Source organism: Neurospora tetraspora (assembly GCF_033439725.1).
Source record: "Neurospora tetraspora strain CBS 560.94 chromosome Unknown B0H65scaffold_5, whole genome shotgun sequence".
In the NCBI taxonomy this organism is placed as follows: Eukaryota; Fungi; Ascomycota; class Sordariomycetes; order Sordariales; family Sordariaceae; genus Neurospora; species Neurospora tetraspora.
This window is the reverse complement of record NW_026944387.1, coordinates 3,930,972-3,997,470: the sequence shown is the minus strand read 5'-3', so window position 1 is coordinate 3,997,470 and position 66,499 is coordinate 3,930,972. Positions and strand designations below refer to the sequence as shown.

Below are 66,499 nucleotides of genomic sequence, written 5' to 3'. Positions count from 1 at the left end.
GGAAATTTAGTATTTACTACTTATAATAGAAGGGATCTTATAAAGATTAGTATTACTTAAATTTAGCCTACTTAAGTAAGGAATTTTGATATTACCGATTTCTAATATAAGAGGTAGAAAAAGTAAAGCTACTATATAGGGTATAACTTTCCCCTTTACTAATCTAAGGAATATCTAGTCAATAATAAAAAGGTTCGTCTCTAAGTTACTTGGGTAATTGAACCGGTTGGGGGCCCGTCCGAAGATAATAAAATTTACAATAATAATAATAATTATTAATAATAAGAATAGCCCGGAAATACTTTGCTAGGGAGGGTATCCGGCTCCGGGGTTAGAATACTACAAATCTAGTAAATATTCTCATTATATAAATTATAATTTTTATTAAATAAGGGGGATATTATATAGGTTTTCTTATTTAATTATAAACGTTATAAATCCTATTAATATATATTAAACTTTATTACTATAGAAACGGAGTTATTTAAATAACGCGGCTAACGGCTTATTACCCGGATAGACTAATAGGATGGAAACTGTTACGGATAAATGGAATTAGATATAATAGGTATAGGCCTAGCCCGGCTAGGACGTTATATCAGTGTAGATAATTTTTATACCATCTAGAAGGGTATTCGACTACTAACTAAATATTCCGTACGCGTGGTTCTTTAGTAAGTATTAAGGTAAAAATAAGATTTTCCTAGGGATTTATTATATGATAGGGTAATTCCTAGATTACCTTACCTTTCTTGTATTATAGCTTAGACTAGTAATAACAGCCCAAATTAGTTAGTCTATTATAGAAGCTGCCATGCCCAGTCTGGGCATCCAGACTACAGTGCTCTGGCCACCCCGTGGCCCGTGCTCTAGCTCTCTTCACAGTATATCCTTTCTATATAGACGGCTAGCTGGGACAGCCTCCTCCTTCCTTTTATATCAACCTTCTTTATGCTGTTGATACTACTCATCCTCGTAATTTGTACTGTATCGAAGCTACCCCTCTTTACCCGTATCATTATAGTTCTATTGTTTATTATTTATTTAATCGTTATTCTTTTATATAAATTAGGTATTTGGAAGATGCTTGGGAGTGCCTAGTACTCCGAGAGGGAACTAGAAAACGCTCGTTTCTATTATTTCTAATTACTCTATCGTTCCTTCATATATCTAATAATATTTTTAGTTATATTGGAGGGAAAAGGAGGGTACTGTTACGGGGCTGGTCCTTAGAAGGTAATCGCCTAGTTTGTACTATTAGGCCTATGCCTACTACGGGCTTGCCTGCCGCGGGCTTGCCTACCGCCTACAGTTTTGGCATTTCTAGCACATTCCATGTACTACCTCTAGTCGTGTATTTAGTTATGAGCTCTGTGCCGTGCTGGCACAGATCTCCCTTTTCCTCTTTGTTGATTATTACAAGCTTCTTTTTAGGACTACTATCGTGCTTACCTAGTAGAACCCTTACAGTCGTAGTACCAAGCCTTTAAAATAAATTTATATAAATATAATTAGCCCGCTTACTTCAGACGGCGTAAATAAGGAACGTTATTAGTTTATTATTATTAACTATTTTACCTAATATATTTAAATATATATTCTAAAATAAAAGTCGGACTTATATAATTATTTTACCTGCTAAATCAACTGCTATAAAATGACGGAGCGCAAAATTCTTAATATATATTTTGATTAAATTAGAGAAAATTCTAACGAAGCCTTGAAGGCTTGATACTACAACCGCTATATAATATGGTATTATATAGCTATAGAGCAATATTAATAAAATAATATAATTAAAAGATTTAATAGTATCCTATTAGAACGAATTACTATTCTTCTTTACTAGGCTCGTCCCTAAATATTGGCTTTATTTAATATATACCGTTATATATTTAAAAAAATCGCTTACTAAATTCTATCATCGGTAAAACCCCCTATAAGGCCTCATTTAATAATAAACCTAATTTATCTCACTTAAAGATAATCGATTCACTTGGGTTTTACCGCTTAATAGGAAAGCCCTTCTAAAGTAAACTCAATCCTATTAAATCCCCCTATTACTTATTCGGCTATAACGGTTCCCGGAATTATATTATTCTAATAGATAACGACCGGGTTCTTATTACTAATAATATTATTTTTAATAAACAACTCCCGTACACTACAAACCGCAATATCTTTTATCAAAATAACTAATATACTAACTCTACGGTCGCTAACGGGTATAGAGCCGAATTTCGCAACTCGCCGGTAATTATTATTTCCCATCCTAAGGGAATTTCCTATTCTAAGGGAATTTCCCATCTTAGAGGAATTTTACTTAATCCGCCGGCCCGTTTAAAGGGAAATCCTAATATATTCAAACTATTAAATTCTATTACCGTTTCTAATATTTCTATTACCGTTATTAATATTCCTAATAAGGCTTAAAAACCGCCGCCCTTATTAATTGTACCGTTTTTACCACTATTAAACCTACTATTTTTACTATCCATCTTATTTATTAAAAATACTATTATTATTAAAAGCGCTCCGAATTTCTATAATTAATAGTACATTTATATTATTACTAACTATTACCCCGAACTATATATACCACCTCCTTTAATATTTACGTTTAATACCGCTATTTTATTATTCTACGTCCTAATTAATATCGTTACTAATAATGATATTCTATATAAACTAAAATTCTACTTACAAGTGCTATAAGATCCTTATTAACCAAATTAGAAGGAAGCTATAAATAATAAATATAAATCTTTAATAAATAATGAAAGTTATAATTTAGTACTGATACTACTAGGACGCTGTATCCTTTCCGGAAAATAAGTATATAAAATTAAAATCGGTACCAATAGTAAAATCGTTTATTACAAAATTAAATAAATAATTAGAAACTTTAAATAATAAAAAGGCATCGACTATAATAAAATATTCTTAATTATAATTAAACTTATAAAGTACAAATTAATATTCGCTATTATTACTACTCTCAATTTAGAATTCGAATAAATAAATACATAAATAATATTTCTTTATAATATAATAAATAAAGAAATTTACATAAAATAACTATTAAACTATAATAATTATTAAAAACTTATATACCGATCCAATAAAGCACTATACGGCCTAAAGCAATCGCTACGAATTTAATATACTACATTATCCATCTTTCTAAAATAATTCGGTTTTTTACCCCTTAATATAAATAACGGGGTATTTATTAAAAGACATATCTATATAATAATCTACATTAATAATTTACTTATCGCCGGCCTATTTATATCCGATATATAATACCTAAAAGACGTATTTAATAAACGTTTCAAAATATCTAGTATAGGCCTATATTTATTCTATTTAAATTTAGAAATCATCCGTAACTGCCGTAACCCTACTATTCAATTATCCTAAAAAATATACCTAAAATATTTATTTTGCAATTTAGCCTCTAAAGAACTGCGCAAATTAAAACCCCTATATAATCTTCTAAAATCGAAGAATTACTAGAGGACTTCGAAACCGACGCTAAAACTATATCCTAATACGCTAACGCTATCGGTTTATTAATATACATTACATTCAATACCTATCTAAATATAACCTTCGTTATATTCTTTTATAACCAATATATAACTAAACCTACCATAATGTATATTGGTATAATTAAAATTTTTTTTAAATATTTAGGTAATACTATCGGCCTTAAATTAATATATTTGAATTCTATTGAAACTTGATACGGGCAGAGTAGGGTTGCTTCAATACATTACAGATCACGAGGATGAGTAGTATCAAAAGCATAAAGAAGGTTGTTCTAAGAAGAAAGAGAAGGCTTCCACCAGCCGTCTACACGCAGAGGATATGCTATGCAGAGGGTCAGTGCACAAGCCACAGGGTAGCCTGAACGCCACGACCCGACTGGGCATGGGAGCCTCTATGGCAGCCCAGCTAATTTGGGCTGTCATTACTAGACTGACCTATAATATAGGACGGTGGCGGTAATGAAGGGAAATCCAGGGATTCCCCTATCAAACCTCTAACCGATTTTACTAACGTAAATTAGGTTAATAATACTTAAAAGTAGAAATCTATTTCCAGTTATATATTTAACATTAAGAACGCTATTATCAATTAAAATTCAAAAAAATAAATTACTATAACTCAATTATCTTACAAAATAAAATTAATTGAGTAGATGTAAACTACTAAAGAAATAATTTAATTACGATAATTACTAAGCGAACTAAACAAATACTCTATATTAGGAACTGTTATTTATATTAATAATTAAAGGGCTCTATCTCTCGTAAAGAACCTCAAATTTTACGCTAGGATTAAATATATCGATATTCAACAATTCTTTTACTACGAAAAATAAACTTCGGGAAAGGTCAACTTTAAATATATATTTACCAATAAATAAGTCGCCGATAAGTTCACTAAACTATTATCCGCCAATAAATTCATTTATTTTTGGAACGCCCTAAACGTTTGTTAACTATTCTATTAATATCATTAAACGTAACTTAATACCTATGGTAAATATCTTTAATAAATTTAATATTCGTATTGAATACCTTTAATAAACGTATCGCTATAATCTTTAATAAATTTAATTGTTAGGACTAGTAGAGGAAGGTAAGTTGAGGTGCCTACGGACGAAGCATTTACGTAGGGAGCGATTGCGAATTAGGGGTATAATAAAGGGTGCTTTAATATTTAAACTATTATCCTAAGGGAAGAAGCTCTAATAGGTATTTATTTATATATTAAAACCCGTCTTATAGTAGCGCAGTCCGCAAGATCTCCCAGCCATTCCGACGTTATATAATACTAATACTTAGGGTTCCTATTAGGGTTTATCGGAGTCCTTCAGTTTAAATACCTACCAGTATAGTATTAGCACTTTTAAAGCCTAATATAACCCCTTCCCTTATAGGTTTCTATCTTAGAAACCTTCCTTAATTAGGTCCCCGTCCTAAATACTTACATTCTCCTAATCTTATCCGGGTCCGTTATTAAATCGGCATTCTTCCTCCTTTCCTTCGATTCGTTAGTACAGTAGCTTTAACTTCCTATTCGGCCGATAATTATTTAATATTTCGTTAATCCCTCCCTAATAGTATTGTCACAGGCATTACTGCCCTATTCCTATATATAGATACGTACTACATTTAGTACAGTCAGCTGAATATAGCTATCTGGCTGCATTACGTACTATCATATAATATAATAGTCCTGGGTAGGCCTATACCCATGGACCTACACCATATACTCTACTTAGTTCTTATACGCGCATAGCATTCTCTTCCTATTCCTCGTATAACAATTAAAATCTTAGATTAGTACTTGCTCGCGCCCTATAACACTTTATTATACCTAACCATCGCGTTAAAGCGTAACAAATAATTTCGGTTTAACTAAGCGTAGTAAGAGACTACTGTAGAATTTAGTCTTCGCGATATTATATTTCGGTAATTAATATAATCGCTAGTAATTAATTAGAGCGTATCCGATACCAGTCGATACAAAGCGAGAATTTTAATCAAGTACTAGAATAATATTAGTATTATAAGCGTAATTATCATATTAGAACAATGTTCCCTTTTTCCTTTCGTTATTAGTTAGAACCAATTAAAATATTTAATTTTAGTAGACAACCCTAACCGCAACTTACCTAATAGAATTAAATTAATCTACGGTAAGTATTCCTAATATTATGAAATAGCTTTAAAAAATTTTAATATATTTATAAAGAGGAGGCTACTAATCTATTAATTCCTTATAGCTTCGTAGAATTAATTAAGGCTTCTTCTAAAATTATACAGTTATTCTATTATTTTAATGTTAAATTTAAAGATTTTAATAATAAAGTAAATATTAAAACGGCGGAAAAGGACGTATTAATTATAACCTATAAGAAGGAGGCCGAAGAATTCAAAATTCGCGTCGCTACCTTCGAAGCCTTTAAGGCTTAGTAAGCCAACTAAATTAATTAATAATAATAGGAATATAATAACGTTTTTAAGGAAAATATTATTTTATAAAAAAACGTCGCTTCCTTATAATACGATAACGCTTCTTTACATACTATTATCATTTAGAAAGAATGTAACGTTACTACGGCCGAATAATAATATACTAATATATTCGCCTCCTCTAAAACTTAAAATAATATTTTTGAAAAGATAAATATCTAATTTAAGGAAGCTATCATCCAATTTAAGTAAGTTATAATTAAATCCAATTAAATTAGGATTCTTCGCGAAGAGTTAGGATATATTAAGAAGAAATTTAAGGAGGCCTAAATTAATATGTAGTTTAATATTAAACTTACCCCCGAAAATAAATACATCTACTTCGACGGTGAACTTACCAAGGAGTTAATTGTAGATAAAAACGTTTAGTTAAATATTTATAATACTAACGGAAATAAGGTGCCCGATAATATTAGAAGTATTAATAGTAGTAGTTTCGGTAGAAAATTCGGCGTTAGAGGAGGATTCGGCATTAGAGGAAGATTTAATCCTAATAGTACCGGCTATATTAATAGTAATAGTATAGGAAGAATGACTACTAACGGTACTAGTATTATTAAATCTAATATTAGTAATAATATAGGAGGAGCCGGTAAATTTATTAATAATGGAGGATTCGGTAATAGAGATACATAGGGTATTAACGGCGGAAAATTCGGAAGGAAATTCGATAATAAAAACGTTAAAGGTATTAATAGCAGAAACTTCAATAGATGATTTAGTAATTATAATAATCCCGGAAGTTTCGGCCCTAAAGGGTTCGTTCCTAGCAATTTCGTTATAAGCTTTAAAAGAATTTATTACTTTATCTCCGCCCTAATTACCCCCCCCTACGGATTATATTCGTTGTTGTAATTTAATTAAAAACCCTAATTAATTTATAAGAAAAGAAACGAATACTTTTAAACGCTATAACTAATTCGTTTCGTAATTTATAATTATTCGTACCCGCTAGGGAATCGACGGCTTCAATTTCCCAGATAAGAAGATTTAACTCCTATACGCTATAAATTATTTAAGTAGCGAGGTTAGAATTATTATTACTTCGAACTATTAAAGATTTTTAAATAACTTTTATTATTCCGCCGTTTAAAATTAACCTACCGGTTAAATTTTCCTAAGTTATATAACTTCCCGTTTTTAATAAGGCAATATTATCGTTATTTTTAAAAGGGCTTTGGCGCAATTAAGATAAGGTAGCAAATTCTTAAATTTTAACGATTTCGAAGCCTAATTTATTATATTAGTAAATAAATATAATTATAATACAATTACGAAAGTACGTATATTAAAAGCTAAAGTTAATAAGGAATTCCGTACAATCATATTTTACTAATATAATATTCCTAAATATAATAATTAAATTAATTAAGTTAAACTATACTATAATTTATCTAAATCACTTAAAGACGCTAACTTTCGCAGCGGTAGCGCTAATAATTAAGGTAATAATAACGGTAACGGTAATAATAATAAACTTAAGGACCCAGATATTATAGAAATCAATTGTATTAACATTAACGAAATCGATTAAGAGGTTATCCAAACCCGTTTCGCAACCAAATAATATATTAAATATAATAAACCTAATTATTAAGCAAAAAAGTATTATAACCCTATTACTTATAATAGTAAATCTAAAGTTACTAATAATGATAATTCTAATGGCGCTAAGAATCAGGGCGGTAATAGAAATAATAAGGGTAGTTAGGTTAGTAAATAGTAAATTAGGGTTATAATTAAACTTATAGCCTCGACGGAGACCGCCGAGGCAGCTATTTCTAAAACTTAGTAATAAGAAAATAGCGAACCTTCGGATTAAAACGTATTCGAAAGCCTAGTAGGGATTAAAATCAGGAAAGAGGATTAAATAATTTTATCGGGAATATAAATATTTACTAAACACTTATTTATTAAAAAAGCGAACCTTTAGTTATAAAAAATTTAAATATTTATAAACAAAATACTACTCTCTTATCTACTTATTTTAAATATCCATAACGTAGTAATAAAATTTACTACGTTTCTTTAATTGATTCCGGTTATGTAAGAAAAGCCTTTATTAATAGAATGTGTATAAAAAAGCATACTTTCAATTCTATTAATTCAATAAAGTACAACTTCTATATTTAGCGGATAGCGGCTTTAAAGAATAGGTTAAATATTACGTAGAAATAATTATATAAATCCGTTTTTATAAAGAAATTATAAAAATATTTATAATAAACCTAGTACAAAAGTACCCTATTATTTTAGACTAGCTATAATTATAATTATATAACCCGGAAATTAACTAAGTAATTAATAAAGTTACTTAGAATAAAGAGTATACCAAGAATTGTATCAATAAAACTAAAATCATAAAAGCCGTAGTAATATTAACTCTAAGATCTCTAAAACCTCTAATCCTAATTCTAAAACCGATAGTTATTTCGCCTCCGAACGAAGAAAAAAAGGTAATTAAAATAATAAAACGGCAATTAATCATTAATTCAAAGAAGCTATAACTAGTAGTAATTAATTAAACTTCTACTTATTTCACCGAAGTACTAAAGGGCAACTATAATATAATAATAGAAGTATATTTATAATTAACGGCGGCCGACGAATTCGAAGAGCCGTTTAGTCTAAATAAGAAGCCTAATAAAATTAAGGTAATAATAAAAATTAAAGGTAATCGCCGGTATAGATTATAATAAGGCTAGAACGAATCAAATACGCTTACCTTTATTAATTCGAACCGGCAGGATTAAAGATAGGCCCCCTCGACTTAAAGGACTTTAAACTAATTAAGGTAGAGACTTTTATAATTACTACGAAGATAAGAAGGGTTCGTATCAATTCAACCTCTTAAATAGAGCTCTAAAAAATTAAAAGAAATAAACTACGTATTTTTATACCTACTTTATTGGAAGACGCCTAGTAGGATATTATATAGGGTAAAGGAGAGCTTTATAAAAAGTACTTTAAGGATACGAAGGTTTATAATTTTATTAACCTTTATAAAGCCGAAGCTAGTAAGGAATAAATTTCAACTTTATCCTTTAAATTAAAAAAAGGACGCCCGAAATATTTAAGGGAAGCCGAAATAACTATTAAAGTAATTCTAAAGGGTAAAGCAATTCTAACTACCCTAAAGGAATTTATACCGCTAACCGACGTTGACTAGATTTACAACATTACCGAAGAAAACGTATAGAAATTTATAAAAAAGTCTACTAAGCCGAAATATACCACGGAGGAGGTTAAAATTAAGTTTCCAAACCAATATAAGGATTTATCTTAAGTAACTAACCCGAAGGATATAAATATAATACCGGAATATAAGTTTTATAATTATAAAATCGAATTAATACCGGGTAATAAACTTCTATACTCGAGAGCGAAATTTATATTGCCCTAAAAATTCAAAATTATTAAATAATAATTTAATAATAACCTTATAAAGGGATTTATTTGACCTTTAACGTCCAACGTCGCCTCCTTAATACTATTTATACGAAAACTAGGTAGTAATATAAAAACTTACATTAATAACAAAAGTATTAATAATATCTCTTTAAAAACTAATACCCATTGCTATTAATTAAGGAAACCCTAGACGCGATTTATAAAGCAAAATAATTCACTAAAGTAGATGTTATTGCTACCTTTAATAAACTTCGTATAATAGAAGGCTATAAATAATTAATAACTTTCATTACGAAGTTCAGGCTATACGAATTATTAATATATCCATTTAACTTATCGGAAACCCCGGCCTCCTTTTAAAACTTTATTAATAATATTTTATATAGTATTTGAAACGTATATACTATAATATATTTCGATGACGTCTTAATCTTCTCTAAAATATACAAAAACTACATTAGTTACGTTAAGGAAGTACTCTAATAATTAATTGACGTAGGGCTATAAATCAATATTAATGAGTACGAATTCTATACCCAATATACGAAATATCTAGGCTTAATTATTATACTAAGGGGCATTAAAATAAATTAGGAAAAAGTAAAGACGGTTACTTATTAGGAAGTACTAATATTTAAATAGCAATTATAATAATTCTTAGTCTTCGTAAATTTCTACTAACAATTTATAATTAAATTCTCCTCTATAGCCAAGCCTCTATATAAATTTAATAAGAAGGATATAAATTAGTATCAAGAAAATAGGTATAAAAAGGCATTCGAAGACTTAAAGTCCGTATATACAACCGTTCTAATATTAAAAATTTATAATTAGGAAAAGTTAATAATAATCGAAGTTAATACTTCGGATTAGTCCTCGGGCGGCATACTATTATAAATATATAATAACGAGGAGCTTTATTTAGTAGCCTATTTTTCAGCTAAGTATATAGTAATTAAGTATAATTATAATATTTATAATAAAGAATTACTAACTATAATAAAAGTATTAGCAGAATAGAGGCCGGAGTTCAAAGGTACGGTATAACCCTTCGAAATTATTACAAATTATAAGAATCTAAAGACCTTCGATACTACGAAAAAGTTTACGCTAAAATATATACGCTAATTAAAATCTTTATTATAATTTAACTTTATAATTAAATGTCGACCGGGATTAATAAATGTACGCCCAAGCGCCCTAAATAGGAAGCCGGAACACATTCCGAAGGATATAGCGGACGATAGGATATAAATTAGGAAGAAACTATTAATCGACCCAAATTACTTTAATAAATTTTTCGGGGATATTATAGATATAGAAAGAAGGTAATTCTATATTAACGTTATATTAAATACGGGAGAACCCCTAATAATTTATACTTTAAAAAGCGAAGGCGAAGGCTATAATAATAAGGAAGGATCTAAAGGCAATACCGGTATAAATATTTATATAGACAATTTAATATCCCAATTTTATAGCAATTTGACGGTAATAATAAATATTATAATAATTACTAAAGAAAATAGTCGCTAGCCGAAGCATTTTAAAATGGTTATAAGTATTTTTTTTACCGAATATTACTTCGTTAATAATGAGGTTATATTTAAAAATAAGGTAATTATACTACCTAACGATAAAAACGCCTAATTAGAACTAATTTATAGAATATATACTTCGGTATTAAGAGGCTATCTAAGTAAAAATAAAACCCTAAATATAATAAATCGTATATACTAATCGCTAGGGTTATTTATATCGGTAAATACTTATTATAGGAGATATTTATTTTATTCGAAGATTAAATTATCGAAAATAATACTAATGGGCTTTTTAAAACCGCTACCGCTACCAATATTCCCTAGTAGGATATTTTTATCGATTATATAACGCTATTATTTAAATTTATAAGGGGGGGGGAGAGGACCAGTACATTAATACGTTGCTATCGTAGTCGATAAATTAATTAAAATACGGCACTTTATTTCTTATAAGAGCTTAATAGCTTAATAATAAAAGAACTAGTAAAAGATTTTATCGACTATATTTATACCCTTTACGGCCTACCGGATACTATTATCTTAGACCGGGGAATATAATTTATGTTTATATTCTAAAAGCAATTATCTAACAAATTAGGCATTAAATTAAAAGTTTCTATACTGTATTATAAGGAAATAAACGGCCAAATAACAAAACTTAACGTAGAGATTGAATAGTATTTAAAAACATTCATTAACTAAATTTAAAATAATTAAGTAAATTAGCTAATATTAACCGAATTCCAAGGTAATAACTTCTGATCTATTACTATAGGAATATTACTATTTTTTACCAACTATAATTTTTACCCTCGAATAGGGATAGAACCGACGAAATTAATACTTCCTAATATATCCCTAGAATAGCGGAAGCAAATTTTCAAAGCGAATAAAATCGTAGAACGATTTAAAATAATTTGGGATAAATTAATCGCCTTATTACAATAAGTATAAAACTGGTACAAAGTGGTAGCTAATATAAAAAGGACGGACGCCCCTAAATATAAATTAAGTAATATAGTAATACTCAATATAGAAAATTATATTATAAGGCGGCCGATAGTAAAGTTATTACCTAGGTTTGAGGGTCCTTTCCGGGTAATAAAGGCGGATTCTTATTTATAAGAATTATTACTATTAAAGAATATAAAGGTGACTTATATTATTAATGTATCCCGAATTAAAGTTTATAACGAAGGCCTTCCTAGGTAATCAAAATTAATTATCAAAGTAAAGGCAAACGAGGGTATAGTAATTACTAGAACTGACGACTTTATAGAAGATAGGTATTAGAAATTCGAAACCTTATTAAACTATTAAAAAATCGAAGATTACTAGTATGACTAAATTAAATAAACTTACTATTTACCCGATTGGTAAGCCGTTGCTAATTTGGATAGCTATAACGAATTAATTTAGGAACTTTACGAAAAGAGGCTAGAATTAGGACCTCCCTACGTTAATTTTAAGAAGGGTTAGAAAGTATAATAGAAAGCCAAAAATAGAAGTAGCGACTCTCTAGTACTAGTACCGGGGCTCCTAATACCTATACCGGCGCCGGCACTGGTTCGACGGAATATAAAATAAAATAACAAGTAAAATATAAATAAACAAATTTAGCAAAAAAAAAAGGAATTTAGGATTTATAGCGCGAACCCCACCCTAAGTCTCTAAAGAACGAATTTCCTAAGCCTATTCCGAAGGATAGCCCGAAACTTATTTATACCTTAATTTCCTTTTCCCTTGACAGTCTCCCTAAATTAGTCTCTCTAATTCGAATAAAATTATATAATTATAATACGATAACGTAGACGGATAAAGCGTTTTAATAATTATATTTACGAAGGTAGGGTAAAAGAGGAAGAAAGAAAGATACAAATACAATTCGAATATATAACGTCTATACTTATACTAATAACGGCGCTTTAAATATCCTCGCACGCCGCTATACTATAGGGCCTTTATAACACCCCCTTTAGGGGCTAGCGATAGTAAAGAGGGGAGGTAGCAATTATAAAAACGATTAAAACGTTATTTAGGATTATTTGGGATAATAATAAATATTTTAATAGAAGGGGTACGTCTAATAATATTTTACCTAGTATTTAGCGTCTAAATAGTAATTTGGGCACTAAGTAACTTCCCATCTTAGTATACGGGCTTGCGGCCCCTAATTAGGCGTACCTACGGAAGGGACCTACTTTATTAATAACAATATTTTAAAGCGGGAGCTTTGTTTGAGAGGGGGTAGTATTATAAATATTACTACCCTATTCCTATATATAGATACGTACTGTATTTAGTATAATTAACTAAGTATAGTTGTTTGGTTGTATTACGTGCTATTATATAATATGATGGTCCTGGGTAGGCCCATGCCTATGGACCCACACTATATGCTCTATTTAGTTCTTGTACGCGTATAGAATTCTCTTCCTATTCCTCGCACAACAATTAAAGTCTTAGCTTAGTGCTCGCTCGCGCCCCGTGACAAGTATAATTTATTAAATTTTATTTTATTACTCTTAAAGAAATTATAGTCTTATATATTAATATTATTATATTCCGCTTTTTACTTTAAAGTTTCCTCCTCTCCCTTTATCCTTACCTAGTAATATAATTAATTAGGATTTATCCCGCGGCTTTCGAAATTTTGATTATTTAATATTCATTTATTACTACGCCTTATTTATTTATTCTAAATTTTCTAAATAAATTAGCCGCAATTATATAATACTTACTTCGATTCTTTAATAATTATAATAATATAAAGGTTCATATAAATTTATATTTTAGAATTTACGGATAATCCTCCGTATTGAATATAAGAACCCTTCCCCCTCCCTTTTTCTTCCTTCTACCGTTTTTCTTTATTTTATCGCCGCTATTATTTATTTTATTAATTCTTATATTATAACCCTTTACTTTTCTAACAACGAACGCTTTACATTTATACGCTACTACATTATAAATATCCCTTCGGATAGCAATTAATTATAAGTATCCTTATAATTATCTTTTACTACTCCGCTTTATTAACCTTCTTATAATACTATGCGCTTTCTTCCTTACGCGACCTATACTTTTAATTTTATTAAAGTTATTACTAACGTAGGGATTATTAAAGAATTTAATAATAATTTCCTTTTCGAATCCGCTAGCGAATTTAATTATTTTATAAAATATAAATATATTCTACCCTAATCTCCCGTTTTTATTAATATTCTTTCCTAAGCCCCGCTTTATATTCGACCATTATCTACGAATATATTCGCCGTTCTTATATTTACAATTTACTTATTATCCTGATGCCCTTTAAAATACAGTTATAAGCCCGCTTTCTTTTTTAAGCACTTATTAGCTTTAATAATTATATTCCCGTAGAGGTTACCGATTATAAATAGGCTATTATAATCGTTGCCATTAGATTATAGGAGATTTATTATAAGTATTATATTAATTATCCGAAATTTTCGTTTAACTTTTACCCTTATAGTATTTTAAACTAGAGCATCAGCGAAATAATTATTTATAATTAGCGTACTCTTACTATACGCATTCGCTTTTATCAGGTCACTTTTATACTTCTTATTATAATTAATTATAATAACGCTCCGGGTTCTTCCGATTCCTCTGACGGACTAAATTCTTCCAATATCTCCAACGCCTCTAATTCTTTTATAGCTCTAAACGCTTCTAATTCCTTTAAAGCCTCTAATATTATTGATATCTTTACCTCTGTTGAAAAATATTACTTCCCTACTTCCTAATAATTTATTTACTATATACTTTACCAATTTCAAAATTAGAATTAATAAATTAAGTATTATTATTGCCTCTTATAACGATATTTATATATTCTTTTTCGCTAATATAATTATTATTATAGTAAATTTAATTAGTACCGTTAGGATAGAATTATCGGCAGTAATTACTGTTATTAATATTTTATAGAAATAAATTATTACATTCTTAAAAATCCCGTAAAGAAATAATAAAGAAATTGTTAATATTATTGGTAAGGTTTAATTTTAATATCATAATTAATAAGCGCTATAATAGCGCGTGAAGTTAAAGATTTTAAGGAATAGATTTAACTGTTATATTAATAATTAATTTAATTAAGCGGGTAATCCCGAACCTTACTTATATTCGGTTGGAATAAATAGAAATATTACCCTAAGATAATTAAATGATTAATTCCCACTTCCATTTTCCCTCTTAATCTTCAAAATTTTAACTTTCATTATTATATAATTCTTTAAATATTCTATCTTCATATTTTACTTCGCCTTTTTGTAATCTCTTATTTTTTTAATTTCTTAATTCCGGCCTTACTTCGTTCGTATCTTCTTTTTTTTTAGTTCACTAATTCCGGTTTTATTTTATTTATTCTTCTTTACTTTTTACCCTTTAATTCCGGCCTTATTCTAGTAATACTCTTTCGTTTTTTATCCCTTAGGTCCGGCCTTATTTCATTTATATTTTTTAACTTCCTATAGCATATAATTTAATTCAATTACTACTTTTTAATTACCTTAATCAACGTTCATTAACCTTATAACCGATCTTCTCGCTTATTTCCTTTATTATAATTCCTTCGCTTTATACTCTTCTAATAATTCCGGATAATTTAAATTCTCTGATAATATCTATTTATTATCCTCCTCCAAGTACCCCTTCTATTTCACTTAATACTACCGATTCTTTTCCGAACTTACGTATTTTACAATAATTTTTACCTTATATTATAGTATTTCATTTTTAACGTTTACTACTTTACTCTTCAATATAACTACTTTTGGGTCGTTATAATAAAATTCTAATAATATAATAAGGAAAATCGGGTAAATATAATAATACGCCTGTAGTTCCAATTAGAAAATTATAATCTTATTATTTATAATTTCTATAATTGAGAAAAGCCCTAAGAATTTATCTGAAAGCTTTACACTCGGCCATTATTATTTAATATTTTTTATATTTAAAAAGACCTAATCGCTCATTGTAAATTATTACGGCTTACGAAATTTATTATACTATTTTATGTACCCCTAATTCATTTTATTCAAAACGTTAATTATTACCGTCCTTCCTCGTATAAATATTTAATTTTTTTAGTAGCGGCCGTAAACAGGATTATACTTTTTCCTCGTTCCGGATTAGCGGGGCTTCGTAACCGATAATTATAAAGAAATTCTACTAGGGATTTACCAATTATAGTATAAAAATAATTATTATCAATTTATTTTACTAAAATAAGTTTTGATATTTAATCTATCTATTTTATATTGTAAAAAATACAAAGGTAGAATTTTAAATTCTAATTTTATCGTTCAGTTTAGTCGTTAATTTGAGGGTATTAAACGGTATTGAAATATTGCCGGATTTCTAATAATTCGTAATATATCTTTTAAAAAGTACTAGTAAAAAGGTTTCCCCAATTAAATATAATAGAATCGGGTAAGCTAAAAGGGCGGAAAATATACTATTAGAAAAATTGGTCGAATTATTACGTATTGATCGTCTTTTATATAGGGATATACAAAGTATATTTGATAAACCGGTTAATAATAATTAAAATTGCATTATATATTCAATTTATAATAAGATTATACGTTTTAAATAATCCGGTAATAAAATTATACGAAATATTTTACTATAGGATAGTTAGGATAGGTAAGGATACGAGGTGATTATAAGGTTTATAATGTTATAATTTCCCTTTTTAATAGACCAGGCAAATATAAACATAAGCTTCGACGTTAGTAATAAGGGTAAACTAATAGTAATAGACGCTAAATTATTTAAATGTTTTCTTCCGTTCCGAATACCCTATTATTATATTATCATAATAGTTATATAAAAGTTTTAAACGTATTTTCTCCAATATATATATTCGGTTATTATAATATAGGACGCTATCTTCCCCTATTTTTTACTTATTTATATATTGTCTTCTCCCCGTTTCTTTCCATTTTTCCCCTACAATAAACAGGTCTTCTTTCTACACCTTTAATAATTATGATCCTAAGGGTAAAAATTGACCGGCGTCCTTTTGATAAATTTTCGCTATTACAATATAAATTTCTAATTAGTTAATAATCACCCCCTCTTTTAATAAATACGACGTTTATATTAGTAAATTATACTTTCTTCTTCGGCCGACCATCCGTTTTTAACCTTTCCCTCCGCTTTTTATATTCCTATTCTTATGTTTCGTCTTCCTCCTATTCCGAACCCCAAACCGATTTATTAGTCCCAATATCTTTATTCTACTTTTTCTATTCTACTATTTCTCTTTATATTGTTCGCCCTATTAATTAAACCCGCTTTACTCCTAGCGCTAATTTTATACCTTTAGTAATTTTTCGGCTTATTTACTTACTTTTTTTAATAATTTTTACAAAAGGATAATCCTCGCCGTCCGCTTCGGTAATATTTTATAATTACAATTTCTACAATAAACTATCCGTTAAATTAAACTTTTTTAGGCGGTATTTAATACCGAAATTATATACCGTTAATTTAAATACTTATTATAATTACTAGGCGCTAACCCGCTCCTTTTCTTTAAATATTATAAAATAAGGTAATTAATAATAATATAAAAAGGTTTATCTATATATAATAAATATTACCGCTACGCTTTTAGAGCGCTTATAATCGTTAGTAATTCGCTATTATTTATATTATAATAGGTTTTTTTAAATAATTTTATTTAAAAGAAAAATATAATCGGGTACTACTATATATTAAATAATTATATTGATATAGCGCCTATTACGAAATCGGACGTATTTATTTCCATTCGGATTAATAATATTGGGTCGATATATTAGAATATTAGAATTTTTTAGAACTTCCGCTTTAATTCTTTAAATGCCCGTAATACCAATTCTATTAATTCGAATACTATCCTTGTATTTCCCTTTAATAAATCTATAATTTCAAGATTTATAATTACGAACCGTTAATAAAACTTTGTAAATTTCAAGAAGATTTAAATATTATAGAGATTTATTAAGGTTTCCTAATTTGTAATTACCGCTACCCGTTCGGGATTTATAGAAATATTTTCTAGAGAGACGATATAATTTAAAAATAAAATTCTAATTATATAAAATTTATATTTCTTTAAATTAATATATAAATTATAGTTATATAAACGCCGAAGGGTTTTCTTAATATATTTATAGTAATCTTTTTTATTTTTACTATAGATTATAGTATTATTGAAATAGGTAATATAAATAATATTAATCAATTGTAGGAAAATATTATTAATATACGTTTAAAAAATAATTAGAATATTCGTTAACCCTATAAATATAATTAAGAATTTATAATGCTCGTAAGGCGTCCGAAATATCATTTTATATTCGTCCCCTTCCTTAATCCGAATACGATAGTACGCGTCCTTTAAATTTAATTTAGTAAAAGTCTTCGCTAACGATAATTAATTTAAAATTTCCTAAATTAGCGGTAATATAGTAAGGTTCTTCTTTATAATCTTATTAAACGTATAGTAATTAATATACAACTTTAATTTACCTCCCTTCTTTAATACAAAAATAATACGGGCGCTTACTAAATTAATAGACAGCCGGATTTAACCTTCAACAGCGCTTCTATAATTTATTCTTAGAGGATTTTCAATTCTTCAATATTTAGGGCGTAAATAAATTTAAATGAAAATACTTCTCATTCTTTGAAGTTAATTCGGTACTCTAACCAATTATATTGAAATAAGAGTGCGGATAATATTTCGAAAACCTATTTAATTTCCTTATATTCGGAGGGAATTATTAATTTATTTCCTTTGGTTACTGGCGGCTCTAGGATAGGCGTTTTTTATAGTATTAATTTTAGTAAGGGTTTTAACGGGGGTAAACTCTATTTAACGCGACTTTAAAAATATAAAGGGAATATTCGGGAGACTCCTCCGCCGGGAGTAAGGAATTATCAAAAGAATTTGGGGATTCTAATAGGGTTAAAAATTCTATACGAAAAGAAAGTAGAATTTTAAATAGGGTCGATGAATATTAGGGTAGGGAAAAATTATTAACAATCTAATTCTTTATATCCTTTATAACTATTATTAGAATTAAATTCTAATATAAATTTATTAAAATAATAGCGGCGTAATAAATATCTTTCGTAGGCATTTTACTTTTAAAAGAATTATATATTTCAATATAAAAATGGAATTTTCTTCGCCGCTAATCGATCTTAGAATTAAAATTATATAATTATAAATAATTAAAAATAATATTAACGTTAAGAGAATTAATAATTATAAACGTTATTTATTACTACCGCTTAATATTAAAGGAATTATATAATTTAAGGAAATAAATAATTAAACTATATGTAGAACCAGATTTAAAATAGAAATTAAAGAGATAGTAATTTATAAAATTAATTTTAATACCTTCGGCGAATAAATACCGATTAATAAAGTTCAATTCCGACTTAGAATTTATTAATCCGTAAACCGCCTACTAACTTTAAGGCCTCCTTACTTTTAATTTCGTATTTAAATATAATTTTAATTTATTTACGTCTTCTTAAATTGGTATAACAACTATTCTTACTAATATAATGAATTTAACATTCGTTTTTGAATTAGAATTAATTCCTGGGAACATATATTAAAACAATTTATATTTTTCATTATTATATTTGTAATAGATTTTATTAGGGTAAATAAATATTAAATATCTAATTTAACTATATTCGAAACGAGTATCATCTGGCTTCTCCTCTTAATTTTAGCCGTAAATATAATTATTCTAACAATAATTATTATAAATAATAATCGATTACATCAATATAGAATTAGAAATAGGTAGAACGCTAAAAGAAATAAAATTAGGGGTAGGAATAGGATTAGGGGACGATAATTAGGAATAAAGTACCTAAAGATAATAGGATTACTATTACCGCTATATTAAAAACCGATTTTTAAATCCCGAAATTTTCTCCATATATATTATAATTTCCTATAATATATTAATACTATAAGCCGATAGGATTCTTGAATTAAAATAAAGCTATAACCGGTTTATTTATTACGAAATAATATCAAAACTCTAATTAAGTATACAATAGGTTAAATTCTGCGGTATAAAATTATTAATAAAATTTGCCTATAGTTTTAGTCGGGCCTTATTATATATTTTTAAAATTAAATAAGGCGGTACGTTCGTTAGTGTAAATATTATTACTATATTTCCGTTCGAAGAACGAGCGAAATTCTTTTTAAATAGGAGCGTTGCGAACGTAATTATGATTAGGCTACTATATAATATGTTAACGATAATTAATTTAAGAATTCTTAAAGTTTCCTTCGAAGTAACATTTAATAAAGTAAATATATAATAGTTTATTAACGTTTAAACCCGATTTAAGGAAGATATTTTCTATATTGTAAAAAAATCCCTTTAAATAAATTAAATTTTTACTTTTATAAAAAGGATTATTAATTTTAGGACAAGTAAATAGGGAGGAAGAAAATTTATTAAAAGGCGTCGGTTAAATGGAAATAAGAGAGAATAATTACATAATTTAAAAGGTAATAGAGATAGTATTAATACGGAATTAATTATAGAAGAGGTAATTTTAATAGAGGAAATTATAAGGAATAGGAGGATAATTACTAAATTAATTACAAATAGAAAATTCTACGAAATTATCCTATTCTTAAAGAGAAAGGCGCGAGGGGAGGGTAAATATAAAGAATTTAATAACTTTAATATAAAATTCGTAATGAGTTTATTTAAATTCTATTTTATAGTCTTTGAAAAAGGGGTTACAATATACGTAGGAGGCATAGGAATATTAATTATTATTAAAGCCGTTATCGTTTATTTTTTTTAATAAACTGCTAATAATATTAAAATAAAGGGGGAGGTAAATAAATAATATTAAGTTTTGCAATTATAGGAATAGCTGGTAGGCCGGAAGGAAATTCTTTTTATAAAGGTTATTCCGAAGGGGTATTATTAATAATTCGAGAAACGGAGCGTCCGTTATATATTTATATCCTATTAGTAATAATTTAATCCCCGGAGGGTAAAAATATTAATATATTAAGACTAGTGGAGGAAGGTAAATTAAAGTGCCTACGAATGGAGCATTTATATAGGGGGCGATTGCGAATCAGGGGTATAATAAAAGGTACTTTAATATTTAAACCGTTTTCCTAAGGGAAGAAGCTCCGATAATTATTTATTTATATATCAAAACCCGTCTTATAGTAGCGTAGCCCGTAAGATCTCCGAGCCGTTCCAACGCTATATAACGCTAATACTTAGCGTTCCTACTAGGGCTCGTCGGAGTCCTTCAGTTTAAGTGCCTACCGGTGCGGTGCTAGCCCTTTTAGGGCCTAATATTAATACCCGTATTAAATACCTTTAGCAAATTTAGCGCCCGTATCGAATACCCTTAGTAAACGTATCGCTACGCTTTTAATAATTCCAATAACCCTTATACGCTATACTTAATTATATATACATTATTATATTACTATTATATTCAATCTTAATATTATCTAATTATTTACTATCTTTTAATTTTGTCCCTTTATAATCCCTACAACCGTCAATCTGGGGTACGTACGGACGAATAAACTAAATCGCGACTTTTAAATTTTTATAAAATTCATTTATATAAAGAATTTTAAAAATTGTCTTACAAGAATCCCCTACTTTTCAATAAAGTTCTCATTATTATCTTATTTAATTCGTCGAATTAATTCTAAATTTAGTCTCAAATGTATTATATCTTATTTATATGAAAAGTTTTTATTATTTTTATTTTAAATTATAATATTCTTACTTTTACTCAGAAACAATTATTTTTAATCATTATAAATATAGAGACCTTTTTTTCCTACTGGGTTTTTACTAGCCTATGCCTAACGTTTAGTACTTGTCATGGCATGGCTGGACAGGTTACCAGAGCACTGGCCACTGGGCAATGGGGTGCCAGGTACAGGGCACCATAACACATCGGATGGAAAGAGGCTCATGTTCTTATCGATAAGACCGTACGGAAAGGGAAGGCGGGAACGAGTGGCAGTTCTGACTTATATGTCCAGAACCGTGATGCCCTCGTTTGACAGCTTCCTTTTCCTCCTTACACTTAATATTACTTTGATTTGTGGCTTCTAGTCTTGTTGTCTTATCACTTGTAGGATCACGCTTTCACAGTACTTGGAAGAAGAGAACTTCGTTTTCGGCTTTTGGCTCGAGGGGGAGTATTAAACAAGATACATTTCGATCCTTATATAGATTCTTACTCGTATCGTTTCACATCCTTATATATATATATATCGAGGGTTTCCCTCTCTTTCTCTTTGCTCTCTTTCTTCTTCAATCAATAAGTTCACCACCACTCTCTTGTGCCTTGTCTACGTTCACTCCGTTCACTTCGACAGATAGTTGTTCGAGTGGTTCATGGCCAACTATAGACAGCGGTATGCTTGGCAGGAAGTCCTCGTTGAGGATAAAGATGGCCAGCGCCGCCCTGTTGAGAGTGTTTCTATGATCGACCGCTAATCCGCCAATCCCGTGGATCATCCTCAAGTCATGTCCTCTCACAGTACGAGAAGGAGACCTCTTTGCTACAGTCTTTGTCAACCACCACTGTCGATCACTCAGAACCATCAAAATGCGTCAATCAAGCCTGCTTGCGGCGGCTCTAGCCATCGGCGCCCGTGGCGCTGATGCTCTCCTGCGCTTCACTTGCTCTGAGCTCGTCACTGAGCGTCTGGATCCGTGAGCTACTCAGCCAAGCCCTCTCATACGCCTGAACCCAATCACTGACATACTCTCTCCCCAGTATCGTCTTCCCTGGCTCCTCCCAGTCTCCCCATCTTCACCAAATCGTGGGCGGCAACTCCTTCAACATCACCATGGACCACAGCCGCCACGACATTGCCCAAGAGTCTACCTGCACCACCTGCGAGTTCTCCGAGGATTTCTCCAACTATTGGACCGCCACGCTCTTCTTCCGCGCCCGTAACGGCATCTTCAACCGGGCCGCCCAGCGTCCCAACGTGCTCTTCGACGGTGCCCGTGGCGGCGGCATGTCCGTCTACTACACCGCTCCTTGGGATGGGTCCAAGGCAACCGTCTTCCAGCCCGGCTTCCGCAAGATCGTCGGCAACCCCTTTATCCGCAACGAGACGGCCGCCAACCAGTGCCGCCAGCTGAGCTTCACCTGCCTGGACGCGCTCGACACCCGCACGGGCGAGACCAAGTCCATGCCCAACCAGCGCTTGAAATAACTCAACTCGACTCAACTCGGGGGTTCGAGTTAGTTGAGTGGGTCAACTCGAGACCTCGAGTTGAGTTGAGTCGAGTTGAGTCGGCGAGTTGGCCGCCTTCTTAGCAGGCCGGCAGAATTTTTTTTTGGAAGTAAAATTGCCCGGGGACCGGATTCCAAAAGGGGTCCCCGGATGGGGGATAGGTATTTTGTATGGCCCCACCGTTTGGCAACTTACTCAACTCAACTCGAGGGTCCCAAGTCGAGTTGCAGCTCCAGCCAAAACCGCCAAGTTGAGTCGAGTTGAGTTGAGTTGAGTTGAGTCGAGTTACGTGAGGTGAGTTGTTTCAAGCGCTGTGCCCAACCGCATCTGCAAGGAGGGCATCATGGCCAACGTGCTCTTCCCCACCTGTTGGGACGGCAAGAACTTGGACTCCGCCGACCACTCCTCGTACGTTGCCTACCCCTCCAGCGGCACGTTCGAAACCAATGGCCCCGGCCCGGCGTCCCACCCCGTCAAGATCCCCCAGCTCTTCTACGAGGTCATCTGGGACACCAGGCCCTTCAACGACAAGAGCATCTGGTCTGAGGACGGCAGCCAGCCGTTCGTCTGGAGCTATGGTGACTTCACCGGCTACGGCACGCACGGTGACTATGTCTTCGGCTGGAAGGGCGATGCGCTGCAGCGGGCGATGAACGCCAACTGTGATACTTGCGATGGCGTCCTCAAAGAGGCCGACCATTGCGCAGGCCAACCAGTGCTCCCAGAAGCAGAAGGTCGCGGAGAATATTGATGGGCGGTTGACTGAGTTGCCGGGTGCCATGCCGATCATGGGCCCGCAGCCGGGAACGGGAAGCGGTACTACCCCGACGCACCCGACGACGCCGGGTACAGGTAACGGTGGTGGTAGTTGCACTGTTGCGAAGTGGGGACAGTGTGGTGGTAAAGGGTATACCGGGTGCACGACGTCTGCTTCGGGGTCGACTTGCAAGAAGCAGAACGACTGATACTCGCAGTGCTTGTAAAGTGGTGGAATGCGGTCGTAATGGGGGCCGTGATTTCGGTCCTGTGTGACGATGTGCGTGTTAGATGGGAACGAAGGTGTCTGGGTGGGCTGTACATAGCAATGGAGGACAAAGACATTGATGGCATAGTACATATTACATACTGCATTCTCGCAACATTCCTCATGTTGGTGCTCCAGTAACATGAGTTAGATCCTCAGTGTTAACATCGAGACGAGCGTAGATCTACCGTCAAGGTCAGCAAGTGATATACGCGGACGGAGTAAAGAAGCCAAGCATACCTGGAACTCTCCAATGACTGCGACACGAGCTGCGAATAGAAGCTCTTGATGTCACCCAACGAGATCATGGTGTTGCGCTCCTCCCCATTCTCCTTTGCCACAATCTCTTCGTATACCGGCAATTGGGATGGCTGAACAACAATGATGCAGAGGCTCTTGAGGTTCGAGAGGACGGACATCCATGCCTTGTTGCCCACATCCGACCTGTATAACATCGTATTCGACGGCGAAGAAGCAATAACTGGGTGCGTCAACTCCAGGCGTCGAATCGGTAGGCGGTCGGCTTGGGGAAGTATGCTCAGGAGATCTTCGTTATCTTCTTCGGCGACAATACGGAAGGTGTTTTCGGAGTAGAAGACGTCAAGAGCTTCGGCTCTTGTTTGTTGGTTGAGGGAGAGAATGGCTGTGGTGTCGTCATCTAGAAGACACTCGAATACGGGTCGACTGCGGCTTAACTCGACGGTGTCGGGCTGGACGACGACTTCGCGATAGATGAAGATGCGGATCTCGAGGGGCAGGTCGAGGAAGCCGACTGTCTTGGGGTCGGGGAAGGGGAGGAAGCGCGTGGTAGACATGGTCAAGAGACGGTCGTGATGATTTCGTCGAGGGTAACAGGGCGCTAAAAAAGTAGATGCGCCTCGGTCTCTCGAAAAATTGTTTATGAGATGTCGAGGTCGCCGGTAGCCAGCTTCAGTACTGGAGGACTGGGTGTGGCCGATTGTTATTTAAGCCATGGCGACTGGAGATGATGGCGGATTATTGACGACGACAGATCGGTCGATGCGGGGCATGATGGTGTAGAAACTCCATCGCCAATGGATTACTGCAGAGAATTTGTGTAGAGGCGGGTGGTGCGCGAGTGACCACATCACGGCTGACACTGTCGGAACTTTGTCGCAAGGGGCAGGAAATCGGCAACTGGAGAATGATCAAAATGGTCGCCATGGGAGGATCATGGTGTTTTGTCCAGGCGGAAAGGCAGGGAATCTGCCCTTGTGTGTATGACGTAAAGGTTTGCGACTCGGCGTCTACTTGTAGTGTGCGTATGCCGCATGCGGAAAGGTGCCATTGGGGTACATAAATCCCCTTACCCGGCCACCTTTCCGTGGTTGGTTCGGTGGTGTAAAAGGCAACATCCCTGAGGTGGAATGATTCCACTTCTGACTGAGGTCCTTGAGGAAGATATTGGTTCGAATCCAAAACGGACCATACCACACTTGTTTTTTGCACTTTTTTTCGAATTGTCTATATTGTTATCTCTCTAGATATTCATCAAAAAGGTGGTGTTCCTTCCTGGAGACAAGCTCGGCAATGAAATACCGTTCGTTGGTAGTCATTTCAACGGTAGGGGTGGACGGACGTTCAGGTGCATGCATGTAGGTGGCGAATCAGCGATATGCACGCAAACGAACCGCCAAAACATCGGGAAACTAAGCAAACAGCCCCAATGCAAAGCTCCCAGCCAAGACGTCACTCCATCAACAACTTTACGATCAGGGGGACATTCCCTTTGCCGCAGCTGTCAGACGGAAATACCTGTGCAACCTTGGAGACCTCTTCCGTGCCGTCGTGCAACATTGTTTCCTGCAACGGGAAACACTTCACCAACCAGTCGGGCCGTGTTACCTCATTTCATCAGCCGGCAAGTGCTACGGTTGGCCACTGGATTGATTATGGTGCTGCTTAAACTTCGTGAAAAAGTGCATTCAGGATTGATTGGGTTTTATCTGCGCTTACGCCCCCAATGCCCTATGTTCGGGTCGATCTCGATCTCATACATGATTGAAGCCAACCTTCAGGTGTGCTAATGCGGCTGCTAGGTCTAATGGAAGTAAAACATCGGAAATCATCATCGGTTTTGAGATCAAGTCACCTTTTTGGGGGAAACTTGGGTGCAAGGCGGAAGACATAACTTTTCACGGTTGTCAGCCAGGCATTGGCATTTCGCAGAAAGTCAATGACAGTGAGTTAACATGGTCCATGACTTGAAATTCTCAAAGAAACGGAGCTAATAACTAAAGAAATGTATGAATGAATGACAGGTACCCACGATGGCTAGCATATGCAGGCCCGCTATGCTAGCCCGTGGAGTTCGGTGAAAACAAAAAGGGGCCCCTTCAACGAATGAAAATCTCCAGTAAAGACTGTGAACAGGACTCACTCCCCAAGTACACTTCCGTACTAAGGTAGCCCATAACCCAGCGTCCTAGCCTCCATTCTTCAACATTCCTTTCAGGATCTGGAAGTCTGAAAAAAGACAACTATGAGTCCTTTATTCCTCCTCCTGCAGGTACCGCTCGTGGCCATCTCTCTTCATGATCTCCTTTACTTCAGCCAGGTGCCTGTGGAGCTTGCTAACATTGATGAGCACCGTCGATACATCCCCGACAGCTTCATTATACTGGACAGCAATATTGAGTCAGTCGGGCCTTGTCCTGTTCTTCGCAATCGGCTAACTTACACGATCTTCAGGCCTATTACTAATATCCCTCAACAACTTCTTCAAAGCGTCGTTGGCTAGGGCAGGGAATATCGTCAGCATTGGATGAAGAGGTGTTCAGACCTTTAGTCGGTGACCAGTAGCCAGGGTATAAATTACCTGCGTAACAAGCATCAGAGGCGGCCTCAAGGTGAGGTCTGAGTGCCTCGTGACTTTTCGTGAGAACCTCAGTCGCCTTGTTCTCGTCACCGGGATAATGAGCCTTGAATGAGAACGTTGCCGCCGCGTCATCAGCGGGCTCGGGTAAGCCGTTGAACGATTCGTAAAAGTACAACTCGAATCCACGCGCCTTGTACTTTTCCTTAACACTCTGCGGAGAGTCACTCAGGAACTCGTGTATAGTTTGCCAGCTGAACGCCAGATCGGCAATGCGCTCCCCTAGCGACATTTCGGACTGACTTGAGTCAGCTTGCGAGCTTCCAGACTGACTGCCTGCCATTGTGACACGGACAGGGATTATGAACAAATGATAAGTTAACAAAGAGTGCAGCTTGGGTTCTGGTGAGGTTGAGGATGGAAACCTGGTGGAGTGATATCGCCTAGACTTTATAGTCTTCAAGAGCCACAATGTCCTCAAGTGCTTTGTGAAGGCTGATAGCAACTAACAAGCAGAGGCCAGGACTAAGACGGTACCACATAGTATCATCTGTATGATACTCAACCTATCTTTCTTTCACCGGCTCAGATACGAGGAGACTGTTATGAGCATCCAACACTTGTTGGGTCGTCTTGGATCACAGGATGCGGAACTCACGAAGAAAGCCTCACAACGACCCGACATCTTTCCGTGTACAATTACATGACTCGGGATGTGTACGGACTGATGTTGGTTACAGACTTGCAGGACACGGCCGGGTGGTTGGTGTCATTCTTTGGGAACAGAAAGGCCATCTTTGAGTGGACATCGGTCGGATAAGAGAAGTTCAAAGCAGTTCACAAAATTGACACTTCGGAAATGGTTAATGGATCGTGGGGAGATGCCAGTATACCTACATGCACTAGAGATATGTCTATACTTGTCGACAATACCCGAGGAGTTTGAACCATGTTACTGGACGCATTCACGTGGGGTTAGGGTTGAGTTACACTCAGCCGTTGTCTGCTTTGTTGGTCGTGTGAGGCCGGTGAGCATCTGTCGCAGGCCATGGCGATGTTCTGTGGTGCTCAGGTATGTCCAGAGCTTGGCTCACAAGCAAAGGGTCTTGTAATGGTTGACACGCGGTCAATAGGTATGTTTCGAACGTGGAAAGTTGGAGTTTCGATGTTGCGAAATCGAGACTCGCTTGCTGTTGGGAATTGGCCCGTGTCAGGCGTCACTGCTTCTAGACGCTAAGGGCGTGTTTGGATGCTCTGAAATTGGGCTCTTAAATGTTCAGACCCGGTTTTTTCAGAGTGCTGTTTGGAAGCGCTCTGAACGTTACTGTTCTGAAATTGTCTTTTTAGAGTGCTGTTTGGAAGCGCTCTGAACGTTTTGGTTCTGAAATCTTTTCAAAATCCCCGTTCTGAAATTCTGGCCCCACTCTTTGAGATGCATCCAATCAAATTTCATCAAATCCTCGAATTTCAGAGCCAACATTCAGGCCCAAGAACGTTTCTGAACCAAAATCAGAATTTCAGATATTTCAGAAAGGCCCGTGCAATACTTCTGACAAGCTATTTCAGAACACCCACTTCAGAGGGCCATTTCAGAGCATCCAAACACGCCCTAACAGTTCGCTGCCCCTGCAGCTAGTGCGGGGCACCCGCTGGTCACTGTCATTTGCTGCAGTGGGTGCATTGGCACCTGTCAGAGCGAGCGAATCCTGATCCGTGCGCATCTGCTTTTAATTCACCTCATGTCTTCCACAATTCTCTCCCTTGCTTCATCCGTTCCCGAAAAAAGAAGCCGCCGACATTGAATGCGTCAACAACGAGTTCGAGAAACAGCGCACAACATTCATCTTCCTTCTCATTTGTATCTACCACTCTCTCTTTTGAATCAACATATCTTCCCAGGGATGACTCCCAATAGACCGAATCCAAAGCCGAAGTTTGGTGCAGTGTCGTCGATGGGTGTTGGTGATTTCACACATGGCCCGTGCGCCCAATCCCGACATCGATGTCCGGACTGTCGGATGTTGCTTTCAGCACCTTTTCGCGAACGGTGTTTTTACATTCCAGTCTGTTCACGAATTTCCCCAAAATTCCGACTGCGCGGCATCCATCTCTACCAACTGCCTTCGAACATTCTGGCATCAGGTCTTCTGTCGATGAAGGCTGGCTGAAGAACTGTTTGCGATTGTCCGTTCGCGGTACTACCCGACTCTTGTGCCGATTTCGCTTCTCCCAAGCCAGAGTCCGCTGGTAGCCATACCACAGCATCGCCGTCGCCCTAGCCCATCGTTTCTCGACGTTCACACCTCATGTTGTCTGCCACGGCCCTCGGATATCGTACTTGATCACTTCATGGCCATGCGAGGGGCGCCGCTAGTGCAGCCGCCCTTCTCTCATCTTTCTGATCAGTCAATTAAGTAATGGCTTTTTCACAGCTTTGACCCTAACCCTCATCAACATCGAAATTGTGATGACCGCCGGGGGAGGTCAAAGCTATCGTCATGTCTCGAACAATGGTGTCGATCTGGGTCTACATCTGCCGTCTACCCGCTGGGTTTCCGACCATCATGTGCGAGATCCCAGATCCGGGGGACTGGGGAGATGCGGCGGCTCAGCTTTGTCCTTGCATGCCAGCCACCCGTGTCCTAAGCCGTTGATTCACAACAACCCAATTAAGGGAGCATGCCAGTCGCCATGTAAACATTGCCGAGTCCGTATATACCGACCGGTATATACAACTGCTCGCGTCTGGCTCTGTCAGTCTGTCACGATTCCTTTGTTCTGGGAAAATTGTCTCTTGCATCGTCCTCGTCGGTTGGGTGTTGTCGTTGTGTGTTCTACTAACCATCCAGGAACCCCCTTTTTACACTCGTTGATCCCCTTTCACATCACCAACTAGTCACTCGTTGTATCATCCCCAACACCCTATTTTAATATCAGTATACGTTTGTTTCCCCTTCTAGGCGGCTTGTTGCCCCTGCTCGGCTTCGTTGGTGCCGCTCCAAGCTGCAACCATGAGTGCAACCGTGCTTGTTGGACATCCCGGTTCAACGTCAACACGGACTACGAAAACGAATGGCCCGTCACTGGGGTTACACGGAAAGTAAGACTTCCCGAAGTTTGTTCAAGATTGGCAAAGGCTCCCACATGCTGACACTAGGCACTACAGTTCGACTTGGAAATCACCGAAGTGGATGAATGGGTTGGCCCAGATGGTCACATCAAGAAGGGAGCCATGCTCATCAATGGTGAGATACAGCCAACGTGCCTCCAATTCTCCCAATGCTCAACCGCCTTCTAACACGAGGTCGAATAGGCGGGTACCCAGGTCCACTCATCAAGGCGGACTGGGGCGACAGGATCGAGGTCACAGTCACGAACAGGCTTAAGGTCAACGGGTCAGTTCCGTCCTTCCAACTGCAGTACGAGCCACTGATACTGACAATTCTTTCAGCACGTCCATGCACTGGCATGGTTTCCACCAGCTGAACAGCAACAGCCAAGATGGCGTGGCTGGAGTTACCGAGTGTCCCATCCCTCCCGGTGACAGCAGGATCTACTCGTTCCTGGCAACTCAGCATGGAACTTCCTGGTTCGTCCACATGTGCCACTGGACTCCTGGAGGCGTCAACATATCCGCTGATCATGATCTGTTTCCAGGTACCACTCGCACATCTCCTCGCAATATGCCAATGGCATCGTTGGCCCGATCCAGATCAACGGTCCTTCCTCCTACCCGTACGATACCGACCTCGGCGTCTTCCCTATCAGCGACTGGTACTATGACTCCGCTGAGCATATTGTAGACTGAATGATGGACCCCAACGACCCGTTTGTCAAGGGTGTCCCTGGCTCTCCTCCGCCGAGTAACAACATCCTCTTCAACGGCATGAACGTCGCACCCAACGGAACTGGAGGCGAATATGCGAGATTGAAGTTCACAAAGAACAAGCGTCATCGTCTCAGGTTGGTCAACACCTCTGCCGATAACACATTTGTTGTTTCGATCGTTGGTCACAACATGACGGTTATTGAGACGGACTTTGTCCCCGTTGAGCCGTACCTGGTCCACTAGCTTTACCTCACCGTTGGACAGCGTTATGATGTCGTTATCAAGGCGGACCAAGAGGTGGACAGCTACTGGCTCAACGCAACTCTGTCTTCGACTCCCCTTTGCGGCGCATCGCTCAACCCTCACCCAGCTGCCATTGTCTCATACGAAGGCGCCGACGAGACCAGATTGCCCACCAACATCGGCCTGCCTGCAATCGAACAGTTCTGCGAGGACGAAGTCACTGCTAAGCCCCTAACCTCGAGGACGGCGCCAAAGGCAGACTTCACCAACACCAAGGTGGATACCCTGGCTGTGACCCTTGACGTGAAAGAGGTGAACAAGGGCATCTCCAAGGTGCTTTGGGCGGTTGATGGCTCGGCCATCGATGTCCAGTGGGAGAAGCCGACGTTGGAGTACGTCGTCGAAGGGAACTTTACGTTTCCGAGACAAGCGAACATTATCAAGCTGCCAGAAGCTGCCAAGGTTTGTTCCCTTATCATGCACCACCGTGTCCCTTGCATTGACGATCCGGAGCTAACGTGGGAAACAGTGGTCCTTCTGGGTAATCCAAAACAACTCTCCCGCGCCGCATCCCATGCATCTCCACGTGAGTTCTCCTGTTCCCTCCTCCCTTGCTCCTGCATCTCGGCTGTACCAACTACCAAATTCCGAACTAACATCAACCCTTCCACGCACAGGGCCACGACTTCCTAATCCTCGGCCGTTCCCGTTTCGTCGCCAACCCACTCGTCGACCCCGGTCGTCCCATCGTCTTTGACCCTGCCGTTGACGGTCCCCATCTCAAGTTCGACAACCCCACGCGGCGCGATACCACGGTCCTCCCGCCCTTCGGTTGGCTTGTGATCGCTTTTGAGGCCGGCCACAACCCCGGTTCGTGGGTGTTCCACTGCCATATCCCTTGGCACATGAGCCAGGGACTCAGTGTCCAGTTCCTTGAAAGGGCCGATCTGATCAACTCGGTGATGCCGAATTTGATGCCGGAGTTGAGGATGAAGTGTGATGATTGGGGGGATTATGCTAATAAGGACCCGGGATTTAAGATGAGGAAGATTGATTCGGGCATTTGAGTTGAGTGGTGAAGTTGCGGTGGGCTGAGAGGGAGGTGGAGGGTTTTTCTTCTTGTGTATTCTCTTCTTGTTGTTGGGTACTTGGTAGGTTGGATAAGTAATACAAAGATGATTCGAAACTGCAGCACCAGGGTGTGGGCATTAAAAGCGAAACGTAAAGTCGCTGAGGCAGAGCCGAGTAACCACGCGCCGGTCCGGATTCATAGCACGGCAACCTCAGGGACATTTCATTGGCGCCAGGTGGCAAGTGCAATGTTCAGGTAAATGCACGTCTGTGAGATGAGTCGGGGTGCGGTCCTTCCACTGGACTCCAAACTCACGGGCGGTATCCAATTGGGCAGCTACGTAGTTTAAGCCCAACGCATCGATGGACTTTCACTCTTTGTTATTGGCGAGAATGGAAAGCGCCTTCCGTTCATAACCTAGCACTGCCCATGGCTTCGCTGGCTGTCAGCTTTGCCCGAGTCACCATGACAAATGGCTGGGCTAAGACTGCCTTTTCTCGAAAGAAGTCTCCGTTCAATCAATCTCCCAGGATTCACTTCGAGCCCACCACCGCGACGATGGGATGACAAGTGAGTTAACAGCATCAAAAGAGAAATGACAAAGGAAAGACGGCCGTGGATTGGCACTGAGGTCTAGTGCCCGTGAGCTCATCCAGCAAGAAAAAAACACAAAACCCTCCCGACTTTTCGTCACCGAACTTTCGATCAACGTGTCACCTCTTCCTTTCTCTTTCTCCCCAAGTTAATTTCACCTTCCGGATCATAACAAAGAAACCTCACTTCCCCTTCACCAACTCCCTGTCCTCTTCAGCCTAAGCATTCTGAGCCGCAGGCATCGCCTTCAAAACCACACCCTGCTCACAAGGATCTTCTCTCGAAACAATGCACTCCCTCGTCATTTTCGGCACCACCGCATTCGCCCACTCATCGTCCGACTGGTCGACTCTCCAAGTCAACATCACTCTTCCAACGCCTTCATGCCTTTCCAAATTCCAGTTGAACTTCTTCCCATTGGGAATCTCCACGAACCTCGGATCCTCTAGCAACGTCTCCTCAGGCCATCCCAACTCGTCGATCAGCGTGCGCAGCGAAACGATTCCGTAGTAGTGGACCTCTTTACGGCCTGCTTCGTGTCGGTTGGGGATGTACAAGGAGGTGTCTAGGTGCACTTGCATGCTGTGCCATTGGTTCTTGTGGTTGAGGATCTCGACGGATGTAATTACCGGTGGGAGGCGTTCGGCGGTTGGGCGCCTTGAGCGAGTCACCCAAGGGGCGGGGGCTTCGAGCAGCGTCCCGTTGGTTTCGCTTGTCACATCCGGGACAAGATCGTGATCCGATTCTGGATAGAGGGAAGGACTCCGAGATTGAGGAGGCACTTGGCCGTCAATTAGGGGGATGTCGGGGACGTTGTAGGGGAATGAGGATGGAGGATGTGGGGGAGCTTCAGCTGGGCCGGAGTCCGAGTTTGTTTTCGGAACTGGTCCTATCTCTGGCTCTGGCTGTGGCTCTGGGAGTTGTTCCGGGAGAGGATCCTGTGCTGGGGGAGGCTCGATGACGATGCCGGGGTTCGTCGATTCCGCCTCCGGCGCACGCTCCGGATTGGCGTTGAATTGTGGGGCCGGCAGCTCCGGTTCCTTCGGCTGTGGCTGTGTCACAACATGCTGAGGTTCATGGTCTCCGTAGATGGAACTTGTGTCGTCGGAAACGGGAGCCACAACTCGAATCTCCTGCTGGGGAGGTAAAGCTGCTGGCTGTTGCGGGCGAGGAGGCTCTTGTGGTAATGGAGGCAAGTCCCTTTCTGTCTGTCTGGAGCTACCATGCGAGGTATTCCGGCTCGAGGGAATGCGGTTCGAGGCATTGCGGTTTGAGGTACCGCGGGTCGAAGTACCCAGGTTTGAGGCATTGCCGTTCGTTTTGCCCGTGTTTCGATAGCAATGAGGACAGATGGGAGTACCCGCTGGCAAGTTGCTTGGTGGAGGATTCCAGTGGAGGGTATCATCGCTCAGGATCGGCCGTTCTTTCAACTGAGAGAAGTCGAACCTAATACGGGGTTCGCTACGAGGAACTCTGCCTGTCTTAGCCACAGTGTATGCGAGGTAGCAGATCCCTGTGGCCGAGTCACGCTCGCCGTTCATTCCTGTCTGCTCCGCGAAGTCTTCTCGAAGTTGGCCAATAGCTTCGATGTGTTTCCCTATGAGCTGCCTGAGCTCCTCGCTGGAAAGATGGGTTAGCCCCAGAGACATGGGAGACTTGGCTGGTCGAACTAGGTGGCACTCACATCTCATCGAGCCTGGATCTGCCTTGAGAAGCACCTCCGTTCCGAGAGAGCACTTCAAGTTGGATAACGGCGATAATCAGCTGCAAAGTCGACTTCAGCTGTTCCATTCTCGGTAGGAGAAGCGCGAGCTTTGGCTTCCTGGTATTCTTCCATCTGTGGGCGGCATAGAAGCGAAGAGCGTAGTTCGCTTGGTCTCCGAAATTCGATTGCAGTCTCCTGATCTTATCCTTTTGCTCCTTGATATCGTTGTTCAAGTCGATTGCTTCTTGTTCCATGTTGTCCAAAACCTGTCGATCACGCATATACGAGATGACTGCTGAGTTGTCTTGGGGGAGGCGGAATTTGATCGAGTACTGGGCCGTCTCGATCAAATCCCCAAATGCTCGAAAAGGCAAAGCATCAGCTCGCATCTGCTTTCCGATCTTCTTCGCATCTTGGGCGAGTTCAACGATGGCCTCAACGATGCCTTTTGCGGCTATTGCAGTCGTGATGATGGTCGGCACGCTTTCGAGGATGCCCGCCATTGTCAGGAATTTGGGTATCAAAGAACAACCAGGTGTGAAGAAAAGAGATGCGGAAGTATGATAAAAAGTGACCACATCATAAGCATGATAGATAAAGAGCTTTGGCTGGAGTTCTTAAAGTCCGTGATGTCTTCACAATCGTCTATTGAGACTTACCGAACCAGAAGACGAATCCAAAGAGCCTCAAATTTCGTGTTCGCGTCCTTCCAGAGGCTATTGGCACTAGTAAAGAGGGTTGGGTATGTGTTGTCAGTGCATTTGCATGTGCGCTCAAAAAGAATTGGCAATGTGTTCGTCCTTCACTCCACGAGCCCACAGCATCGGCCTGTCAAAGGTGCAGCAGCTGTTGTGCGATCATGCATTCTTCCCATCCAGGATAGCAGTGTTCATGCAACTGTATGTCGCACAGTGGCTTTGATGCAATGTCAGAAATGTTCAGGATGTTTTGCATCGTTGTTGAAAGGAACACTGTGGACGGCAGTGGGCGGCCGTCAATCCTCACGTCCTTATAGGGTGAGACACTGTCAGCTGGTAGGCAGGCCGCTGTAGTCCCGGCCGACGCTATACAACGTCTTTAATGTAGGGTCGCTTGACTGTTATCTTGACGGTTCTCTCGATTGGGTAATGTAAGGGCTTTTTGCCGTGTTGTGTGGCCAGCTTCAGCTGAGCTGGGGCTTTTTATCACCTTTTGCAGGTCTGAAAGGGAATAGCGATAGCCAACTTTGGACGCTGTGTGCTTGTGGTAACATCGAGGGCTTTTGTTTGCTATTTACTAAGCGGACGATCCCCGTTGGAGCCTGTGTCATGGTTTGAGGCTCTGATCCAGGTTAGCTTTGGGCATTGCTCTTTCCTTCAATCTCTTTGAGCCTCAACTGCATATTAACGCTTTGCAGCTCTAGCACGCTTTGATGGGTATTTGCTTGGTCTCGTCATCACCAGACTCTATAAGAGGTAGGGGTTGAGCAAACTCAACCGTAGTCGGACACAGAGGCCTTGGGTACGGCTTCCTATTGCTGAAGTCGGATCTGCTCTTGAACCATGAGCGGCAATTGCCGCCAGTATAAACACTGCAAATGCAAGCAACTCCGGATCTTCACATGCATCAGCGGCTCCCTGGGCACACATGCACTGTGCACGTTGTGCGAGGTTCCACGTTGTCATCCTCCCGCTTTCCCGCTAAGCTGCAGTGATGGATGATCAGTCAACTGCCCGGCACTGGACGACGGGATGCACTGGACGATCCGCTAGTTACCTACTATGACTGGAATTCCATCTATCAGTGGACGTCCCTTCTTGGTCAGCGCGATGCAACTTTGGCTCTGCTTTGATTGACCTCTCCAAGCCCCCAAAGCCTGTGTCCAACCACCACTGGCCAAGTGTAGAGGACGCGAGGGGGCTGTGCAGTAAGCAGTCCCGATCTTATGGAGGTAGGAAGTTCGGCTGTCGGATTAACGGAATGCCGATATGAGGCCCGAACTTCAGAAAGTGAAGGCAGCATTTGCCTCGGTCACTAATACCCCGGCATGTTCAGCTGCCTGCATGGCATTCACCCAATTACCACCTAGAGGGGAACAAGCAAAAACCCCACTTCCTGGGCCTCGACCTATTGTTGCCTGCGCCTTTCTCTTCTCCCCATTACAAACTCACACGTCCTGTATCTTGAGTCACAACTCACAAATGGCGCGCACAAGAAGAACCATACAGCCTCCCCATGTCCTACCGGGACATTCGCTGCGGCAGACCCCTTGGGCGAACCCCCATATTTGGGATGCAGCCGACCTGCCAGCCCAGTGGCCCCCAGAGTCGTCCCCTGTACACGATATCGACCAAGTGTGTACGACGCCATGGGGACTGCAGGGGAGATATCATTGCGAGCATAAGCCTGGCGACCATGAGTACATCTGGCTACCCTCGTTCTTCCGTGACTTAGGGCCCGCCTGGAATCCCGGTCTCCGGATGGAGCGTACCATCCGCGGTCGCTGGGTACGGGATCACATAGTCAGAAAGAACACTGGCAGCATGAGTGCGTACCGGTACGCTTTAGCGTCCTGTCCCGGCCCAACTGCTAGGAATTCTCAGCGCTTGAGATATTCCAACGGTTAGACACGGTTAGCAGCGTTGTAGAACTATTGAAACATATTAACTGTAAAAAGCTTCCTTAGGCCCCCCCTAAGGAGACCCGGCGCGCCGCCTGAGCCGCTATCGCTTCCACAGGACCATGTGATGCAGGCATACCCCCTCGAGCACGAAGATGTCGTATGCACAGCGGATCTGGACATGGCTGATGTGCCGGACGCCACCATCAAGCCGTACCCGGGCGGCAGAGGCATGCTCGACAAACTGCCCGTCGAGTTGCTCAGGATGATCATTGAGTATCTCGTACCGACGGGCTGTACGTACAGCTTCTTCATGGCCGATAGGAGAAACAACTACCCGGAACCTCGATCGTTCTGTTCTGTGGTTCATCAGATGGTGCCTGTCTGGAGGTCAAAGAAGCGCGATGACCAAGACATCAAGGAGCAGGTTGCCGACGGTATGGACCAGATGGCATCAGATTTGGAGAACGACTACGACCCGTACTTCTCGGACAATGAAACTTACGAGGAAATGTCCCAAGAAGATAACAAACTCAGAAAGGAAACCATCCAAAAAGGTTCTGCCCACATGGCCCTCGCAAGCGTTAACCGGACCTTCCAAGACCTCGTCTACACCAGGTTCTACGGCGGAAACACCTTCGTCTTCCACCTATCCACCTATCCCTTCACGCGGATCGACCTCGAAACAGGGGATCTCCAAGACCGCCTCTGGCTCTCCTGGTCCCGCGTTCTCATCCGCAACGTATGGCCTCCTGGTCCTCTTGGTCCTATTACCGCCCGCGCGGCAAGATATTTCGGAGATGCGAAGCTCATCATCGTTGCGCCATCTGAGGACACCAGCGATGCAGAGGCCATGACATACCTCGCGCAGGTGGTCGACTCCGCCATCAGTCTTCTTCTGCCGACGGACCCGATTTCGGAAGAACAAGAGAAGCAACAACAACCAAATATATCCCTTCATCTACAGTTTTCAAGCCCATCCCCCTTTCACGTGAAGAAAAAAATCGTCACGTTGCAAGCGGGAGTCAACCGCGTCACGAGGCCGATGGATATTGGACCTGGCACATGGAGCGGTTTCGGTGGTCAAAGCTTGGAGCAACCGCCGGTTGAGAACAAGCTGGATCTGGTAATCCAACCGCTACGGAAGCTAAGAGGTCTAGTCAAGGACATGTGCGTCTATGGCTATGAAATCTCGCTGGATTTCTTAGACGAAGTCGGGCTGGTTTGTGTGGACAAGGCGAAGAGGACACCTACACCCGCCGAACACTACCACTCTCGTGCAAGTACTAAGACGAACGCCGAGAGCGGCGTGCCCACGCCACAGTATCAACTTGAAGCTATGGGGTGGACGTTCTTTAAAGCCATGGAGAGGTCGAAGAGGAGTGACCGCAGTGGCACCACCCCTTCCCCGACACCCACTACCAAATCTACTGGCACTAACCGCGTCATACGAATCCCTTCCCAATACGGCATAGGGCCGTGGTCGCCCTAGGGCGGTGGTTTCCTGCCTCCCAACTCGCCCCTGTCAGGTACAGACTGTCGGCAAAACTACTGCGTGCAAGATCTAGAGTAATCCTACCCGCACCCACCCCAAAACCTACACGCACCCTCTCCCCCAATACTATACCAAGACCACTCCACGTTTAGCCATTTCTACCCAAAATGCCGTATGCTATTGTCTTCTATAGACTGTCCAATTCCATTCCCGGACTTTTGGCATTCCTAGGGTTAATTTTTGCACTTATACCGAGTACGTTACAGAAATTGGGCGCTGCGAATGCACACAGCTTATTTAAGGACCTCCAAAAGGCCGTTTGATTAAAGGAAAGATAGCTTACGATAAATTTGAGGCCTAATCTTCTACCCTACTAGCTTTCGAAACGTTAGTTGGCGTTGTTGAAAAATAATCGTCAAGTGTCTAGAAGGGGGAGGGTGCGTGTAGGTTTTGGGGTGGGTGCAGGTCGGATTATTCAAGATCTAAGGTGTTGCTAAGACGGTGTCCAAGACTGCCACTTGAACTCCCTATCCTTCGAAGAGGGAAATTACCATTCACAACTTATTTACTCTTCAAGACACTCAGTAATCCTTCCTCCTTTGGATGTGTTGTCGGGAGAGGCTGTGTAAGATTAGTAATCATCAATCACGTCACAAGTTTGCTGGAGTTTTGGTGTATCTCAATGTACTATTATCGGCTGGTTTCCGGAGACATTACAGACGGAAGATGTTGCAACTGTATTCAACTTTGATATAAAACTAGTAGCGAAATATCAAATATGCGTAAAAAAAAAAGCAGCTGATGAGGGAATGAAAGGGGAAAGGTTTGGTAGACCAATCTTGAAATGTCTTGAAGGATTGTAAGAAACTATTGCAAGGACGTTTGAGTCATTAGGTGTATGTAAGAAAAGGGGTGATGCGATAGAGTGTCTCTTGAAGAGAAAAGATAGCAAGAGAGAATGATGGACGATGAGATGAGGAAAGGGCGGAAGATTGGCATGCTCCTGCAGCTCCAGAGGGGAGTAAAAGCTTCAGTTGCCAGTATAATAATACTCGTCGTACTCTTGTAAAGGCTTGAAACCTTTCCGAACAGTGATCTCGGCTGGCGTGAGTCCTCCTTCATGATCGAAGTCATAATATCCATCCATGTCAACCTCGGGCATGATCCATATCCGGCTTCCAAAATTCCCCCATGGCTTTCCATAGCACTTTATCTGAATGGGCACTTCATCGAGGTCCATCATATCCTCGTCAGCTCTTCCAGTTTCTTGCGTATCTACATTGTACGTGGATTGAGGTTCCGGGGGGAAGCCATGTTTGTTGCCAATGACAGTGAATGGACCAAGATGGTCATCGGTTCCATAAAGTGATATAGCACGAAGCGAACCGCCCGAAATCTCAAAATCTCGAATACGCACTCTGGCGTCATAGTTCTTTGTCCTGGTGTCGACGTTGCCACCCTTGATGACAAGGTTTCGGACTTGGATGTAGGCACTTGTTCCTCGTGCTTGTATGCAACAATATCCACCCTCGGCTATTAACGTTTCAATGCAGACTTCAGGACTTTTCCCCAATACGGTCACGTAGAGGAGCCCGCCATTGACAACAAGCTCCGTTATGCGAACTCCAGAGTTGTCCCCGCGAACCTCCAAAGACATTATGCCACCGTTCATGCAGAGCCGATGGATACCTAGCGCCGACCCTTCAAGCCTGACCGAAGCATGGTACGAACCTGACCTAATATTCAACACATCGACCTCGGTCTCGAATATTTCTACCTCGGTTACGTCCACGCCGGCTTTGGCATTAAGCTCCAGCCGTGCCGGTGGTATAGTCAAGAGATACTTAACGATATCAGTTTGACCGTAATAGGCGGCTTCGTAGAGAGCCGTTCTTCCCAGACAATCCCGTGCATTGAGGTCGGCTCCGCCCTCCACCAGTAGTTTGACCACATCTACATGGCCTCCACGTGCTGCGGCAATGAGCGATGTAGTGCCAAGAGCATTCTTATCTGAAATGTTGGATCTGTGTGCGAGTAGCGATCCTACGATGTCATGACTGCCAATTATTGATGCCAATATAAGTGCCGTTTGCCCGCGTGCGTTTCGTGTTGTGACATCTGCATTAGAGGCCAGAAGAACCTTAACTATTGCAAGATTCTGAGACATAGTGGCACAATGAAGTGGTGTCAGTCCAGTGAGGATAGACAAAGGCTCGTATGACAAGATCATCGATCCATCAAAAGGCAATGTCGTTTTGAGGACACCACTTAAGGCATTCACGTCTGCTCCTTGATCAAGTAACAGCTTGACGATGTTCGCATCCCGGCTCCTGGCTGCGCAATGCAGTGGGGTTTCGTCGACTATACGTATTGACGAAAAATTTGCATCGAACCTCTTGTTGCTCTCGGCCACAGCCAGCTTCTCCCCAGAACTTTCGGTTTCGCCCTTTAGATCAAAGAATCCGGTCCAATTCCACAGACTAGGTAGCTCGGCTTCATGACGTAAGCAATGATATGGAATGTTTCTTCCCCGAATGTTAACATCCGCTCCCAGCAACAACAGGCGCTTTACCATGTTGTGCTGTGGCCTCTCCAAGGCATTGGGAAGATGAGTTCCATTGAGGCCTCCTTGTACATCGACTTTTGCGCCATGAATCATTAACAGGTCCACAGCATCATCGTGTCCACAAGTCAATGCCGCTTGAAGTGCGCTCCCAAGCAATCCACCCGTGATATTTGGATCCGCATCCCGATCGAGCAGCATGTGAACAATCTGACCGGACTGATCCCATTTGACGACCGCAGCTTGAAGTGCTGTGCCATACTTGCCACCTTGGGCGTTGACATCAGCCCCACGCGACAACAGTCTGACGACCATCTGTTCATCTCCGACAACTACTGCCGCCTGAAGTGCATTTCCGTAGATCCCCCCCCTGCACGTTGACATTTGCCCCTGCGTCAAGCAGGAAGCCGATGATACTTGGGTGTTTCTGAGCAATAGCTGCTTGTAAGGCGGTGCCGTAAACTCCTCCTGTCAAGTTGATTTGGGCGCCCTTATTCACGAGCACCCTAACAATTTCATACAGTCCTCTAGCTGAAGCTGCTTGAAGAAGGGAGCCGAGAAACCCGCCTTGTACGTTAAGACCAGGGTCGTTGGCTCCCCTGAGGAGGGCCTCAAAAAGTGTCGTCGACTCATGGTCGTGGATGTGGGGGAATCCATGAACCAGGAGAAAGTACGCGAGACTGGTTGTTGATTCCGTTTCAACAATCAAGGGCTCCAATCTAACACTCAGGGCAAGCTCTTCCGACTGCATTTGGTACTTGAAGAGCATGTGGAATGTCTTGAGACGACAAGCCATGTCACTCGATGCACCATCTTCTACCCATAGCTGCCCCAAAAAGCGTTCTTGGTCCACACCCAACTTGTGTGCTTCGGCATGGTAAAAGAGGTTCAAAGTCGCGTATTCCAGGAAGTCATATTGATCCCAAAGCTCCTGCATCACATCATAGTGTCCACGATAGACTAGGGATATTGGGCGTCTCGGAGGTTCCATAGGAACTTCCGCACATTCCAGAAATTTGACGCAGCAGTCCTTAAGCCTGTCATGGGAGGTACCGACTGGATTGCTCAGCAGCGCCGGAGAAAGCTTTCCAAGTCTTCCGTTGCGCAAGAGAAAGTCGCTGACAGACTGGTGAATGAACTGTGCCTGACGCCTGCCGTATGTTTCGTGTATCTCGACGAGCCCTCTTGACCAGTACTTGATGCTCTTATGGATGTGTTCGTCGCTGATCCCGGATCGAAGCAAGTTGCCCAATGAGCCAGGTTCCACTCCGGACATGACGGCAAAATACAGCTCACGAGCTCGTAGCAGGCCGTAATAATCGTAATTACAGAAGAGTACCCACTGCAAATGAGTACCGTCGCGTCGATAGTTTGGTTGTCTTTTCATGAGAATCCGCTCGAAGAGCTCCTCGAGGCCTGTCGGAATATCGTCGAGTATTCTTCGCATTAGCTGAACTTGGCCGCAGCCACATGCCTCGTTCAACAATTCGACCACAAGCACGACCCACATGAAGATACTCGACGACCGTTCCACGACATCGGATCTGATGTCATTGTCATGTGTCTTCAGGTTGTCCCGGACATATCTATCAATATCGTCATCGTGGTCGTCGCAGTCGTCGAGGTCTAACTCTATTTGGACGTGCATGCTGATCTCCGGGTAATGACGACTGGAGAGACCAATCCTAAGCCTGAGCTTCAGCGACGCGCTTCCATGTCGAGCAACACGGCTAAGATCTTCCAGGAATTTGACCATGCCTCGGACTTCTTCTTTGTTGCACTCGTCGAGAGCGTCGACAAGGATCAACAGTGGCTTCGAAAGCTCGCAGGAGGGGAGATGCCGGAGTAAGAAGTCTTTGAGATCATATTCCGTCCATTCGAAACTCCCATTCAATCTGAGTTTCTCTTGGTAGATGCCACAAAAGGGCCGCCAGAGTATCTCGCTGCCGTCCAACTGGAGCAACTGATAAACCAGTGATCGAAGCATGCCCAGAGGTGATTTCTCAAGTGCGCCCCCGCGAGCGTTGAAGAAATGCGCAGCTATCAGGTATTTCCCGCTTTTCTCAAGGTGAAGAAGCATATGCTTCATCAGTGTTGACTTGCCGGCACCTGGTTTCCCTTTGATCCAAAAGACACCGTTGGATTCCTGAAGACCCTGATCACCTTGCCACCGTGTGAACTTCTCGGTATCGAACAGCCAGTCACCAGTTGTAGGGTGAGCATGATCTATGCGCTTTTGGCGGCTAAGGAGGTCGGGGAATCCCAAAGTTGACAAGCAGGCCTCTTTGTCTAATCATGTTGTTATTATGTATCCATTTGCACATCGATCTTTCTCGCGTGCCACACTAACTGTTTTGTGCAAAACTGTTCTTGAACCTTCGGGAAACCTCTGCCACCGATTCTGCCTCAAACTTCTTCAAGTAACGCAGTGCTGTTACATATGGATGGGCGCGTCTATCGCTGAACTTGGCTATGTCCGAGTGATCGGCGTCGACTGTGACCTTTTCCTCCATTGTGTCGGGCAACTGTAGCAGTGCTGAGCCCGTATGGACAGACAACATGAAATCACCGCTCCTTTTGAAGCTCTGAGCAGCTTCGTCCTAGTTAGTGCAAGTGTAATGTTAGTCTCACACGTAATCATAGGTGAGATGTGGAGACAAGAAAGTCTGCATAGACCATGCGCGGCATGAGACGCCTAGTACAGACCCCTGCTCTACCAGAGATGTCGAGCGTGTGTACTTACCCCAATGTAATCTTCTCGTTTGTTGTGTCTCGTAGAAGCTGACGATCTTGTATTTGTGGCAGATGTTCTTAAAATCCGCAATCTGATCCTCCAGGGCCCGGGAGTTGCAACGCAATTGCTCGACAAGGTCCAGTCGCGGATGATTGGGGTCAACCTTGTTGAGCATACTCGCCATGTCTTCGACCCAGGGACCTTTGTGGGGAGTGCCCAAGAAGAAGATACCGTAGGTGGCCTTGACCAGTGCGGTCATATCCGGATCAAATCTATCGCTTTTGAGTTTGGCTTGAATAAGAGCCTGGGAATCATGGTCACTTGGTCAGCTTAACCACAATGTAATGATGGTTTGTCGGTCTTACATGTGCAAGAATGAGGCCACCAAAGCTGTGAGCGACAAAGAAAAGTGGCCTTTGTCGTAGCTGGATTCGGCAGGATGAGCGAGTGGCCATGAAGGGTCAGAGCCTGAGATCTGGAACCTTACTTCTGCTGTGTGTCTGATGCTCTTAATAGACTCTCGGAAATGTCGACTGTAGTCGGCCAGGGTATCAACGCCCCTGCTCAACAACTGAGTTGTAGCCGTATATCATCGACCGACATCGAGGCATATCTTTGGACAAGTAATCACGCAGCCACATGCGGCCAAGGTTTCCACGACTCCTCCAGGAACCATATGCGTTCCCGTCGAGACCAGTGATGGCAATGATGCTAGGCATCGCATAAGCTACTGCTCATGTAAAGGCGTTGAGATATGGAACTTACTCCGCGATAATGGGATGGTCGGTAACCGTGGCGTAAAGTTGTGTAAACCCATGGAAATGCAGATCAAAGGTGATGTCTTCAATATCATTGCCGACTTCCATCTCGATCTGCCATGCTGAGAGTGGATTCCGTATAAGCTCACCCAAGAAGGTCGGCTCGCCTCCGGAAAAATCCACTAAAGCATTGTACGTGTTGTTCGGTATGCATGAAGGAACTATGCAAACCGTTCGCGGCTGGATATGTGCGAGCTCATGGGGTCCGATTTCCTTCTCGATCGCCTTCTTGAGGAGGGCTTGTACTTGGGTAGGGTCTAAGGTGACTGTTGTGCCGGCTTCTGACTTCTTCATCGGAAGACCGGTGACCCGAAACACCTTTCGTCGGCTTGACGCCATGACAACCTAGGCGCTCACTGCTCACGCCGGCGGGTGTACCACTAAGCCTGCTTGGGATGAGTTTGCTCAGCTGCGATGTCCGATATGACGTGCGAAATGGCGATGAAGGTTGAGGTATTGATGGCGTCCCAGTGTTTTATGACGGGAGGCGGGCAAGCGACCAGCTTGTTAAGAGCGGAGGTGTCAACCAAGAGATTTGGAGTGACTATCGCTCACCTGGCATCAACGTCTCACTTGTCTGGGAGCTGAACGACGAGGTTCAGGTTCAGGTAGATGCCCAACTCCACCGCGTAGGCGGTGCCTTACCCAAAAGGGCTTGGCAGGCTGACAACGCCAAGGTAGCCTGCATGAAGTAATGTCGAGCCACCCCCTCCAGAGAGCTCTGCTGGCCAGTCATTCCCATGCGCAGCCATAATAGGAAATTTGAGTCGAGCGGGTGGTGCGGCGTGTGCGAGTAGTTGGCAGAATAAGGATAGTGATTGGTGATTCCGATCCCATATAACAGGGGTGACAGGTGCCTCGATGGTCGTACTCTACCCAGACTCAATGAAGCCTGATCCATTCCCGAGTTCGCCCACGCTCTTCCACTGCTTCATTCCATCGGCTCCTGAGAACGTATCCAACAGCGACCCGGGAGGTTATATGAGGCTCACCGGGGTGTCGGAACAGCCACATGACGAGTACCATGTCTGGGTTCTCATCCACCAGGGCCAGGAACTCCGGAGAGAAGTTGTCTCGTCGACTGTACCTGTTCAGGTACAGGACATTTTGAACGTGTTCAATGGAGAAGTCCAGGTGACCAAAGGAAAGCAACTCTATGCTTGTGGCGATGCCCATGTTGGAGGCAGCTGTCGAGAACCCATCGGAAAAGAAGGACTCCAGCGTCCCAGAGTCGACTCGCATCTCGCCAACAAGCTCAGCGTTGTCCAAGTTGTCCGCTGCTTCAGCCGAAGAGAAGATGGAACAAAAGTGAACGTGACCGGACGCTTGCAAGGTATGGTCGCGTTCTCGGAGCCGAATTGGAAAGCTGCAGATTGTACCTCCGAACGCTAATACAGTCTTCTCGGCTATGGCCAGGTTCTGCCGCCAGCGCTCTTTAGGAGTGACGATGCGCCGACGCAAGACCGGTGGAGGGTTATCCCCAAAATAGTGATGACTAGGCTCCTTTCCTGGTGCTCGGAGCATAAGTCGGGCAACCCTCGCCATCCTTGCGTCTACTTGAAGGTAAGGGATATACCCTGGTGATGTCCGCACGGCATAGGAAGGTCTTCCGAACCGTAAGGCCTTCCACTCATCAATAAACCAGTCCAAAGTAAGTTCTATATTGAGGCCGTCAAGCATCCCGAGAGGGTAAGAAATGGGGCCCGTCCACGAAGCCCAAGACCACGATGGAATACCTTCACAACGTCGCCTGCTTAGGACACCATTTGGTTGCCACATTAGAGCTGCCCCCAGATAGGACAGGGGAAGGCCAGCGACCGCCATCCCTAGGCCGTCAACTATGTACATTGTGTACATTCCCAGTGACGCCTTCAGGATGTCTTTATCTTGCGTAAAGTTTCTTGTGGAAAGCTTTTCGGCCATGGAGATGTAAGTTGCTGAAGCCTTTGGGGCATCGCCTCCGACTTCCATGTCCAAGCCCAAACCTTTGGGGTCTTCATCCCGAAGGTAGCGTTGGTATTGCTCAGGAGGAACGCTTTCATCCAGAGGCAGGTCCTCATTCCAGTTTCCAAGTGCACAGCTGAAGTACGTCCTCTCTGGAGTAAAGAAGATGAACCTGGCAGAGCAAGTCAGTTCCTGAAGAGTCCATCCCCTCGTTGCCCATGTTGATGCTGCTACAACTTCTTTGAACTCGGGTCTGTCAAGACAAAAGCGTAGGTTTCCAACGGTATAGTACTTGCTCGATAGCTGAGTCGGATCTATGTGCAGGATAGAGTGCTGTGCGCTGTCTCCGACGGCTGCAACAATCGTTAGGCTAGCCTGGGCATAGATGATGTGCATTGATCCTATCTGAGTAATTGTATCCTCAGTAGAGTCTTGTTCAATGCACAGGCTGTCAATCCAGATGTATCGATAGCCTAAAAACTTGGTAACATCAATGGCATCCAGGATGGTCTGTGGAAGCTTTATGGCGGGATCTCGGAAGGCATCTTTCTCGCATAGGTTGCTGAGGTTTGGGCTTTGCAGGGTGTAGAACGGATCTCTTCCCCATACATAGCTGAGAGCGACGTATTCGACTTGTTGAAGGTCCACATGGCCGTTAATGCCAGGATTGGTAGGTACCAATCTCATATCGTCGACGTCAATCAGCCTGCTCGGGGCCGTCTGCAAAGCTTCGGTATTTGGTGCCGCTGACTGGTTGCACTTGTCATGGTTCTTGCGGCAGTACTCGAGACAGCGCTTCATCAAGTCCATGTCTCGTGTATCCCGGTCAAGTGGCTTCGGTATCATCAGTGTAGCCTCTGGGTTTTGGGCGTCGGCCATAATCACTCGGTAGTCTTCTGAGTGCAAGAATAACTGAAATTCGTTGTCGTCCACGTCTTCGGAGTCACCCAAGGGGAGCCAGACGGATAAAGCGCCGTAATCACAAACAGCGTCGACAGAAATCTGGAGGATCAGGTCCTCAGGATCGAAGATCTCGAAGTCATCCGATAACGATGAGATTGAGTTGGCCATGGAACTTGTTTTGGAGACGGTGGTGCTGCCCAATGACTTCAAAGCCTCCCTGATCGTGTCAAGGGATATGAGCGTCTCCTCAACCGATGGCATTGACCTCATTGCGTTATAGAGATGCCTCTCTTTGGCTCGCAGAATGAGGCGAAGGATGAGTGAGCAGAGACCGCACTCCTGGTAGTTGGCAAAGACATGGTCAATAGTTGCAAGTCTTATGTTGTCGGTCGAGTCGCGGGTTCCGGGATGGAAGTCTGACTTGTCGGTTGAGTCGAGTATCTCGTCTAGGCGCAGGGATATGGGATGGCAAGCTTGACACAGAGTGTTTCGGACCGAGGCAAATATCTGGCTATCCAAAGCCGCGAGGGTGCGCTTGAAGTCTTCGATGCTGAGTTGGGAGGTGGACATGATGGTTGCTCGTCAGCCGTAGGGGGTTGAGGTTTGCTTCGAAGCTTGACGACTCGAGATAATGACTGGAATATATTTCATGTCAGCATTCTCATCATTTCGAGGGGATCCATGATATAGGTGAGTCGGACGCTAACCTAACTGCTAGCGAGTGCTGACCACTGATGGCAGTGTAACCTCCAGTGCTGTGACTGCGCCGCAATCCGCTTCTTCAGCCACCCAAACGGGATAACGAAGTTCATCATCGTGGCTACCTGTAACAGTGCAGCTGGTGATCGTTTTGGTCGTTGGCCCCCGCCATGTTCCCTCATCTGCGAACTGATGATTTGGGTTCTGCAATGGGTAGTCTTTGCCCTGTTGTGAGGAAGCGGAAAGCCAACAAATCGTGAGTCCGTGAGCGATGGGCAGGGCGAATGCGGGGTAACGACCTGGAGGCAATACACAACGCCAAATACGGAGAATGGGCAATGATGGGGTTTGGGAATGTCAACAGGGTGTCACGGGTGGACAGGAGACTGGAGTTGGCGATTATTGATACGTGAAAAGAAGAAAGGAAAGGAAAGGGACGGAATTCTAAAGAGGCCCAGTCAAAGTTGTGTGCTGCTAACACCAGCGGCAGGCATCATCGGCACGTCCAAGTTGCACAATGGAAGGAACTTTGCAAGGCAACCGCACTCAAATTTCAATGAAAGTTCTTCCATCGCCCCTTCCCACTTGCACGTTAATCACTTCCACCTTCCTTGGTTCAAAGTGATTCGGCTCACGGCAAACCAACATTCAACCCTCCAACCGCAGCCTCAGGCAAATCCCCGCCAAGCCCTGGTGGTGTCTCAAAACTCTCTCCCATGCCGCCTTTCATACCCGTGACCTGCTTCAACGTCGGCCGCCCCTCCTTCACCTCCCTCTCCTCAATCTCAAAGATGCGATAATCGCCATTATTGAACCACCACCCCGTCACTCCCGACCTCAAGAACCCGGAATGACTGACTGCGATAACAGCCTTGCCATCCTCCATCTCCGGCCACACCTTTGCTTCGATCTCCTTCAGCACGTCCTCTCCTCTTTGCATGATTGACTCCTTAGTGTACCAGTACTTCTTGGCCTTCTCTGACTTGCGGCTCTTGTCGGGCCACACTTCATCGACTCGTGAAAAGTCTACCTCTGGGAACTCTTTGGAGAGCTCCTCGATGCAAGATCCGGTGTCGCAGGGCTTGTCGCTGTTCTCTTGCCAACCCGCGTGGGCGATGATAGGGATGTTGTTTTCCTTGGCGTAGTTGCCGAAGAAAAGGAGGGCCGTCTCAATGGTACGGCGCATGGGGGAGACGATCATGAGGCTGACCTGGTATTTATCGGGTACCTCAGTCTTGAAGAAGTGCTTGCGGAGTGAGCGGCATTGTGTGTGGCCGAGTTCCGAGAGAGGGGGATCGGGGATGGAATAATCTTGTAGTAGGAGTTAGCTTCTGAGACCATGAAGACCAAATTGGGGCAAGGGAGACTTATTATCTACGTTGTGGAGGGCCTGAGCGTGGCGGACTAGGATGAGTGTTGGTGGCATCGTGATGCTGTGACTTGGTGATGGCTTCAAGGGCGATTCAGGGGAAGTAAACAAAGGGTCCAGATGAGTGGAGCCAGTGGTTGTTGGATGGTCTTTGACAATTTGTAGCTTGAGAATGACTGGATATTCAAAAGAAAGCAGGATGCACCTGGTTATAAGCAAAGTGATACTCTATGCAGTAAGACACTTGTATGTAGGTACCTACTTGTAGTTACCCTCGTGATGATGAGATGAGGAGTTGTCTCGCTGCGCCACCGAGCGCGTAACCGTTGGCGATCACCTCACTGTGGCAGCTCGTTGGTAAGGCGAGACCCACTGTCAAACAGGGCGAGATCCGCTGAAACAGCTGCCCCGCGATGAACCTAAGCAACTGGAGGAGTGGAGCCAACTGCCTTCTTTGATTCAACCAATCAGACAAGCCAAAGAACACTGACCGCGTTGCCGGCGCGACACAGCAACCGCATCTCCAACTGCATCATCATCACCGTGTTGGTTGTTCGACTGTTCAACACAAACACCAAACAATTGGCCATCAAGATGAATGTTGATGAGCTGTTTCAAGTACGTAATATCTTTCGATTCCTTCATCAGTAGCAAATACTAACTTTGATTGCCTCCAGAAAGCGGGAGTTCCCAGCAAACGCAAGCTGGACCCCATTCGCGATCCGAACGAAATCTACAAGTCCGCCAAACTATCTTCCAATGGCAGCCGACACGCGCAGGTAGAAGACGAAGACGACGCAGAGGCCGGTCCAGCACCGCCTCCCGAAGATGGAGAAGATGACGGCGACTACGGCCCCTCAGCACCACTTATCGAGGATGACGGCGACGATGAAGAAGGCCGCTTCTTCGGCGGCGGCATAACCGCCCAGGAGAAAGAGATTCTCGACTTCATGGACAGCAATACCGCCGCCCCAGCCGATGACCTCTTGACAACAGACAAGATCGACCTCTCCTGGCTCAAGAAAACCGCACTCAACTTCGAGAAGCGCATCACGCGCAACGCCGAGCTCCGCGCCCGCCACGAAGACGATCCCTCGAAATTTATCGACTCGGAAGCCGATCTCGACGCCTCCGTCAAGGCTCTCTCCATCCTCTCCGAGCACCCAGATCTCTATGCGGACTTCGCCCGTCTTGGCTGCGTCTCCAGCCTTGTCTCTCTGCTCGCCCACGAAAACACCGACATTGCCATTGATGCCGTTGAGATCATCAACGAGCTAACGGACGAAGACGTCGCCGCCTCCGACGAGCAATTCTCCTCTCTAACCGACTCCCTCCTCGAAGCCGATCTTTTGGGTCTCCTCGTCAGCAACTTCTCCCGCCTAGACGAACAACACGAAGCCGATCGAACGGGCGTCTACCATGCCCTCTCCATAATCGAAAACCTTTGCTCTCGCCGCGAGACAGCAGACCAAATCGGCAAACACACGGAGCTCCTAGAATGGCTTCTCTCCCGCGCTAAGAAGTCTGAGGCCCCGACCGTTTCACAAAACAAGCAATACGCCGCCGAAATCCTCGCCATTCTCGTACAGTCCTCCCCAGCCAACCGCCGCCGTTTAGCCTCCGACGAGCTCAACGCCGTCGACACCCTCCTCACGCTCATCGCCCCCTACCGCCGGCGCGACCCCGAGCGCGGCTCCTTCGAAGAAGAATACATGGAGAACCTCTTCGAGTGCCTAACCTGCCTAGTTGACGAACAACTCGGCAAAACCAAGTTCGTCGAAGCCGAAGGCGTGGAACTCTGCCTGCTCATCCTCTCCTCTTCCGACGTCAAGGGCAAGCTCTCCAAGCCCGCCTGCTTACGACTGCTCGACCATGCCGCATCCTTCTCCGGGGAAGTCTGTCTCAAGATTGTCGAAGCTGGGGGTCTCAAAACACTATTCACACTGTTCATGTCCGGGGACAAGGAAAAGGATAAGAAAAAGGGCAAGGCAACAAGGATATCGAAACAAGATACCGAACACCTTTTGGGTATTTTGGCTTCCATGCTCCGCCACCTGCCCGCTTCTTCACCTACCACCACGGACGAGACAACAGGGGCAGAGCGTATCCGCCTCCTAGCGAAGTTTGTAGAAAAGGACTACGCCAAAACCAGCAAACTAATCCGTCTCCGCCGAGAATACGCCGCTCGCGTCAACCAAGTAGACGAAGCCATCAAAGCCGAGGCAGCTTCCAACCCAGAGGACTTTGACGAAGACGAGGCCTTCTCTAGAAGACTAGACGCAGGGTTGTTCTGTCTGCAGACGATCGACGTGATATTGGCATGGTTGATTGCTGAGGATGATGGGTGCAGGGCAAAGATCAGGGAATTGTTGAAGGATCGGGATGAGGACTTTGGGGTGCTGGCGAAGACGCTGAGGGAGCAGAGGGACGGTGTGGATGGGGAGACGGAGGAGGGGAGGGATACGGGGGAGATGTTGAAGGCTTTGTTGGAGTTTTTGGAGTAGTACTTGACGGAGAAGGGTGTTGAATAGGTTGTTTCAAAAGCGGATAAGTAATGACCAAGTAGCCATAAAGATACCATTGAGCCAAGGCTAGGCTCTTTTCTACCAAGTTGCACTGTCTCCGGCTTCGCAGACCTCGTTTCTTTTTGGAAGCTGTGAATCATGGCGTTTCCCTTTGCCCACTTTTCATAAGGCATAGCCTGGTCTAATCCGAACCCTTCAACGCAGGCCACGTAATAATCACCATAGAAGAAAAATAGGATAGTGATACCAGGCACAAATTGAACTTAACGAGCTCCGTCTACCAACCTAACATGCATTCATGACAAAAACGCCCACCCGCCCGCCAAAAGCCGCGGCCCCTCGCCGTTCAGCGGGCTAGCCCAGCCTACTCCAACATCAACATCATCCTCCGATCACCACCATCGACCCATTTCTTTCGTCCAATCGGCAATGTCTTAGTGGGCAGCCATAGCCTCAGGAACAGGGGTAAACACAGCATGCAACAAATCCTTGATCACCTGTTCGCGGTTCTTGTTGCCGGCCTCCTTGATCTCGCGGATGCGCGCCTCGGCTTCGCGGTCGGCTTCGTCTTGGGCGGCTTTGTTTCCTTGTGTGTGCTATGCGTACAATTGTCCCGTTAGCAAGCTGTTGTCTGAAAGTTGAGAGGGGAGTAACAGGAGGTAGGGGAAAGGGAAGGGGAATGGAAGGGAAAGGGAATGAGAGGAGGGAGGGGGGCATAAAAGCACCATACCTCAGCCTCAAACTTCTTGAACTCGGCCTCCTTCTGCGCCTTGTACGCTTCTATCTCCTTCTTGGCTTCGTCGCGCGCTTCGCGGACGCGCTTTGTGCGGTCTGTTTTGATTGCCCATGTTAGCCTTCTGACTCTATCCTGGCTAACCATCCTCCCATTGTCTGCTTGGCGTCACTTTGGTTCCAGCTAGGCCAAGGTTGTAGTTGGGGTTGCGCAGTGCCTCCATCCGACAGTTGGTAGGGGCTCGTTGGTACCGAACATGGGTGTGTATCGTCGAAGAATCAGGGAATCGCAGGGTGTTCGCGGTGGTTGGGATAAGGTACGTACACTCTCTGGCTATACTCAATGTTAGCTATCATTCGGGTATCCTGGTTGCCCATATCACCGTCGATAGGCGCAATAGCATGCATGGATAGAGGAGGGGAGGGGGAGACATACCCTTCTGGACAATCTTGGCCGCATCCCTCTCAGCCTGTGTTGTTATCCTAGGTCAGCCCTCCGTCCCAGAGATATTTGTCGCATCATCGGTCCGTCTGCATTTCATGACCATCGGCCAACTGGTGTCCATCCTCGAGCTATGGAGCTACCTAGGTCGTCCGTCGCAGTCCATCCATCGGGCGGGGGAAATCGCAACGTACATCGAGAAGGAGCTGAATACCCGCCGAGTTCTGGGCCGACTGTTTCCACCACCGCATTAGTTTACGTTCTTCCCTCGTATTGTAGGCGACATGTGTGCGCCTGCTAGACGTCCATGACGACTGGGAACGAACCATGGTGATAGCTGTCTGTGGAAAGGTAGAGGTAGAGCTGTCTAGGTTGGTAATCGAAGCTAGAGGTAGCGGTGCTATCGCCTCGTCGAGTTCGGGTTGGCGCAGTCGTATCTAGGGTATCAGTAATTGCTGGAGGAGAACGGAATCGTATCGGTCGTCAGGTCGTCTAGTGTCAGTCGTCGATGTGGTCAATGTCGAGGATGCGATGCGATGTGCGATGCGATGGTCGAGGTCCAAGTGGTTGGCGTTGGCGTCGTCGTACACGGCAGACCTCCCCGCTAGGCACAGCGCTACAGTGGCCGCCCGCAGCCGCTGTAGTGTAGCGGGACGCTTTGGTAGGGGCATCATGCGTGACTGCTTGAGCCGCTCTGATGTCACCTTTGCCTGCCGCCGTCTGACGCAGGAAGCTGTCTGTGACAGCTCCAATCCTCCGCCAAATCTGAGCGGTAAACACCGGCAGAATAGTTGCCCGGTCCGTCATCCCGTCGACGGCCGTTCCTCGTCCGATCTCCCAGCTTCCGAACTCAATTGCGATAGATTTGCTCGATACTCGTACATTGGCGTTGACTTTCCTTTCGTTTGGTTTCTACGCATGATACCCCAATAGCGAACCCTACCATCCCCGACAGCAGCCGCCACCGTAACCATGTCCCGCGCCTCCAAGCTCACCCTCCTCGGCACCTCCGCCTTTGCGCTCAGCACCGTCGTGTTTGTGCATTGGCAACAGCAATCTGAGAAGGAGGTATGTCTTCCTTTCCCCATCCTCTTTCTCCCCTCCCCCAACCCATCCTACCACCCCATCCCAGTCCCAGAACCCAGCTAACATACACGGCTGTTCAAGGCAATGCACGCCGGCGTAATCCGCGACATGGAACAACAACGGATCAAGCGCGAGCGTCAGCTCGACTTCGACATGCAGCGCGAGCTCGAGGCCGAATACAAGAAGCTACAGAGTGTGCGCGATGTCACAGACGAGATGGACCCGGTACCCTCGAAACCCAGTGCCCTGACGCAAGGGCTACCGAAGCCGAGTGCGGTGCCTAGTATACCTGTTGGAGGGGCGATTGGGACGGGGACGGGGGAGAAATGAGATGCCCCGTAGGGTAGATGGGAGCTAAAAAGAGAGAAGGAAGAACGAGGAGGGAGCTACGACGACAGCCCGGTCACAGACTACAAGCTAAGGAGGGGACTGGTTCCGACCCAGCGGACCCAAAAGTGAGGACAGTACTTAAGGTACAGCTGGGCTGGAGAGTCGAGAAGGCGAGCAGAAACGCCGCTTTCTTTTCTAGCGAGCGAGCGGTGCCCTTTCCGAAGACCAAGAGGTACGCTTGTCAGCGTACGGATGGCCAGATGTTGCGGCTCTCCCTCCTCGCTTTGTCTGGTAGACCGACGTGCTCAATCCTTCGGTCTTGTCTACGGGGATGAGCTCGGCGGCTTCCTTCAGGTCGGAAGTCTGCGGCTCTGAACCTTGAGGGGCAGCAGTCATGAACTGTATAACACTTGTATCATTACATCTCTGCTCTAGAAGCAGACAGGCATCTTGTACTTATTATTGTATTGCACATTCATTTCGAGGTTGTTCCTTAAAGGTATCTTGATTTGTATGTGTCTCCTATGTATGTTTGTAAACACACCATGATAGTGATAATCTTCATATATGTATAGTAAGTAACTTTGCGTATGAAAACTAAACCACTCCCCCTCCCCTCGCAAATGCGCAAAGACAACCTGAAAACTTTGCGAAAACTTGCAAATTGCAATTTTCAATCATTCAACGCCATAACGACCCTTTCTATGCAACTTTTTGTGTCTTTCTCTTTCTCGTCTTTCATCTTTCTTCCTCTTTTGGATCCCAAAGCACGTCAACGAGCACCAGCATGTAAAGAAAGAACCACTTCTTTTTGCCAGTGCCTATAAATGCCATGCCATGTACAAGGACCATGATAAGAAAAACCATGATATTATAACCGAGCCTTTCCGCACCAACCCCCCGGGAACCCACAACTACCCTTAACGAACCGTGATGCCGGACCTGCTGGTGAACATGCGCGAGGCAATGTTCATCGACATGAGCTCCTGGAACAGAAGCTTGGCCGCGTAGGGCATGTGGACCTGGGCGATCTTGGTCTTATTCTTGCAAGGACGGCATTCGAAGGACTGCTTGGTGAGGTTTCTGCATCGCGTCATGTTAGCAACCTGCTGATCGGGATAGGGACGACGGAAAAACTTACGCAATAGGAGTCATGAGACCGCAAATCTCGCAAATATGCACTCTGAAAGCATCCGAAACCTCAAACAACCTCTCCTTCAGGAATGCAGCGGCACCGTGAGCAATCATGCAGTCACGTTCCATTTCACCGAAACGGAGACCACCATCTCTGGCACGACCTTCGACGGGCTGACGAGTCATGATTTGCACCGGACCACGAGCACGAGCGTGGATCTTGTCGTCCACCATGTGCCTCAAACGCTGGTAGTAGGTAGGACCGAAGAACACCTGGGCGCGAAGCTTCTTGCCGGTATGGCCGTGGTACATGATCTCGAAGCCACGAGACTGGTAGCCGTGCTCGCGGAGAAGGTTGGAGACGGAGTCGACGGTGACGTCTGTAAAGGGGGTGGCATCACCCTCCATGCCCTTGAGCGCACCGACCTTGGACAGCAGACACTCGATCAAATGGGCGATTGTCATACGAGAGGGAATGGCGTGGGGGTTGATGATAATATCAGGCGTGATACCCTCGGCGGTAAACGGCATGTCCTCTTGACGGTAAGTGACACCAATGGTACCCTTTTGACCGTGACGAGACGCGAACTTGTCACCAATTTGGGGAATTTTTGTGGTACGGACCCTGACCTTGACGTAGCGCAGACCGTCTTGGTTGGTCGTGAAGGCAACGGAATCGACAATACCGCTCTCCGTGCTGCGCAGCGGCGTGGACGCGTCACGCTTGACGTGCTGAGCCGTGCGCTGGCCAAGCTCTTGGTTATCTGGGTTGATGGGAGATGTCTTGCCGATGATGATATCGTCACCGGTGACTCTGATGCCAGGAGCGATGATACCATCATTTTCGAGCTTGTCGTACGTACCGTGCTTGGGCCGCAGAGTGTTGCTCCTGTCTGGCTTCTCGAACTGCTCCACAATGTTGATACCAACACGCTTCTCGCAATCCGTGTAGGAACGGAAGAAAAGACTGCGGAAGATGCCACGATCGATACTGCTTTGGTTCATAATGACGGAATCTTCCTGGTTGTAACCGGAGTAACAGGCAATGGCGACGATGGCGTTCTGACCGGCAGGGAGCTCACGGAACTTGAGGTATTCCATGGAGCGAGTGGTCGCCAATGGTTTTTGAGGGTAGTAAAGAATGTTGGCCATGGTATCCATACGACGGGAGTAGTTGGTGAGGAAGAAGCCCATGGCTTGCTTACCCATGGCAGATTGGTAAGTGTTTCTGGGCGACTGGTTGTGATCTGGGAAGGGAATGATACTGGCGCAAATACCGAGAAGCATACTGGGGTGGATCTCGCAGTGCGTGTACATGTGTGTCGTCGGGTTGAATTTCGTCTTGATACGGCTATTGCCACGGTTGGCAGCGTCGTCCTCAAACTCGCGACCCTTGAACTTGTGCTGACGGTAGGTGTCCAGATCTTCTGGTGTCATGCAGATCATGGCCGTCTCTTCCTCCTCGGCGTCGAGGTATTCGATAGAACCTGACTCGAGTAGGCCTTGCCAGCCGAAGTAATCCTCATGGTATTTGCCAAGCTCCTTATCCTGCTCAAGGCGCCTGATATGCTCCTTGGTAAGGATGAGCTGACCCTTTTCGACACCAGAGTCGCTGTTGTCTTCTTGCTCGACAACGAACAACGGCCTCATAACTCTACCGGCATCGGAGAAAATCTTGAACTCTCTGTCACGAATGTCGCGAACCAGCGACACCTCGAAAGAAATGATGTTCTTGCGTCTGAGGTTCTGGACAAGAGTGACGAGATGCTTGGGATCTTGGTGGACACCAACCCAAGTACCGTTGACGAAGACCTTGGTGGCATTGGGATACCGCAAAGGCTCGTACTCCTCCAACACTTCCATGTTTCGGGCAATCATGAACTCGATGATGGGATCGGCCAGCGTACCCACGGAGACGAAGCACATCAGAGACAAGTTCTTGACCAGACCGCAAGCCTGGCCTTCTGGCGTTTCTGCGGGGCAGACCAAACCCCAATGTGTGTTGTGCAGCTGACGAGGCTTGGCAAGCTTGCCGTCACGGCCAATGGGCGTGTTTGTACGACGCAAATGCGACAGAGTCGAGGCGAATGTGTATCTGTTCAAGACCTGGGATACACCAGCAGTCGAGCTCATGGCCTTCTTCTGGTCACCCCAGTTACCAGTGGCAAGCGAGTACTTGAGACCATTGGTAAGAGTGGAGGCCTTGATACCCAGGGCCAGGGAAAAGTGCTTGTTGGTATCAACACAGCGCTTCATGTAGCCCATGAGGTCCTGAGTCAGGCGTCTCACGATGCCGCGGAAAAGCTTGGCCAGCAGAGGACCAGCCAAGTCAAGGCGCTTCTTACCGAAGTGATCACGATCATCGGTATCTCTGCGACCAAGGACACACTGGAGCAACTTGTGGACCATGTAGCCAAGGAAGAAGGCCTTCCTGGTCTCGCAACCTTCAGCCTGAGAAATATGGGGTAGCAGTTCCTTCTGGAGCATCTCCTTAGCAGCCTTGATACGGCTGTTGCGGTTCACTCCCGTGTGACCGTTACCACGCTTGCCGATGTAATCCAGAGCGACCTCACGGTCCTGGATGCAGAAGGCCTCCTCAATGCAGGGACGAAGGGCTTCCAACATTTGACTGTCGCGGCGGTCGTAGCAGATGTGGTTGAGAATATCTTCGTCGGAAACGACGCCCAAAGCACGGAACACAATGGCGAGAGAGACCTCCTCCTTGACGTAGGGCAGGGTGACGCTCACAGTGTTGGCCAAACGACCCTTGTTCTGGTCAGCCTTGGTGTGCAGCCTCATCTGGAGGGAGGAGATGAGACGGGAACCCTTCTCAAGGGCACTGCGAATCTCGGCCTGGTACGAGACGCTGCCACCAGGAGGCTTCTTGAAAACCTGGACGATGTTGGCGGCAGAGCGCTCTTGGGCAATCAAGACCTTCTCACTACCGTTGATGATAAAGTAGCCACCCTGGTCGTAAGGGCACTCGTTGAGGGTGAACAAGGACTCGTCGTCCTCCATGTAAAGGTGGCAAATCTTGGACTTGACCATGATGGGGATCTTGCCAAGGAAGAGGTATCCCTTGAGGTTCTCCGGGTTGATCTTGTCGTCCTTGGGCGGCTCTGGTGGCGCACTCTCCTCCTCAATCCAGCGCAGGACGGTCGGGTGCTCGCCGGTGCGGGCCATGTGGTCGTGCTCGTCATCGGTGAGCTGGTTAAGGGGCTTCTTTTCGCTGACGGCGATACGGGCGCGCTTGGTGACCTTGCAGTAGATGGGAGCCGAGTAGGTCAGGTTGCGGTCACGGCATTCGTACGGGAGAAGACTGATAGTCTCGCCCGTGGCTTCGGTGAGGGTCGGCCTGGAAATGATGATCTCTCCGAAATGAACGTCGTATCTGCGCAGAATGACCTCTCTGCCCTCGTCGTCGCCTGGGCTTGGGTGGTCCAAGGTAAGATCGGCATACTCGTCTATTAGAGATTGCACTGTGTCTGTTGTGAACTCGTTGAAAGAATCGATCTGCTGGGACACGAGGCCCTTGAGGTCGAAGTAGGAAGAGATGACTTCCCACGAATCCTCGGGCGTGATGGCGTTAGGGTCGGAACCGTCGTCCTCGTCGTCAAAAGTGGAGAGGTTCTCGTAATTGTCATCATTGTCGTATGTGTCCCCATAGCCGCCATAGCTCTGGCTGCCGTCCTTTGCGTAGGCGGCCATCTTGCAAGTCAGCAAGGCGAGCGGTGCAGGTGGTTTGGCGGACGGGCTAGGAGTTGGTGGCCGAGCGGGCGGAGGGCTGGCTGATCAAGTAATCGATAAATCGTGGATGGATGGTGAATGGCGGACCGTGAACGGTGGCGGTCGGTGGCGGGGTATGTGAATGAAATATCCGACCGGGAATCGGCAGGCACTAGACTAGGCGGTAACGCGACGACAGCGTCTGGTCTGGCTGCTGTTGGGGTATCCGGAGTCGATTAAAGAGAAGACGACGGTCGGTAACGAATCGAAGAGGTCGAAAGGAAGCAAAATGGGTATCGCGGCTCGGGTTGGCCGGCGATGATGGTAGATGGTCGAGGATCAGTCGCGCATCTACAGCTCGTCACTTTCGGATTTTCCTTGTCAATGTCGGAACGCGACTCTCATGGAAAGAGATGCAGATTAACGGATCGAGTCAATCGATGACTTGGTCGAGAACGGATGCAGCGCAACGAAAAACGTCGACGGCGGCTGCTGGGAGTGGCGGGGTGGGAGGACAACGCGCGTGGAGGTCGCGATGTTGGTTGAGGAGGTGGTGATGGTGGTTGGGGAAAGTGGTCGAACGCCAGCGAGGGACGGAGTGCCACTCCAAAATCCCAGACAGACAATGCTGCTGGTAAGCGCAGACTGAACAAAGTCCAAGCTCCAGGCGGCGAAGCCAGAAGTGGATCTTGAAATGGCTGCTTCAGCAAGATGATTGGTTGGATTGCCTTTACTAATGCACCACAACGTCCATTCACCGTCCCCGCAAATCCGGCCGGCAACGAGGGAGGTCAAAGGTACGGGAAAATGCCAGCCGGCAACAGCACAGCAATTGCCTGACGGGAATTACTCGAGGGTGTGGGTGCCTTCTGTCTGGGCGCCAAGGCTCTTCCACTTCCACCCTCATACATTGGACGTTTTCAAGCATATTCGACACCTCTCTTCTACGCTCGTGTCGGCCACTTTGACTCTTGTGTTGCTCAGCCATGCTTTTAATTTTCTTCTCCATTTTTAGCCCTAGGTATTTCTGGTCTTTTCGCCGGCCTCTTGAAGGTTGGAATGTCTTGTTTGATGTACCGAGCTAACAGACATCCGTGGACCGTGCGTTCAGGTTGTCAACCTCAAGAGAGGAATACAATTCTTCGAACGCCATCCCAACAACTCATCAGATGAAATGAAAGTACTTGCTATGTCTTGGATCAAAACCTCCAGAACTGAACCTACCCTCCGTTGCTGCCAATCTCCTCAATGACAATACCAACGAACACCATAATAACGGCGGCATATGCGAGCGTCGTCGCGAACACGTTGTCCACCGATTCCAAGTACAGCGACACCAAAAGGCCGAATGCACTGATGCTTCCTTTCATCGCCAGTTCTTTCCAAAATCTGATTACAAAGCAGCTACGGAGAGGCTGAAACTGCAAGAACCAATTTGATCCCAAGGCCGGCTACTAACAAGAGCGGTTCCCTCTTGCAGCGAGGTGGACAGGCAAGTGCTCCCACACCTAACCACCAGGTTGATAATATCATCAACACTCGGACTCAATATCCCGAGCGGGCGGCCGCAATCTTCCTCAACTGGGATCCCCTAGGGCTCTGATGCTTTGAACTGGGCTGGCTCCTTGCGCCCGTTCCATTTATTTTGCTTTTCCCAATTCACAACAATCCATCATCCAACGAGTCGTCCTTCATACGTCATGGGAACTACAGTCCAATACTGGTTGGTTTGTTAGCTCGAGACCTCGGGTCAGCTTCCCTAGGCGTTTTTTAATAAGTTCATGCGCTTTGTTCTATGACTGACGCCTGGTCTGTTTTGAATATGCCAATTCCGATACTAAATATGTCATGTTAAATTCTTGTTGATGCATTTCCGATCCGCACCTAATCATTTCAATACGTCCTTATAAGGTTTGGGACAGCTAGGGATAGATCTCGTCCAAATACCAGGAGTACCAAGCTAACAAACAAACCAGCATTAGATTGTATGCATCGCCACTCCAAGACTCCCGATTCGCGGCCGCAGATCCATGGCCTCATGGGGTAACTTCTCCGCTAGAAACATCGTCAAGGAACCCGTTCCGCAGTTCCGTTCAGATGGAGCACCGACACTCGGCTAGGGTAGCATCGCCGTCGTCTTGGAGGGTTCACGTCCCGGGGCATCAACCACTCACCATCATGGATCGCACCAGGAAACTCAGAGTTTGTTCTTCGGGGGCCAGATTTGCCGCTCGCTACCGGCCACGATACTCAGGATCTGCTGTACCCCAGACATCCATAATCACAAACTCGGATTACCGGTACCCAGCGCAACCATCTTATGTCTGTACCTGCGCTCCGTTGCCTGTTCCTTGCATCGCCATATCCAACCTGCCGTGTTGGGGATACGATTGTCATGATTTCGGGCACAAGAAACCGCCAATGTTCGAGCCACCCGGCTGCCCACATATCCAGGATTTACGCCCGGTTTTGGAGAGGTGCCGGGTAATTAGAACCGAGTCCATGAATGGGTTTACTAGTATAAGAAGGCTGCTGGGACCCTTTGCCTTCCACCCAAATTCCGGGATCAGGCTCTTACACCTCAGACAAGATACAACATGCGCTCCTCCACTATTCTGCAAACCGGCCTGGTGGCCGCTCTTCCTTTCGCCGTCCAGGCCGCCTCCGGATCCGGCAAGTCCACCAGATACTGGGACTGCTGCAAACCATCTTGCTCCTGGTCCGGCAAGGCTTCCGTCAACCGACCCGTCCTCGCTTGCGACGCAAACAACAACCCTCTGAGCGACGCCAACGTTAAGTCGGGATGTGATGGCGGTTCTGCATACACATGCGCCAACAACTCTCCCTGGGCAGTGAACGACCAGCTGGCCTACGGCTTTGCGGCCACGAAACTCAGCGGAGGAACCGAGTCATCTTGGTGCTGCGCCTGTTACGCGTGAGTTCTCTTTCCAAGACGGGGTATTCCTCCATCACTGACCATTGTCTACTCCAGACTCACCTTCACTTCGGGCCCTGTTGCTGGCAAGACCTTGGTCGTCCAGTCTACTAGTACCGGTGGTGATCTCGGCTCCAACCACTTCGATCTCAACATGCCCGGCGGCGGCGTCGGCCTGTTTGACGGATGCACACGGCAGTTCGGCGGTCTCCCCGGTGCCCAGTACGGCGGCATCAGCTCCCGCAGCCAGTGCGACTCCTTCCCGGCTGCTCTCAAGCCCGGCTGCCAGTGGCGCTTCGACTGGTTCCAGAATGCCGACAACCCGGAGTTCACCTTCAAGCAGGTCCAGTGCCCGTCCGAGCTCACCTCCCGCACCGGCTGCAAGCGAAACGACGACGGAAACTTCCCCGTCTTCACTCCTCCCTCGGGTGGGGGCAGCAACCCGTCAACTCCGACATCTCCCCCTTCTTCGGGCGGTGGTTCCGGATGTACCGCGGATAAGTACGCTCAGTGTGGCGGTTCGGGGTGGTCTGGATGCACCAATTGCCCGTCGGGATCGACCTGCAAGGCCATTAACGATTACTATCACCAGTGTGTCTGAGTAGTGCCAAGTGGTATGCTGGGTGACAGTGCCCTCGAGGCGAGAGTTGGGACAGTCCAAGAGGAATCGGTAGACAGCACGACCTTTGAGTACAATTTTGACAATGCCATGGGCATTGTTTCCTCACACATACTTTTCTAGTTTCATCATGATTATTGCATCACACTCTGCCCGCATCTAGATCAAATCGTAGGCTCTGGACGTAGGCCGGCTTACTTGGTCATCGAGGACACTGGTGAATGCTGTTGACGGCTCCTTACTTGCGTGCCATTGACCAGTCATGCATTGCCAAAGGAGGGCAGTTTTGCCGTCATACTTTGTAACCCGAGTATCGACCGACCTTCAACTTCCCTCGTACAAGTACAACCCGAGTCCACTACCTCTGTCACCTCTGTGTCGGAGGAAGGAGCATTTTGCACCTTGCCATGGTGTGACTTCCTTGGTGGCGGTCAGCCGTCACGTCTGCATAAAGGAACACGGACCATCAACCACAAAGCATCGCTCCTTCCGCGACTTTTCGACTCCATGCATGATAGCGGAACCGACAGGGCAAGTGCTCAAAGCAAGATCGAGTTCAATGAAGGCATCGTGGTAGTCTTTGGGAAGGTGCTTTCGTACGGTGGGGTGATTGGGGTACAAGACAGGCGCGACCTGACGGGACCTGGAAATGGGAAACAGGTGGGGGCTTTATCTCAACGTTCAGACCTTCCAACTTTCTTTTTTTGGGTTTGGGCAGGGGAAGCGACCTGCGGCCGCCAAGAAGGGGGCCTGCGGCCCGTACGCTACGCGTACATCTGGCCCGTGCGCTACGCGCCCGGAGTTCTCAAACTGAATCTTTCCAATGTTTCTAATCTTTTAAGTGTATTTGCTGGTATTAACTAAGAATGCCCAAAAAAAAGGTCTGAATTCTCAATATAAAAAAGGGCGTTCCTACATACGTATCCTTATATAAATCGATACTAACTATTTTCTTTACTATATAATAGTAGTATTATAATAAAATATATAAACGAAAGTAAATACACTCGGAAATAGAGCATTCTAAATAGATTATTATAGTATAATTCTTTTTATATTAATATATATAAAAATATATATATTAAAGGCTTAACTTCGAAAATTATTAATATAATTATTTTAAATTAATAATTACCCCCTATATATTATTACTATTTTTTATCTTAATTTCGTAAAATTTTATATATATAATTTGTAAAACCGTCTTATCTTCCCTATACCTTTTATTTTAGGTTACGTCGTATTAAAAATATTCTTTAATTTTATAATTATTAAAATACTATAGATTCCGACGACGATAGTATCAATCCATAATATATACTATATATAATATATAATATTATAGGGGGTAAAGAATTTTATAAAGGTTAATTTAAAATAATTGTCCGGTTTATTTATAAGTAGAAAAACATAGTATTAATAGCGGTAATTAATTATAGTAAAAGTATCGTACTATACGCTTTTTCAACTCTTTTTAATAAAATTATAATATAAATCGTACCCTTAACAAAATTAAGCGAAGTTTAGCGAAACAATATTATTACTAAAGTCCCTGAATTAAAGCCGGTTTAAATTAATGTAAAAACGCTATATTAAGTAGAAAAAAGTCCTATTTTTTTTAGTCAATTTAATTACTAATAATAAAATAAAATAGGGATATATAATAAAAGATCGAGGATAATAAATATATTTATATATTATTGCGCCCAGAGTAGGTAATAAATTCTAAGTTTAAAGCTATCTTTTAATCCCTTAGATTTTACGAAATTATTAGCCTTTTTACAATAAATAAACTATATTATATATTAAGATAGCGAAATTACTATAAGGAATTTAAATATTTATGTACTTTACGACCTCTATTACCTTGAAATATCCCGTAGTTCGGCTATATAGTTACGTTTGCTAACGTTTATTAAAATTTTATTCTTTAGAACATTAAGTTCAATTCCTAAGTAGAAATTATTTATACTTTTATAAATTGCCCGGAAATCTCTATTATTATATAATTATAATTCTATAATTATATTAGGAATTTCTAGCGTTTCTCATTCTTAATTAACGGGTTTACCTACGAAATTAAATATTAAATTTTGAAAATTATTATTTATATCAATAATAAAAATACACTTCTAATAGTATATAATACCCTTATTAATTATTTCTATAAACATAGTAATTTTAATAAGGAAATAAATTATAAAGTTATTAAATTATATAATAATTTAATACGTCCCGTAAATAAAAATATTATATATAATGATTTTGCATCGGAAAATATAAAGTATAGGATTATTTATGCCACGGTTTTTTTTAAATATAGGAATAAGTATATTAGATATTAAAAGGGTTATTTAATTTAAATTACCGCTTAAACTAAATTTGCTGGATATTTAGTAGCGTTTTAGAAGAATAATATAGAAGAAGAAAGATAATTAAAGTAGTATATATTTATTCGTATTATATTAGGCCTTTAAATATTTGGGGTTCAATAAGAAATAGCTTCGATAACAATAATTTCAACCTTAAAATAAACTATAATTTCGCTAATTTTATATATTATACGTATCGAATCGGTTAATAAATTTTATTATTAATTATAATAACGAAGGGAACGAAGCTAATAAAACTGATAATATAGTTAATTATATAATTAATACGGTTAAGGAAAATTTATACTTATTACCCAATATCGGTATAAATTATTATTCTCTTTATAAATTTACTTATAAAATTAAATAATTAAAGGCAAACGAAAAGTAATAAAAGAAATAAAATCCTATATTTCTTTAATAATTTAATACGCTATATTTTCGCAAAATAATATTCGATTACTTATAAGAGCCTTATGATAACCCCAATTTAGAATATAAACGGCCAATACCCGAAGGATTTCATTATAATAATTCCGGCTATATACTTCATTTTAAGAAAATCCTATTAATACTCTTACGGATTTAAAATAGAAATAAAGCTTTTAATAAACTATTTATTAATACATTTACAAATCTAGTAGTTTTTTATTTATTTAAATAGTATAAACAATATACTTAAAATTTAATACCTTATGAATAGTGCGCTTTTAAAATTATTCTTAAAATATTTATATTTTAGAAGTTATAATATATAGTAATTAGACTACTTATTAATAACTATAGAAAATCCAATAAGTTTCTCTTTAATAATTTAGTCAAGTTAGAAGAAAAATTACTAGAAATTAGATAA

At 43.3% G+C, this 66,499-nt stretch overlaps 17 protein-coding genes across 17 annotated transcripts; 7 read left to right on the top strand and 10 right to left on the bottom strand.

Moving 5' to 3' along the window:
• Window positions 1–22,519: 22,519 nt before the first annotated feature.
• On the top strand, window positions 22,520–24,283 carry B0H65DRAFT_510134 (uncharacterized protein; the record flags this gene model as incomplete). Its single annotated transcript, XM_062828369.1, has 5 exons — window positions 22,520–22,536; window positions 22,693–22,785; window positions 22,850–23,269; window positions 23,628–23,997; window positions 24,119–24,283. 5 exons carry the CDS (start codon window positions 22,520–22,522, stop codon window positions 24,281–24,283), a joined length of 1,065 nt encoding a protein of 354 aa, XP_062681006.1.
• A 206-nt stretch (window positions 24,284–24,489) lies between these two features.
• Window positions 24,490–25,157, bottom strand: B0H65DRAFT_550379 (uncharacterized protein; the record flags this gene model as incomplete). Its single annotated transcript, XM_062829730.1, has 2 exons — window positions 24,490–24,526; window positions 24,583–25,157. 2 exons carry the CDS (start codon window positions 25,155–25,157, stop codon window positions 24,490–24,492), a joined length of 612 nt encoding a protein of 203 aa, XP_062681005.1.
• A 4,519-nt stretch (window positions 25,158–29,676) lies between these two features.
• B0H65DRAFT_590126 (Cupredoxin) lies at window positions 29,677–32,440 on the top strand (the record flags this gene model as incomplete). Its single annotated transcript, XM_062831059.1, has 10 exons — window positions 29,677–29,794; window positions 30,139–30,278; window positions 30,345–30,423; window positions 30,492–30,573; window positions 30,630–30,767; window positions 30,836–30,977; window positions 31,017–31,220; window positions 31,272–31,712; window positions 31,780–31,836; window positions 31,928–32,440. The coding sequence occupies 10 exons, from the start codon at window positions 29,677–29,679 to the stop codon at window positions 32,315–32,317; spliced, it is 1,791 nt and encodes a 596-aa protein (XP_062681004.1). The 3' UTR covers window positions 32,318–32,440.
• Window positions 32,441–32,813: 373 nt separating this feature from the next.
• On the bottom strand, window positions 32,814–35,124 carry B0H65DRAFT_590125 (uncharacterized protein; the record flags this gene model as incomplete). The annotated part of the gene is made up of 2 exons (XM_062831058.1): window positions 32,814–34,536; window positions 34,601–35,124. The coding sequence occupies 2 exons, from the start codon at window positions 35,122–35,124 to the stop codon at window positions 33,135–33,137; spliced, it is 1,926 nt and encodes a 641-aa protein (XP_062681003.1). The 3' UTR covers window positions 32,814–33,134.
• A 1,583-nt stretch (window positions 35,125–36,707) lies between these two features.
• Window positions 36,708–39,002, top strand: B0H65DRAFT_470725 (uncharacterized protein). Its single transcript, XM_062827053.1, has 2 exons — window positions 36,708–37,157; window positions 37,278–39,002. Exons 1-2 carry the CDS (start codon window positions 36,802–36,804, stop codon window positions 38,710–38,712), a joined length of 1,791 nt encoding a protein of 596 aa, XP_062681002.1. The 5' UTR covers window positions 36,708–36,801; the 3' UTR covers window positions 38,713–39,002.
• A 1,547-nt stretch (window positions 39,003–40,549) lies between these two features.
• Window positions 40,550–40,945, bottom strand: B0H65DRAFT_428042 (ankyrin repeat protein; the record flags this gene model as incomplete). Its single annotated transcript, XM_062824726.1, has 1 exon — window positions 40,550–40,945. A coding segment is annotated over one exon (396 nt), but the record flags the coding sequence as incomplete, so codon positions are not given.
• Window positions 40,946–42,467: 1,522 nt separating this feature from the next.
• On the bottom strand, window positions 42,468–43,538 carry B0H65DRAFT_406797 (uncharacterized protein; the record flags this gene model as incomplete). The annotated part of the gene is made up of 1 exon (XM_062823811.1): window positions 42,468–43,538. A coding segment is annotated over one exon (1,071 nt), but the record flags the coding sequence as incomplete, so codon positions are not given.
• Window positions 43,539–43,544: 6 nt separating this feature from the next.
• Window positions 43,545–44,522, bottom strand: B0H65DRAFT_470724 (uncharacterized protein). The gene is made up of 2 exons (XM_062827052.1): window positions 44,022–44,522; window positions 43,545–43,878 (listed from the first exon to the last, which is right to left on the bottom strand). Exons 1-2 carry the CDS (start codon window positions 44,269–44,271, stop codon window positions 43,844–43,846), a joined length of 285 nt encoding a protein of 94 aa, XP_062680999.1. The 5' UTR covers window positions 44,272–44,522; the 3' UTR covers window positions 43,545–43,843.
• On the bottom strand, window positions 44,377–45,440 carry B0H65DRAFT_243803 (uncharacterized protein). Its single transcript, XM_062822360.1, has 3 exons — window positions 44,778–45,440; window positions 44,500–44,723; window positions 44,377–44,437 (listed from the first exon to the last, which is right to left on the bottom strand). The coding sequence occupies exons 1-2, from the start codon at window positions 45,167–45,169 to the stop codon at window positions 44,564–44,566; spliced, it is 552 nt and encodes a 183-aa protein (XP_062680998.1). The 5' UTR covers window positions 45,170–45,440; the 3' UTR covers window positions 44,377–44,437; window positions 44,500–44,563.
• On the bottom strand, window positions 45,441–48,660 carry B0H65DRAFT_243748 (HET-domain-containing protein). Its single transcript, XM_062822359.1, has 2 exons — window positions 48,379–48,660; window positions 45,441–48,312 (listed from the first exon to the last, which is right to left on the bottom strand). The coding sequence occupies exon 2, from the start codon at window positions 48,245–48,247 to the stop codon at window positions 45,713–45,715; it is 2,535 nt and encodes an 844-aa protein (XP_062680997.1). The 5' UTR covers window positions 48,248–48,312; window positions 48,379–48,660; the 3' UTR covers window positions 45,441–45,712.
• Window positions 48,632–50,081, bottom strand: B0H65DRAFT_243859 (histidine phosphatase superfamily). Its single transcript, XM_062822361.1, has 3 exons — window positions 49,748–50,081; window positions 48,869–49,690; window positions 48,632–48,811 (listed from the first exon to the last, which is right to left on the bottom strand). Exons 1-2 carry the CDS (start codon window positions 49,800–49,802, stop codon window positions 49,008–49,010), a joined length of 738 nt encoding a protein of 245 aa, XP_062680996.1. The 5' UTR covers window positions 49,803–50,081; the 3' UTR covers window positions 48,632–48,811; window positions 48,869–49,007.
• A 191-nt stretch (window positions 50,082–50,272) lies between these two features.
• On the top strand, window positions 50,273–52,568 carry B0H65DRAFT_243670 (Catenin-beta-like protein). The gene is made up of 2 exons (XM_062822358.1): window positions 50,273–50,363; window positions 50,423–52,568. Exons 1-2 carry the CDS (start codon window positions 50,340–50,342, stop codon window positions 52,247–52,249), a joined length of 1,851 nt encoding a protein of 616 aa, XP_062680995.1. The 5' UTR covers window positions 50,273–50,339; the 3' UTR covers window positions 52,250–52,568.
• B0H65DRAFT_243549 (vacuolar ATP synthase subunit G) lies at window positions 52,477–53,874 on the bottom strand. Its single transcript, XM_062822355.1, has 6 exons — window positions 53,771–53,874; window positions 53,639–53,677; window positions 53,439–53,472; window positions 53,328–53,336; window positions 53,001–53,101; window positions 52,477–52,866 (listed from the first exon to the last, which is right to left on the bottom strand). Exons 1-6 carry the CDS (start codon window positions 53,771–53,773, stop codon window positions 52,705–52,707), a joined length of 348 nt encoding a protein of 115 aa, XP_062680994.1. The 5' UTR covers window positions 53,774–53,874; the 3' UTR covers window positions 52,477–52,704.
• B0H65DRAFT_243556 (uncharacterized protein) lies at window positions 53,797–54,587 on the top strand. The gene has a single exon (XM_062822356.1). The coding sequence runs from the start codon at window positions 53,976–53,978 to the stop codon at window positions 54,375–54,377; it is 402 nt and encodes a 133-aa protein (XP_062680993.1). The 5' UTR covers window positions 53,797–53,975; the 3' UTR covers window positions 54,378–54,587.
• Window positions 54,417–54,860, top strand: B0H65DRAFT_550369 (uncharacterized protein; the record flags this gene model as incomplete). The annotated part of the gene is made up of 2 exons (XM_062829729.1): window positions 54,417–54,512; window positions 54,612–54,860. The coding sequence occupies 2 exons, from the start codon at window positions 54,417–54,419 to the stop codon at window positions 54,858–54,860; spliced, it is 345 nt and encodes a 114-aa protein (XP_062680992.1).
• Window positions 54,861–55,342: 482 nt separating this feature from the next.
• On the bottom strand, window positions 55,343–59,911 carry B0H65DRAFT_243546 (DNA-directed RNA polymerase II subunit RPB2). Its single transcript, XM_062822354.1, has 2 exons — window positions 56,002–59,911; window positions 55,343–55,943 (listed from the first exon to the last, which is right to left on the bottom strand). Exons 1-2 carry the CDS (start codon window positions 59,700–59,702, stop codon window positions 55,781–55,783), a joined length of 3,864 nt encoding a protein of 1,287 aa, XP_062680991.1. The 5' UTR covers window positions 59,703–59,911; the 3' UTR covers window positions 55,343–55,780.
• A 2,406-nt stretch (window positions 59,912–62,317) lies between these two features.
• B0H65DRAFT_443946 (RlpA-like double-psi beta-barrel-protein domain-containing protein-containing protein) lies at window positions 62,318–63,256 on the top strand (the record flags this gene model as incomplete). The annotated part of the gene is made up of 2 exons (XM_062825658.1): window positions 62,318–62,655; window positions 62,713–63,256. 2 exons carry the CDS (start codon window positions 62,318–62,320, stop codon window positions 63,254–63,256), a joined length of 882 nt encoding a protein of 293 aa, XP_062680990.1.
• Between the last annotated feature and the right edge of the window lie 3,243 nt (window positions 63,257–66,499).

Excerpts from the sequence above, each read along its gene's own strand:
- B0H65DRAFT_470724 (XM_062827052.1), bottom strand. The coding sequence starts at position 44,271 with ATGACCGCACTGGTCAAGGCCACCTACGGTATCTTCTTCTTGGGCACT. Across the intron at positions 43,879-44,021 it reads AACGAGAAGATTACATTGGG|GACGAAGCTGCTCAGAGCTT; the intron begins GTAAGTACACAC and ends TGCACTAACTAG.
- B0H65DRAFT_243556 (XM_062822356.1), top strand. The coding sequence starts at position 53,976 with ATGCGATGTGCGATGCGATGGTCGAGGTCCAAGTGGTTGGCGTTGGCG.
- B0H65DRAFT_243670 (XM_062822358.1), top strand. The coding sequence starts at position 50,340 with ATGAATGTTGATGAGCTGTTTCAA. Across the intron at positions 50,364-50,422 it reads ATGTTGATGAGCTGTTTCAA|AAAGCGGGAGTTCCCAGCAA; the intron begins GTACGTAATATC and ends GATTGCCTCCAG.
- B0H65DRAFT_243859 (XM_062822361.1), bottom strand. The coding sequence starts at position 49,802 with ATGCCACCAACACTCATCCTAGTCCGCCACGCTCAGGCCCTCCACAAC. Across the intron at positions 49,691-49,747 it reads GGCCCTCCACAACGTAGATA|AAGATTATTCCATCCCCGAT; the intron begins ATAAGTCTCCCT and ends AACTCCTACTAC.
- B0H65DRAFT_243546 (XM_062822354.1), bottom strand. The coding sequence starts at position 59,702 with ATGGCCGCCTACGCAAAGGACGGCAGCCAGAGCTATGGCGGCTATGGG. Across the intron at positions 55,944-56,001 it reads GGTCTCATGACTCCTATTGC|AAACCTCACCAAGCAGTCCT; the intron begins GTAAGTTTTTCC and ends GACGCGATGCAG.
- B0H65DRAFT_243748 (XM_062822359.1), bottom strand. The coding sequence starts at position 48,247 with ATGTCCACCTCCCAACTCAGCATCGAAGACTTCAAGCGCACCCTCGCG.
- B0H65DRAFT_243549 (XM_062822355.1), bottom strand. Across the intron at positions 53,473-53,638 it reads GTATTCAGCTCCTTCTCGAT|GCTGAGAGGGATGCGGCCAA; the intron begins GTACGTTGCGAT and ends ATAACAACACAG. Across the intron at positions 52,867-53,000 it reads TCAAGAAGTTTGAGGCTGAG|CACACACAAGGAAACAAAGC; the intron begins GTATGGTGCTTT and ends TTGTACGCATAG.
- B0H65DRAFT_243803 (XM_062822360.1), bottom strand. The coding sequence starts at position 45,169 with ATGGCGTCAAGCCGACGAAAGGTGTTTCGGGTCACCGGTCTTCCGATG. Across the intron at positions 44,724-44,777 it reads GACCATCCCATTATCGCGGA|CATCATTGCCATCACTGGTC; the intron begins GTAAGTTCCATA and ends TGCGATGCCTAG.
- B0H65DRAFT_470725 (XM_062827053.1), top strand. The coding sequence starts at position 36,802 with ATGGCGCGCACAAGAAGAACCATACAGCCTCCCCATGTCCTACCGGGA. Across the intron at positions 37,158-37,277 it reads GGCAGCATGAGTGCGTACCG|CTTCCTTAGGCCCCCCCTAA; the intron begins GTACGCTTTAGC and ends AACTGTAAAAAG.